Source organism: Rhodamnia argentea, chromosome 8 (genome assembly GCF_020921035.1).
Source record: "Rhodamnia argentea isolate NSW1041297 chromosome 8, ASM2092103v1, whole genome shotgun sequence".
NCBI lineage: Eukaryota > Viridiplantae > Streptophyta > Magnoliopsida > Myrtales > Myrtaceae > Rhodamnia > Rhodamnia argentea.
Window position 1 is genome coordinate 28,406,032 of NC_063157.1, and position 63,625 is coordinate 28,469,656.

Below are 63,625 nucleotides of genomic sequence, written 5' to 3' on the forward strand. Positions count from 1 at the left end.
ATGCAAAAAAAAGATATGTACCATTTCTAACATGGAGCACATGAGTTTGGTTACTTTCAAAAAAAATAAAACATAGTGTAACTAAAAAGGCTTCTATATAGGACAATAAAAAATAGAGAGTGCCAATAGCTTTTCAATTTGCTAAAATTTCTTAGACACCCTTAACAAGTAAAGAGAGGATAACTATTTTTTTTTTTTAAATTCGATAGGTCCGGTTTGGGCGGTCCGGTCCTAGGACCCTACTTTTAAAAAATAAAACAGAGTGTAACTAAAAAGGCTTCTATATAGGACAATAAAAAATTGAGAGTGCCCAATAGCTTTTCAATTTGGTAAAATTTCTTAGACACTCTTAACAAGTAAAGAGATGATAACTTTTTTTTTTTTTAAATTCGATAGGTCCGGTCTCGGCGGTCCGATCCTAGGACCCTAGAATCGGGAACCGGACCGCTCCCTCTCAAAGCGGGAACTAGACCACCGGTTCCGGTCCAGTCCGGGCGATCCAAGTCCGAGTGGTCCGATTTGCTCACCCCTAATTCAAGACATCTCCCCTTCAAGGAGGCAATGGGGATTTGACTTCCCCGAGAGTAAGGTACCACGAAAGGAAGTTAATCATGGATAATCAATAAGCTTAGAATTGATTCTTTATAGGTCGATGCCGGAGCGATTAATAGGGACGGACAGTAAACTCCTTAATTGGGTCAAAAGCCCAATTTTTAACTCATATTTAGAGTGCTGGTTGTATATGGAATAGCTAAGACTCGAAGAATGGATTATTATGATATTGCAGTAGTAAAGTCCAACTAGACTCATATTTAAAATGTCTCCGAAGGATCGACGCTTATGTGGAGAATGAGGGATTACTGGCGCTAGTATTCCTTAAAGGCCTTGCGGAATTCGATGGCATGGATAATTTTTTGCATATTTTTAAATAATTTATATAATTTTTTTAATGATCGATCAAAGAAAAAGAAGAAAAAGCCAAAATTTTTATTAAAAAAATACCAAAAAAATATACACGTCAGCGCTATCCATGCCATATATGACAATCGACGTTCACGTCAGCGAATTTTCGGCCAAAATTGGCCGGATTGTCTCGATTAACAGAAATGCAAAAGGTTTAGTACTCAATTCACACCAATAAAAGGTTTAGACCTGAATTTGTTATAATACAAAATATTTATGATTGAATTGTCACTAATGCAATAGCTTTAGGATTTTTTTTTTTAATACTTTTCCCAATCTAAGACTATTAACATATAATTCAATAATTTAAATCAATAAATAATGAGTCAAGTAGGATGTATTATTTGCTTCTCATTACATCACATCTGAGACTTCTTTAATGTCAACATCATCACACGTGAGCCTCAAAAATATGATATCGAACGATAATTACCCTAACGAGGTGGTATTACCAAAAAGGTGTGCGGAATTTATATATACGAATTGGAATACGAGAACACAGAATAGACTATCTTGGGGAAAATAGACTAGTATTATTCAAAAGATCAAGACAGACTAGTCGAACACTTAACAAGAGAGAATGCAAATGTTGAACAACATTCTCCTTTGAAGGTCAGAGTCTCCTCACAAGAAGATCCACTCCAAATTCAGGCTCTATGACCAACCTCAGAGTTGGGGAGTGTCTATACTTGGGCGAGATCGAGAACGAGAAGTTGGAAATTATGAGGGCAAGGAGGACTTTCAGCTCGGCCATCGCGAAGTTCTGCCCTAGACACGTGCGAGGGCCGGCCCCAAAGGGCATGTACGTGTACGGGAGCTTGCATGCTCCGGTGACCCCGTTTGCGAACCGCTCCGGGTTGAACCGATCCGCGTCCGGACCCCAGATCTCGGGGTCCTGGTGGAGGGTCACCATGAGGGTCCAAACGTTGACACCTTTTGGGACTTGGATGTTCCCAAACTTCATGTCCTCGAGTGCCTCTCTTGAGACAATAGCCACCGGTGGATACAGACGTAGTGACTCGTTGATTACCATCGTCAACTGTAATCAATACCGTGATTCGAGCTAATGAGTCTATGGTAGTTTACAAAGGTAAAAAAGTTCATTTCACTGCTAAAGACCAAATTTGTTCACTAACCGTCTTCATCTTCCGAATCATGTCGGCGTCGGGCAAGTGGCCGCCGCGCAACAGTTGCGTGACCTCCTCGCGTACTTTGGCTTGCCACACCTGATTTGAGGCCAGCAACATCAACGTCCATGAGGCGGCGACAGCAGTCGTCTCGTACCCGGCCAAGTAGATGTTCTTGCAGTTGTCCACGACGAAACGGTCGGTCTCCTCTCCCCGTCCCAGCTCGCTGCTGTTCTTAGCGCCTTCGAGTATCATCTCAAGCAGGTCCTTCTCTGGGGTTGCTTCCTTCCGTTCCCTTCACCACGTTCAAGATTAAGGACTGGATCTCCCTCTCCAGCTTCCATACCTCCCTGTTGCTCTTGGTTGGCAAGTATCTAGAAGGAATCACCATGTTTTCGCTAGTCAATAAGCGAGGTCTAATAAGGGTTTCTCAATAGAAATAGCATTTCTCTACCAGAAATTCATCTGAATAGAATACCTAAGCCCAGGGATCATAGAGATGAAGGCTATCTTGGAGATTGCTTCTTGGAGAGATCTAAGCTTCAGGAAAATCTCCTGTCCCTTGGCGTAGTTGCTCCCAAAGCATGCCTTTGAGATCACGTCCCCAGAGAAGTTCCTCATGTGGCTGTCAATGTTGATGTCTGCAACTCCTCCTTCCTTCTCAATCTCTTCACCCCATGAACTCACCAGGGCTATTGAAGACTCCACCATCAAGTTTATCATTCCCTGCAAGGACATTAATTACCTTAAGTAATCATTCAAAGGGTGTCTAGATGATTTGAAGTGTGATGATTGCTTGTGTTTACATCACGTCAGCCATACTTTCGACGGTTTGGTGGTCCAAATCTGGCTCGGCACCTTCGAGGACGCATCCCGGTATCCATGTTATATCCCGACATTTACCAGACATATGATCGGATTTTTTAACAATATCCGAAAGATTTCTAATCCCATCTTATCCTATCGTATCCCAATGCGTGTGTGCGGACAACCAAGCCAAACGCAGAGGAATAATCTTGGGTTTGTGTGTAAACAGTGAGAGAGAGAGAGAGAGAGAGTTCGTGTGTTTAAGACCACCTTGACTTTGTCGGGGTACAACTCAGGAGCAAGGATCTTCCTCTGGTGAGCCCATTTGGCGCCATTGGAGGTCAGAATGCCTTGGCCTAGCAAAGGACCCGTCGCCTTCTGCTGGTAAGAAGGCTTTCCAAAGTCGAGCGAAGTGCACGTGCTGATCTCCCTCACCGCCTCCGCATCGTACACGTACAGCATCTGCAGGTTCGCCATCGCGAACGTGAACACGCTCCCTGAACCATCATTAACTTCGTCATTAGCGAATAACGAATCTCCCATGACAACCTGAGTGGGACATGAATAGTCAGTCAATTACCGTACTGTTGTCTCCAGCGATCTAGGAATGGGAAGAGCTTGGAGGAGCAGTCGTGCGTTATGGCTTGCTGATCTTCTCCCGACGGCGGTTTCGAGGGCGTGGCGGAAGGCGATTGACGGCTCTTTATCTCGCGGAGGTTCCCGAGGAGAAAAGAGCCCGGAGGGCCTCGGATGCCTTGTCCCCGGAGCTTCGACCGGAGCCTCTGCGGCCTCCGTATCAGGACGTCGAGAGTTCGAATCACGGCGCTGAGGAACGCCACCGTGAGGGCTGTGAAGATGAGTTTCCACACTTGCAGCTCCATCTCGCTCTCTCTAGGGGGTGAGTGGGGGTGAGTGGGGGTGAGTGGGCGTTGAGTTGCACGGCCTTTGATGGCGTTCTTCTATAGGGTGGCGCCAGCTTAACGGCACCGTTATTGACGGTGCGGTTGACTTGACTGCCACAAATTTATTTTTAAACTAGTCTGCGCACGGCGTTAATGACCGGCATACGTAATCAACCCCAGTTGTACATGTCAAATTTGATTTGATTTAGCAAACTGATCATGGTCGATCACGTGTTTCGCATAATATTTAAGGGTGTCTTGTAAGCTATGAATCACCTGCACACTCCGGAAGCCAACGTGCCCTGTCCGATACTCTCTAGCATGTTACTGACACGTGGTCGGCGCGTCGCACGTACTAGCGACACGCGAGTCTAGCATTTCGACAAGCCATTTCGACATGCATGAGGTCAATTTTAAGAATTTTCAATAAAATATGAATCAAAATGATATACTTAAGTTATATGTCCAATCATTTCAAAATTAATATATCCAATCAGTTAAAATAAAAAATTAATAGTAAATCCCTAACATAAAAAAAAGAAATTTACCGTTAATATTTTTATATATACATGATAATTTATCATGTACATATGTGTCGAAAGTCTCTATTTTTTAAAAAATGACATATCGGCATATCATGTTGTGTCGATGCTAAATAAAGTGTAAGAGAATCCGCTCTTTCTTGAAACTAGCAAAAAGAGCACAGCTAGTCTTACAGTTTACTCTAACCTGTTCATTTTTTTTCTCCTTCCGAAACAGCCTGTTCATTTGAACTCAACCTTTTTGTCGCAAAGGCAGATGTAATTTCCTCTCGAAATTAATTGCAAAAAGAATTAAGAGTTGTCCAATGGGAAAAAAAAAAAAAAAAACTTCAACGACATCAATAAATATGATCTTGTCCACGAGTATCCTTAGGACACTTTTAGAACTTGCTAAATATGTTTCATGAGGTGACTTTTGATTTATAAAATGTTAAATGCGAATATCATGAGCACCGTCAGTGCACTGAAAATTGCAAAATCTTCATATCAATACAAGTGATCCTAAGAGATGCTCCCTTCCACCATTCATTTCGGTGCAAGTTCAACTTTAAGATTCTCTTTGAAGACTGAAATCAACACAAACTACAAATTCAATCGCCATCGTAATCAAGGACACAGAGGTACAAGCCTATAGAACAGATCCTATTACACGCCAAACTAGCTACAATGTTCATTAGGATTTATTAGGAAAAAGTGTCAAAAAAGATCCTAAACTTACTATATTAGTACCAATTTAGTCCTAATCCTATTTTTGGTGCTAATTCAATCCTAAACATTTTGCATTTGTGTCAATTCAATTCAAAACCTTTTGCATTTGTGCCAATTCAATCCTAAATATTTTATTTATGCCAATTGAGTTAATCCAAATAATTTTGGCTAAAAATCGCTGACATTGACGTCGATTGTCCTACGTGGCACGACCGGCGCTGACTTGTACATTTTTAAATATTATTTTAATATTTAAAAAAAAATTAAAGTACTTTTTTGGTTTTTTTAAAATATTCTTAAAAATTATTTAAAATATAAAAAAAATAAAAAATATCCACGTTAGCGTCGGTTGTGTCACGTAGGACAATTGACATCTACTTCCAACGATTTCTGGCCAAAATTAGCCGAATTGACTCAATTGACATAAATACAAAAAATTTAGGACTAAATTAACATTAATACAAAAAGTTTAGGATTGAATTGGCACCAATGTAAAAGGTTTAGGACTGAATTGGCATCAAAAATAGGTTTGAGACTAAATTGATACTAAGTGTCAAAAAAGTCCTAAACCTATTACATTGGTGTCAATTTAGTCCTAAACCAATTTTTAGTGTCAATTCAATCCTAAACTTTTTGTATTGGTACTAATTCATTCCTAAACATTTTATTAGTGTCAATTCAATCTTAAACCTTTTGCATTTGTGCCAACTAAATCCTAAATATTTGTATTTATGCCAATTGAGTTAATCGGGCTAATTTTGGCCACAAATTGCTGGCGTAGACGTTGATTGTCCTACATGGCACGGCTGGCACTAACTTGGACATTTTTGCACATTATTTTAATATTTTTAATAAATTTTAAAGTATTTTTTGTTTTTTAAAAAATATTCTTAAAAATTATTTAAAATATTAAAAAAAATATCCACGTTAGCGTCAATCGTGCCACGTAGGACAATTGACATTTACTTCTAGTGATTTCTGGCCAAAATTGGCCGAATTGACTCAATTGGCATAAATGCAAAAAGTTTAGGATTGAATTGGCACCAAAAATAGGTTTAAGACTAAATTAGTACTAATGTAATAGGTTTATGACTTTTTTGACAATTTTTCCGGATTTACTGGGATGGTCATGGATAAGCTTAGTCGTTGTGCTCATTACAGCCAATTGGGGAGCTATTGGGAGGGTATTAGTGGAGCAAAAACCTTCCGGATTAGGTTTAACTGAACAAGAGATGACAGAATACCTTCCTGGTCGAGCCTCAGTCTCGAAGGTTAATCGAATAGTCGAGTCTATTTATTTTACTCATTCGAGATTTGGAATCGAATCGTTATGCTTGTGCTATTTTCTTGATGTAAGAGACCACATATATGTTCTTCCAGCCTCCTCTCCAATGTCCCCAAACCCTAGCTGCCAGTAACATTTCCTGAGGGAGGGAGAGCTCTCTTCTTCTCCCTCACCCTTTTCTTAAGTTATTTTGATTTTTTTTATTTTTTACTTTTTCTTATTTTTCCTCCCGTTTGGAAGTTTTTCTCTTTCGATTTTTCCTAGATCTAAAAGTTTTTCTTTCTCATTTTTGGGAGATTTCTATCCCAATATAGTTTAGATTTGGAATTTCTATGGATATGTTTTTGGGATTTCGCTCTTCTCAAGTTTCGTTAGTGAACAAGTCCAATTTCGAAGAAGATCATATGAGTTTTATGAAGGTTTCGCTCGTGTTAAATTCATCCTCGTTCAACCTTTTTACTATACTCGGTGATGGTGTTGGGGATGCTAAACCTAAGCACGCAACTATCGAAAGGCAAAATCATAGCAACAGATGGAGTTCTCGATGTGTGCTCATTACTAAATACGGATTCGGCGATCGACTGCCGATTATAATATGAAGAAGTCATAAATGTGTCTATTAAGCGTGTAATCCATTCGTTTGTTATGATGATTTCTCTTCTTATCTGGAGCTTGTTTTGTTTTAAAGTTATTTGACATGTATTTTGATTTGTAGTTGAACTGCGATATTTCTCTCTTGTATGTCAAGAAAGTGAATGAAATGAAATATTATTTTTGACACAAAAAAAAAAACCCGAAGAACGTGCAAGTGTTAACAAAAGGAAAAAGAGAGAATTCCAGGGGGCGATTTTTGGAGAGAAGATAGAAAAATTAAAAAAAGATATTACAACATTTATGGAAGTCAAAGTGAATCGGGAATGAAATTGGGTCGGTCAAAATGATGGCTTTGGTACTAAGAGAACGATCTGAAACCACCCTCTGGAAAGTCAGTAGCCATGCATGTCAATTTCTGCCGAGCTATTACGGTCCTTACTTTTGACAAAAAAAAAAAAAATTACAGTCCTAACTTTTGACCCAAAAAAAAAAAAAATTGTAGTCCGAACTCAACAGCATGTAACCTACTTGAGCAGCTTCTAGGAGATCTAACTTTTGTGCGTGATCGTGGCCATGCCTGTTTTAAAATTTATATTTCACCTGAAGTGCTACATTGGACGATAGTAACTAAGTAAATTTTAGTTCAGTTCATATCCAATAAAAGTTAAGGGATGTTGGAATTGTTTCGCCAGAATTTGACTTCACGACGAAATATCTTTCATCGGAAGTTGTTTTTATATTTAATTAATGACATCGATATAAAAACTACAGCTAAGAAACATACCGATATTTAATCGACGACACAAATCTGGAAACTATAACTACAATCAGGAATTGAAAGATAACATGTTTGTGTGTTTATGCGTCGAGCGGCTTCAAATAGTACGATATGGCTCTTTAAAACCTACAATGGACAGTTACCAATGGAGGTTAGAAAAGGAGGTTACAAACGGTTACCAAGCAGCTGCATTGATGGTTATATTTACTCCACTACCTTAACAATATCTTTGACTCCATTATCTTGACGATTGCTTTATTCCACTACGTTGACAGTTACTTCTTTGATGGTTGCATCTGAAATGTCAAAATCCACTTTTTGTCTATTCCTTCAAGATGTCGACTAATTAAATCTCGATTCTTGAAGTTCTCGATAATTCTGTTCACAAATGATCAAACGGTGCCCCCTTATCATTTACAAATTTAACTTTCTTATGCCAAATTTTATCTTGATCAAATTCATCATATGATTCATACTTCTCGACATAAGGACACCTTAGGGTGCGCATGGTAACACTTCTCTCCGAGAAATCAACTTCTAATAAGAAGTTGATTTCTCTACTTCTTCTCAAAAGTAGAAGTTGATTTTTCTACTTACGCTTCAAATTGACTTCTGATCAAAAAAATTCATTTGGTAACAGTTGAAAATTTCTACTTTTGAAACATTATTAACAAACTTTTCGGCGGCGATGGTCGATGGTGGCGGCGGCGGTTGGCGGTGGCGGTGGTCGGCTGCGAACGGAGGTGGCGGCGGGTGGTGGTCGGTGGCCGGCGGTGGCGGTGGGCGGCGACGGCGGGCGGCCGTGATCGGCGGCAGCGGCGGTGGGTGGGCGGTGGCCGACGACCGTAGCGGCTATGGTCGACGGTGGCAGCAACAATGGTCGGCGGTGGCAGCAACAATGGTCGCGGAGGTGAGTGTGGTTCAAGAAGTGATTCTGGAGCCGAGAAATTAAAATTTTTTACTTCTCAAAATTGGCCAAAAATCTTATCAGAAGTGAAAAATCGTACCAAAAGTGAAAATTTTTACCATAAGTCAATTTTTTTATCAAACGGATTTCTACTTCTATCAGGTTTTTATTAAATATATTTCTCTGCTAGATGGGCTTCTCGCGGATAAATGGAATTTCTGAAGTGATTTTATGGGGGCCCTTAAATGCCAATAATTGTGTATGGCTCTCACTTTAGTGTTAATATTTTTTTTTTTTGGAATCACTTAACTATCAAATCAAAGAAAAAACGATCACTTTAGTGCCAACGGCAAAATATTCAGGAGTTGGCACTTAAATCGTTTTAAAAAAAATTGGCACTTAAGTGATCGGAAAAAAACGACTACTTTAATGCCAAATCAGAGAAAAAATGATTACTTTAGTGCCAACGGCAAGAAATTCCGGATACCTCACCGGAGTTAGCACTTAAATAATCGTTTTTAAAAAAAATTGGCATAAGTGATCCAAAATAATAAAAAAAAAATACCAAAGTGAACGTCGTACATAAATATCGGCACTTGAAGTGCTTTTACACATATTTTTCTATGAAAGGCACGTTTCGTATAAAGTCTTCATGTGGCCCTCTATTTTTGCCCTAAAGTAGTTGCTCATACTTAAATACTCTCATTGTCAATTGGAATAAATCGTCTTCATATTTTTCTTAAGACTGAATTTCAATTCATTGAAAGCCAAATTTGCGAATTCTTTCTTTGAGAGTGAAGTAAAGCATCTATTTGTAGTCCTCTTGAATCGAGCAACAAACTACCAACTAACTCATTATTGTTTAGATAGTTTTAGGCCATCAGCAATCGATACCTCAGGCTTCGTTCTATAAAATTGAATATGGAGTTTTCTTTCAATCTCAGCCCAAGTATGGATTGAATTACGAGATCATATACAAAGTAAAGGTTTTTGACAAAGATAAAGGGAATAACCCAAATCTTAGGAATTCATTTGTTGCTACCTCTCCACATTGAAAATAAATTGACCAATGTGTTCAAGAAAATTAAATTCACTTGGGTAAGGCAAAGTGTCAACCTAATCGGGACATGACTTCATAAATGATGGCCTAACCACTCCTCTGTCGCTACCTAATTATTATAATATAAATTCAGCCACTTGATCAGGATTCTCAAGTTTGTAAACTTGTCATTCCTGCCCCCCTAGGTTCAGGGGTAAATAGGTTGATAGACCGACCTTCCTACCCCCTACGTTCAAGGAAGATGAGATTTTCTGGCCTTTGTAAAATCCTCATTAGTGGTAAGATCACGTGGCCTAAATTATTTCTACCGTTCAATTGACAGAGAGTTGGAGGAACAATCCGGAAACCTCCTGTTCAGTTGGATCGGTATAGACTTATTCGATATTCCAGGCCTAAATATGACATTGTTGATCACATTGACGACCATCGGCCTAATCACATTACAGATGTTTCTCGCTATATCATTTGCCATGTTTTTTTTGTTGTTCCTCGAATAGCCTCTTCATTGTAGCCACCAAATGGGTTTTGGTGCTAACTCCCTCGCTTGCACCTCCGTAAAGTGTCATGGGATTTCAACGTTGCCCCTTGGCTTGGCTCTGCTGCCGGTGCGGTCAAGGTCTTAGGCTAGGTAACCGTATCATCAAGGTTGTTACCCATAATGTAATCAGGCTATAGATAATTCCTTGTTCTCGGCATTATATTTCTTCAAATTGATCACATTGATTCTATTGGGAGTGCCAAAAAGATAATTTGCCAGAATTCGACTTCACGATGAAATACCTTTCATTGAAAGCTATTCTTCGGTATTTATTGGCAGAGACAGGTTACGTGGCTATTCCGAATAGAAACATGACAAGTAGACAAGGGAATCGAATATTCACTTCAAATGAAACCGGTTGTACACAAACTGTACTAGAATCCAATTAAACACAAAACTTGAGAATGTTAAGTTTCAACTTCAGAATTTAATCAAAGGCAAGACAACAAGGAACTACGGCAAATATACACGCTAGAATTTAATCGACGGCACCAATCTAAAATCTATAATTATATCACAGAATCGATAGATAAAGATAACATGGTTGTTTGTTTGTGTGCAGAGGAGAGCTCCAAAGATTACGACGTGGCTATTTAAAGCCAACAATCAACATTTATCAATAGTGGTTGCAAAGAGAGGTTATCAATGATTATCGAACGGTTACATTGACCCCACCCCCTCGACGGTTTTTTCGGCTCCACTATTTTGACAATTGTTTTAGTCCACTACGTTGACGGTTGCTTTTTTTACGATTAGATCCGAGATTGTTGACTTCACTTTTTGTCGATTTCTTCAAGCTTTGGATTCATCAAATTGTCGATCTTTCAAGTTGTTGATCATTTTGTTCATAAATGACCAGATTCTGCTTTTACCGACTAAATTTTAACACATACCTATAATAATTAAAAGTTGATATTTTTTAGTGTAAACAGGAGTGGACTTTGGTGCTCAATTACCGCCTTCAACTTTGAAGGCATCTAGAATCTTTCAAGGTGCAAGCTGTTGGCCAAAGCAGAAAAGTCAACATTGGTGTACTCTTATGTCTTATCCATATTCAACTCCCTGATCACGGATCAGTCGGGAAAGGAGGGCGAGCCTAAGGCGGCTTCTATATATATACACACTTATAAATTCTTTCTATCATAAGGACGTTCACTTGAAGGGAGAAAAATATTTAAAAAAAAAAGACAGAGGACACGTACGATGCAAGAGCTTAGAGGATATCTAATGCAATTTTAGCGTCAGCGTTTGAAGACATCCTTTGAGTCGAAGTCATCGAAGCAGCCGCATAGCTAACAAGCAATCTCTACTCCCTCACCAAAACTTGCAAAATTGACTTCTCCTTAACCCAAACCCATCACCTCCCACCTCACCGTTTGGTAGATACACACTCCCCACACTCTCGAGCAAAACTCTTTCTGCTCCTCGCTCTTTTCGTTTACGATAGGCCCTCGTGAACTCCCTCTCGTACGTTCTTGTGTCGTACCGGCTTCTTCGCGATCGTTTCTGCTTGGCCATGGACTCCGAGGCTTCGCAGTGGGCTCTCACTTCCGGAACGATCTCTACCTCGTGCATGGTGGTGCGAACGGATCTAAGTTGGCTAATGCATCTATATATAGCTTTAAGTGTATTGAGTGCAGTTAGAGAAAATATATTGCAATTAATGAAAGTGAGTATTTTTATGCGCTATATTTGCACCACAATTTGGTAAACGAAAGTGTCTTGAGTTGCCTATTACAAAATTCTCTCATGTTACCACCACAATGCTTCTGCATACCCAACAAGAGGTATCAAAGTTATGTCTCTCAATACCCTATAGGGGAGACATCTGTCACGGCAAAATACACTTTATTCGATCCATTGGTATGCCATTTGCATTTTTGTTCATTACCAATGGTAAGGGAGATGTGGATAAAACCTATCAATATGAAGAAGAGTTCTCTAGCAGGAACTCGGCGACGGCTGGCAGCCTAGCGATCGGCCATGACATGGGTCGGCAAGCTCGAGGCTCGGCCGGTTGCTCCGCCATCACTGTGGCCAGCAACCCACCAAAAACAGAAGGAAAATAAAGAAAACAAAAATAAAGAAAAGAGAAAAAAGATAATGATAAATAATTGGCAGGAGTACATCACAAGTGCCAAAGTTTACATATGGTGTTGACTTTGGTGCCAAAATTAACTTTAGATTACTTAAGTGCCAATTTTTAACGATTATTTGAGTACTAACTCCGGTGAGCTTTTCCGGAAATCATACATGGCCTCTTTTTTTTTTTTTTTTTATTAACAACCTAATCCTATGTGGCTCGCCGAAGGATCCTAGATAGTAATAAAAACATATAAAAAATTTTAAAAAAATTAAAAACTAATTTTTTTTTAAAAACCAAAAAAAAAAAAAAAAAGGGAAGGGTTTAGAGGCGAGGGCCGTGCAAGCCCTCGCCGCCACCGCACCACCATCGTCACCAATGGCCGGCGGAGGTCACCGATCCCCAGCGAGTGGTTGGCTACCCCCGCCGATCGCAGGCGAGGCCTTGCCGGGGTTGTTAGGGCATGGCTGTCATTGGGCAAGGTTAGCCTCACCTAGCCATGACGAGGCTCGAGATCGCCCGATCGGCGAGGTCAAGCCCTTACATTGGGGGTCGCCGGCCATTGGCTAGGGCTCGGCAACTTCGGTGGGCCATCCCCCACCCTTGCCGTTGTGCCAAGCCCAAATTTTTTTTTTATTTTTTTAGCTATTAGTTTATTTTTGAATTGCTTTAAATGTTAAAAAAATTCCACATGGACTGATTTTTTTTATAAAAAAAATTACCACGTGACTGCTTTTTTTAAATCATTTTGCCACGTAACACTAAAAAAATTAATACAAATGTCATGTAATCAATTTGACCATAATCTCTCGTCGTTAGCACTTATGGATCGTTTTTTCTTCAATTTGACACTTAAATGAGTCGGTGAAAAAATTTGGCATCAAAGTGAACATTGTACATAATTTTTTGGTACTTGTGGTGTCCTTCTGTCTAAATAATTAAGAAATTCAAATTCTTTTAAAAAAATAAAAATAAAAATGTTGAAAAGAGTGCATAGAGGAAAACCAATCTGGTTTTCCATACCAATAACAAAAAAATATTTTTCAAGTATTTTTCATATTTCAGCCAAACACCGAAAACTATTGTTATTTTCCTGAAAAATAACTTTTCAAAAAACATTTTTCGAAAACAATACATTTTCCACAAAGCAAACAGAGCCTAGTTTAAATATTTTCTTGCTTAAATAATAATTAAAAAAAAAGAATCCAAATTATAAGAAAGCCTATAAAAGTCACAATTGCACAATTGAAACTTTCCCAATTTTTATTTGTTCGAGTATACTACGAGGTACATGTAGACTTGAAGTTCAAAAGAAAACAAAACACATAAACATCAAACTAGAGAATTCAATACTCCATAAACATATACACGGTAAGATTTGTCAAGAATCACGTAATGTCGGAAATAAGGGAGACATAGTGTACATCGCAGAATTGAGGAGTTAAATTAGTAAGGAAATTTCAATAGTTGCAAACAAAGCATGTAAAGAGCCATATTTTCCTCCGACCACTTTTCTAATTGGTGATTAAAACCGTGGACATTATGTACATTTATCTTTTATTTATTTAGGTTTATAACACAAAAGCTCCGACTAGTACATCCGTGCTATATTTACCTCAAACTAATTTTTGTGTCCTAAAAACTGGTACACATGTACCACATTTACCCGAAACTAATTTTATGTCACAAAAAATCCCAAATTAGTATACCCATGTAATATTTACTCCCAAACTAGGGCAAAATTGCCCAAAAAGAAAGTCTTAAAGTTATTGCACTTATACCAATTCAATCTTAAACCTTTTAATTTGACAAATTTTGTCCTAAACCTTTTGATAATTTATGAATTGAATCCTTATTTTGGCTGCCACTAGCACTAACGTGGACAATAATTGTAAAGTTTTGAATTTTTTTCATCTTTTTATTTTCTTTTTCTTCATTACTTTTTGTTTTCTGTGTCGGCGAGGGTCACCGGCGACCTCGCTAGCTGCGAAGGCTTCACCTAGACGGGGCGAGAACCTCCTCGCCTTTAGCCGGTGAGGCTACGAAGGAATCGCCCGGGGCCATTGTTGACTCCTAAATTTTGATTTTTTTAAATCATTTATCTTGCATAAAAAATGAGAATTAACTTTAGTTCTCATCAAAAATAATTTTCATGCATAAGATATTTAATGTTTCTCAATTTTATGGTCACGTATTTGCATTAGCATTTATCTGCATCGGCGGTGCGAGGACTTAATTGGACGAGCGATGAACCCGAGCTCACACAAAATTTGGCTGAACCCATTGTTATAGCCAAATTTTTTATAATGCCAATTAGTAAAATAAAACTTGGAGGATAATTCAGCATTTTATTGTCAAATCTTGAGATTTCTTTGAAAATATCCTTTATCTCAAGATAGGAAATGAAATATTCGCTAGAAGCTCTAAACCTAGTGTCGCGACCTCGCCTTCGGCATCCCGTGAGGGTCCGGCGAGGTTTAGAGGTATTGCCATAGGTCAATGGCATAGACTCTCCCAAGTCCTACCTCGCGTGACATTGGATTTCTTTTTACTGATCAGCAAATTAAAATGCTATTAAGAGTCGCCACTAGCTTGTTGGGGTCGGCTAGAAACCAATCGAGATACGGGAGGGTTATCTCGATTCTTACGCAACCAGAGCTTCTAGGTTCGGGGACTTGTTTACGCTAACTAGATAATTAACGCCCTTTCGGTACCTAACCAGGTGGTATTCCCTAAGGTGACCATACATTCTGCATATCATTTTAAGCTTATCGGGTATCTAACCAGTACTAAATGATCATGCATAATGTTTTTCTGTCATTTCGTGCAATTACCTATTTATCCTTAACCTAACAGATAGGAAAAGCGATTAACGGGCAATTTTTCAAAAGACAGTGTTATAAACACTCAATCGGATAAATATGCCAAATAAAGATCGGGATAAGCACATGCAGACCAAATCTATGATGGCGATATTTAAACAAACAATTTCGACGCGAAGGTCGAATTACAACGATTATCAAACCGGATTGGACATCGGTCTTCAATCAACGCCAATTTAAGGCCTAAAAAATCACATTAGGGGTAAAAGGGTCATGTAAATCATTTTTCTAATTTTCTGAAATTTTTCTGATTTTTTTTTTAATTTTTATTATTTTTTGAAGTTTTTTTATTATTTTTATTATTTTTTAATAAGGGATCGGGTCCGGGTCGGGTTCTCGGACGGGCCTGGATCAGGCCGTCAGATCCGATCAGGCCCGAGTGAGAACCAATCCCGGGCCGGATGGACACAAAAGGGCTCAAGCCCATTTTTCTTTTTCTTTTCTTTTTCCCACGCCGGCCCTTTCGAATCAGCCCACACGAGCCCATTCTCCTCTCTTTGGAGTAGCCCACCAGCATCGCCTTCCCTCTTATTTTCACGCCAGCCCACTCCACAGCCCACGCCACTCATTTCCGAAACCAACTAACACAGGCCCATTTTTCTCTTCTTTTCCCCACGCCAGCCCAACCTCCATTTCTTTATTCTCCAGCCCACACGAGCAAATTTCAGCCCAACTCTACTTTTTCTTCTTCTTCTATTTTTTCCATGCCAACCCAACTTCTCCTCTTCAGCCCAAATCTTCTTCTTGAGCCTTCAATTGGCCAGTCCATCCAAGAAGCCCAAATCAGCCAACAAAAGAGAAAAAAAACGTGGAGAGGCCGTGCCACTATTCACCGTCTTCTTCCTCCGGTCCCTTTTTCTGCAACATCCCGACGACGACCACAATAGCTTTTTGCTCACCTTGCCACCGCAACACCGGAAACCGCTGATCGCGCCGTCACCGGGACACACCGCTGGACCTCCAGGATGGCAACCGGTTCAGCCCATCTCGTGTCCGACCGCGTTCGTCGCCACGTCGGGTTGCCACACCGCAGGGACCGGTTCACCGCATCACTGCCGGGCACGCTATCATCTCCTCGGACCGCTGCTGGTCTCGGTCACGCGCCTCTTTTTGTTCACGCCGGCGTCGTCGTGGGCTCGAGTTCGAGTACCGTGCCGTTCATACACGCGTTGCCATGGATCCGAGTTCGCGTTACTTCAGCCCGAGTTCACTTGCCGGCTCGGTCGGTTCCACTTCGGCTCAACCTCGCGTCGCCTCAACCCATCTCGTCCCGGGCTCGCGTCGCCTCACACTCCCGTGGAGCTCCTCGCCTCTAAACCGGTCCCGCCCATCCAGCACCGAGACCAATATGCCGAGGGCCGACCGCCACGCCACCGCCTCTGTTCGAGCTCGCGTTACCTTAGTCCGGCCCACGTCGCCTTCCTTCGGCCGCGCGACTACTCTAAAGCCGAAGCCTCGAACACGCAAGAGCAACCTAACGTGAACCGCTGTACTTCTGGCTTCGGTTCGGTGGACCAACAGAACAAACCCGTCCCCCCTCCAAATACCACTCGGACCATAACCTTGATAAAAGGATGCGAACGTGCGAGGTATACCAACCGGGATGGGAGACACTGAAGTTTTGAGGTCACACTCAAGCTTAAAGCATTAAGGGTCCAGCATAAAAGTGTTTATAACAGACTGATTAACGCTAGCAAAACCGATTCTTAGTTCGATTGTACAAGGCGGTGATAAGACTTGAAGCTTACCCGGTTCGGGAGCGTCGCCGGCTACGAAGTTGTTGGAGTGTATGGTGGCTTGCGGGCGGTGATGAACGATAGCAGTTTTTTCCAGCTAAGGCACGATCGGTTCCTACACTTCAACTCTCTCTGGCCTCTCTTTGTTTTTCTTCCATTTTTTTGGTCACCGAACCCAAAAAAAACGAACCCACTGCCTGCCCTACTTTCTTTCTTTTTGTTTTCTTTCTTTCAATCCCCCTTCTTCTTGGAGCCGAACCGCTAGCCTGCCCACTACTCCTTGCTTTATACTCTTCTTGCCTCCTTCCGCAAGTAAACACCCGTGGACAAGAGTAAATCCCGCTTGATGGGGGCGTGGGTTAATGGGAGACCATGTAAACACACGGTATATTTAAGAGTGACGTGATGGTGTGCGGGGAGGAGTGATGTGGGGGGGGTGAATCTGGGGTTCGGATGAAAAAACGAGAGGTGTGGGCTGAAGAGAAAAAGAAGAGAAGATGGGCTGTGGGGGGAAACAAAACAAAGATGGGCTGAAGAGAAATAAGAAAGGGAGATGGGCTGAGAAATAAAAGGAAAAGGTGGGCTGAGGAGAAAATGGGCTGAGGAAGAGAATTGCCCAACCGGGCCGCACGTGGGTGGGCTACGCGTGAGAACAAAATAAAAAGCTATGGGCTCGGGTTTGAGCCCGAATCGAGCTGGCCCGAATTGATTTTTTCTTTTTTTCTTTTTCTTCCTTTTTTTTTATTTTCTCATTTATTTTTTATTTTTCTTCTTTTTTTTTAAAAAAAATTCGTTTTATATATATATTTACTTTTTCTATTTTGCAATAAGACGAAAATAAATTAGACGTATTCTTATTTAACGAATAATAATAATAATAATAATAATAATAATAATAATAATAATAATAATAATAACAACAACAACAATATGGGATCTCCAAAATTAGGTGTCAACAGCTGCCCCTCTTGGAATGGGAGCTCGAAGAGGTTCCATCCCAAGACAAAAGGACACCTAATTTTGTCGATAAACTAACTTGACAATGTTTGGGAAGAACTGCCAAAGCAACTATCAAGACTAAAAATGGGGAGACTCGCTCAGAGAAATATGCTCCGGGGCTCCAATCCTCTTAGTACCTGCGCATGCAAGGTTAACTGAAACAAACAAAACTCTAGGACTACCATATAAACGATACGGGCTTGGTCCTCGGATGGAAATGGCACGACCGTATAGACGATACGGGCTTAGCCTTCTCTTGGCAATGCGTTTGCTCTGGGCTTTAAGGCTCACCGGACTTGAGGGGACTTGCTCGGGGAACCGGCTCCGGGGCTCTTGTCTCTCCGCACCTGTTCGGGCAAGGTTAGCTCAAACAAACACACCTCCGGGACGACCGTAAAAACGATACGGGCTTGGTCCCAAAGGGAACGACACAGTTCACGGTATTCTAACCCGTGAAAAGGCGATTAAAAAGTCACGGTTCAGGGTCTTTGACCCGTGAAAAGGCTATTTCGAAAAAGTCTCGGTTCGGGGTCTTTGACCCGTGAAAAGGCTGTTGAAAAGTCTCGGTTCAGGGTCTTTGACCCGTGAAAAGGCTGTTGAAAAGTCTCGGTTCGGGGTCTTTGACTCGTGAAAAGGCTATTTTGAAAAGTCTCGGTTCAGAGTCTTTAACTCGTGAAAAGACTATTTTGAAAAAGTCACATAGTGGGCTTAGCATTGTATCATGCTCACCCGAATGAGGAAACCCGCTTATAGAATAGGCATTGGGAAGCTAAAGTTCACCTTACCTATCCAAAAAAAAGGTTAGCTCTAACAAATAATATGCCAATGGGGAGAGAGTGCTACTTGGCGCCGAACTTACACTTCGGCCTCTGGAGTACATTCTCTGGATTGCACGGGACAAGCCCTCGACCTCGGCGCTTGCATGTCGATCGGAACTCCACCAATGAACATACGTGATATGTTCGCTTCATAGCTTGGAACTTGTCGCCAATAACCGAACTACTCAAGCCGGGTCCCTATGCAACTTGGGACTTTCGAAACAATTTTAGAATGATGCACAGATGACATTAAATGCATGGGCAGATAGAGCTACATCTACTTGCTGGGGAAGCTACTTGGCACAACGTGATACCGAAAGCTTCTCACTCGGTTAGATGACATTGCTGATTGTTAGACTCCATGGGGAAAATTGATTGAAGGGAGAACTGTCGTTCCCGAAAATGATATTTATTTATTTATTTTATTTTATTTTTTTATTTTTTATTTTTTTTCTTTTTATGAAAACCTTGGTTAATGGAAACAACAATTTCGCTTCATGAAAAGGCTTTATTGAGCATGCCAAGCTAAGATCCTTAATCAGAAGGGCTTCTCACACACTCTCGCTGGGGAATATTTCTTGATCCCGATCGCTCACTTGGAGGTTTTTGGGACAAATACTCTCGAGACCTTGCACTCTTTTCGTGTCTAAGGTTTTGAACATATTCGCAATGCATACATTATTGATCAATGCGAAAGGTCTTTCGGGGACCGTAATGTTGGCTTGGTCATGGGCTTACACAAGGGGTTTCTCCTGCTTTGAGGCCACCCTGGGGAAATATTTGAAATCACTACCTTCACCGGGTTTACAAGTCAAGAACCTGGAGGATAAGACGAGAAATGATTGACTCCACTCCTTCAAGCGGTAGCTTCTTTGTAAAGTCTTCATGTTAACTCGAAACATCCCAATCGGAAGAGTCTTCGGATGGGTTGTAATGTCGGTTTTGGAAGGCTTATAGGCTCTGATGACTTTTTTTTTTTTTTTATGGGATTTATGAGTTGGTGACCATCTTGGTGTTTTTACCAATCTCGCTCCATCTCGGGAAGCCATCTGACTGCGGGGATTACAACCTGCCTCGAGAGTCCAATGAGTTGTCTGTTTTTGCTTCGCAAGAAAAGAGTTTTTCTCTATTTCCTACATTTGTTTCTATTCGAGGTAAGCTCAATGCTTTTCTGCATTGGCCTTTTCCTCTCTGGGCTTTGGCCTTGTTTTTACTAGGCACTTTGCTTTTTTAGCCCTTTGATTTTCATTTTCCTTTTCTTCTCTTCTTTGCTATTTTCATGAGCTCCCTGGACTTTCGAGACATTTCACATTGATGCCAATTTTCTGGTAAATCACATATTTTGCCCCAATTTGGGGAGATGATCACCACTCTGGTTTAGAAATGAATGATTTCGGGCTCAACTTGGCTAACAAAGGATATTGGTGTTTGGGTAGAGAAAGAAATGCTCTTCTTCATTTTGGGACACTTCGAGCCTCCATAAAGATTCACCTGAAGTTACACACAAAGGTTAATGCAAGTGAAGGCAATTAAATCTTTCTTACCTTTCTTCAACTGATTTTCAACTAGAATCTCTGCATTTGCCCCGATGTAGGGTGGTTCTTAACAGCGGTATTTTGAATTTCTCCTTTCTCAAGCTCAAAATGGCTAGCAAGGGATATATTGTGTATGGGGAAAAGAAAGAATTGCCTTTCATCACTTCGACCCATGTATACATTGCGAATGGATCCTCTATCCCAAGCCACGAATTTTGTTCTCACTTCACTCAATCTCAGAGTGTATTAGGAATGTGTTTATGTGGGGCTTGTTTTTCATCCTAAGCACTCTCACTTGACATACTCAATATCTCCGCTTCATTTGGTAAAATCATTTCATCGGATGAACTTGCAGGAAATTTCAATGCAAGATGCATGCATGCATGAATGGACGCACCGGTTCGGTGAACGTGGATGCCTTTTTTTTTTTTTTTTTACTGCTTTACCGATTGAACATTTAATATAATCCACATGGGGATGAAACATTTGAACAGTCATGCTTCTTGCAAAATTTTTAGGAGAGGGATACTTACCTAGGCTGCAAAGACCAGTTGACCCTTTGTGTTTACTCTTCCGAGGATCTGTGCTAATGTGGCATCTTGGGATTTTATGAACTGTCCCATTCCCGAAAGTTATCAAAAGAGTTTGGTGTATCAGTGTAGTAACCGATGTGGCAGGGGTACTTCTTAATATGGATAGCGACGCAGTTCTTTGCTGCTCCAATCGTCCCGATTTCGTTCCGGGAAAATGCTCCCATTCTCTTGCAAAAAATAAAAGAGGTGCAAAAAGTTTTTATTATTGCAAAAAATGAAGTGGGTGCAAAAAGTTTTTTTTTTTTTTTACAAGGGAGCCCCCCCCATTTTTACAATGGGGCTCATTGGGATGCCATCTCCGGGGTTCGAACCCCGGTCGCGTCCGGACCGCCTTCATTCCCCAACCACCGGGTTACGGCGCTGTTGGCGTCGAATGGGGGTTTCGTTTTTATTTAAGCGATCCCACCGAGGAAGGGCAGGGCTTTCCATGCGGCCTCGGGCGTCGGTTACTTGCTGGTTTCCTTTACCTAAGGCGCTCCAGATTAAGTTAATCCACCGATTTGGCTCGGATTCGTTGAGTATCACACCTAAATCCGCAACACAAATATGATATGCATGTATGCATGATGTTTGCAATTACAGTAACTCGGATCTACACAGGAAAAGGCCATCAGAGCCTTTGATTTTATTCATGGGAAATACTTCTTCACCATATCGGCATTTACGGGGCTCGACCGGACACGGCCGTCCATCTCGGCTAAAATCAACGCGCCACCAGGGAGGACTTTCTTGATCGGATATGGCCCTTCATAGTTTGGCGTGAACTTGTCTCCGGGGTGCGGTATAAATGCCAATCTCTTCTTCAGCACCAAGTCACCAATCTTGAAAAGCCGGGGACGAACTTTACGGTTGAACGACTTTGCCACACGCTTCTGGTAACACCGACCGTGACGGATAGCCTGCAGTCTTTTCTCGTCAATCATATTCAACTGTTCATATCTCTGTTGAATCCACTCTGCTTCTGATAGTTTCAATCGTGACGGAATCCTGAGTGATGGAATCTCTGTTTCCACTGGTAGCACTGCTTCCATACCATATACCAACAAGAAAGGAGTTGCCCCGGTTGAAGTGCGGATCGACGTCCGGTATGCCATCGGTGCATAGGGGAGCCTCTCATGCCAATCCCGATAGTTCTCTGCTGTCTTGGACAGAATCTTCTTGATGTTCTTGTTCGCCGCTTCTACTGCACCATTCATTTGCGGGCGATAAGGCGAAGAATTCAAATGACGAACGCGGAACTCATTAAGAACCTCATCAACCACCTTGTTGTTGAGGTTTGAGCCGTTGTCAGTGATTATAGCCTCCGGCGCTCCGTATCGAGCAAATATATCTCAACGCAAAAACACGGCTACGTTCTTGGCCGTGACATTGGCATACGAACTCGCTTCAATCCACTTCGAGAAATAGTCAATTGCCACAAGTATAAAACGATGTCCGTTTGAAGCTTTGGGATTAATTGGCCCTATGACGTCGATCCCCCACATTGAGAAAGGCCACGCTTCGGACATATGGTGCAACTCATTGGGAGGAGCAGCGATTCTATCTCCATAGACCTTACACCGATGCCAGGAACGAACATGCTGAATACAATCGGCTTCCAAAGTGAGCCAGTAATATCCCAATCTCATGATCTTCTTACTCAACAGGTGGCCATTCATATGGGAACCACATTCACCCTCATGGATTTCAATCATCAAGCGATTGGCTTCCTTGGCATCAACGCACCTCGGGAGAACGGAGTCATATAACCTCTTGTACAACGTATCGCCGCCGAGGAAAAACTTTGAAGATAGTTTCATCGGATATTTCCTGTCAGCCGCTTCACTGTCCTCGGGAAATTTTCTAGTCTGCAAGTAGACCTTAATGTCTTGATACCATGGCTCTCCATCCGCCTCTTCTTCTATTAGCATGGAGTAAGCAGAATGCTTCAAGATTTCGATTCTCAATGGCTTGATGTCCGAACCTGCAGTCACTTGGAACATTGAGGATAGGGTGGCCAATGCGTCTGCGAACCGGTTCTGGGCTCCGGGAAGATACTCGAATGCTATCTCATCGAACTCTTCGATTATATCTTCCAGAAACTCATGATATGGGATCAACTTCGGGTCACGAGTCTTCCATTTGCCTTCTGTTTGAAGGATAATGAGGGCAGAGTCGCCATAAACTTGCGGTCTCCGAATTTCCATTTCCACGGCAGCCTGCAGCCCGAGAATGCAAGCCTCGTATTCAGCGATGTTGTTGGTGCACGGAAATAATAACTTGGCGGCTACTGGATAGTGCTGGCCATCCGGGGAGATAAGGACTGCCCCTGTGCCGGATCCGGATAAGTTAACGGCTCCGTCGAAGTACATGATCCACTTTTCTGTAGTTATCGGTAAAACACGATCATCGAGAGGATCTATCCCATCTTCGATCTGTGATCCCGCAACGCTCTCTGCTAACATATCTGCTATAGCTCGACCTTTCACCGACTTACGTATTATAGTCTGCACATCGAACTCAGAAATGAGAATCTGCCACTTGGCCAATTTGCCAACCAACGCCGGCTTTTCTAGCGGATATTTGATGGGATCACATTCGGTGGTTAACATAATCTGATGGTGAAGGGTATCTTGCTGCAGTCAGTGTAATACCCAAACTAAAGCTACGCAAGTCTTCTCGACCTCCGAGTAATTAGCTTGAGAATCGGAGAATTTCTTGCTGAGATAGTATATCGCGCATTCCTTTCCATCTGATGGTCTTTTACGTACCAGTACGGCTCCCAAGGACTCCTTGTAGATGGTCGGATAAAGGATTAGAGGCACGCTAGGAACAAGTGGAACAAGAACAGGGGAATGGGTCGGATAATGCTGAATCTTCAAGAAAGCGGTCCGACATTCGATATCCCACACAATCTTCGCATTTTTCTTGAGAAGTTTAAAAAATGGCTTGGCAGTCTCTGACAACCGAGATATGAATCTTGCCACATAGTTCAATCTCCCTAGCAAACCGCGAACTTCCTTCACGGAAGACGGGGGTCGCAGCTCGCATATGGCTTTTACCTTGGACGGATCAATCTCAATGCCCCTACTACTAACCATGAAGCCCAGTAATTTTCTAGATTTTGCCCCAAATACGCACTTTGCGGGATTGAGACGTAATCGGTATTTACGTAGGCGCTCAAATAGCTTGCGGAGAATCGCAACATGGTCTTCGCCTGATCCGGACTTCGCGATCATGTCATCAACGTATACTTCAATTTCATTGTGCATCATATCATGGAACAAAGCCACCATGGCCCTTTGATACGTGGCACCCGCATTTTTCGGGCCGAAAGGCATGACTCTATAGCAAAAAGTTCCCCATGGGGTTATAAAGGAAGTTTTGCTTCTGTCTTTTTCTTTCATCCGAATCTGGTTATAACCAGAAAAACCATCCATGAAGGAGAAAAGCTCGAATCCAGCCATCTTGTCAACTAGCACGTCGATATGCGGGAGTGGGAAGTCATCTTTAGGGCTGGCCTTATTCGGATCACGGTAGTCAACGCACACCCCGACTCTCCCGTCTTTCTTCATCACCGGGACGATATTCGCTATCCAATCCGGGTAATGAGCGACTTCAATGAAATCGACTTTCGGGAGCTTCATTACTTCCTCCTCAATCTTTTTAGACAACTCAGGCTTTGTCCTTCTCAACCGTTGTTTCTTCGGCAGTATATCCGGGTTAGTCGGTAGTGCATGTTGCACGATATCCGGATCCAATCCTGGCATGTCGGTGTACGACCAGGTGAATACATCCTGAAACTCTTGAAGAAGGCCGACCAATCTGGCGGTTTCTGTTTTCCGTAACCCCGCCCCGATTTTGGTCTCTCGGATATTGTCTTCGGCACCCAAATTCACTGTCACTGTCGGTTCGGCTGTCAACGGCTTTGACTCCTCGTGGCGACTCCATTCGATCTCAATCCCTTTCGGATCTTCACTATCGCTGCCCGAATCGGAAGAATCGTCGCCCGGCGAGTCCGAGTCACATGTGCTCTTATCATGAATATGAAGAATGCTATGCCCGAGACATGATGCAGAAAGGTTAATTCATTTTAATGACATATAAACAAAAAACAGAAAAGTGTGTTTTTGAAAGTAGATTTACAAAAACATTTTTCAAATGGGTAAGCCCCGGGAAATACCCTCATATCATTGGGCCATCCGGATTTTTTGAAAAAGCCAAAACTAGGAAGCGTGTGAAAGTCCAGTCCTCAGGCTTATACTTAGGCTCATAATTGCATCGTCATGGGACCGGCGGTATACTTTCACACGTCCTTAATAAACATGTGCTCGTTTTATTTAACTGGGAGCCGCATTACAACATGTACTTCCCTCAAGCCAACGGCTCGAGACTTGGGGGTATCCAAAAAACGGTTAGCACATCAGAAACATAGTCCTTGGCGGGAGCGGGAAAAACACATGTACATGATAAAAAACAGACAAACCCATGATCCTACTCTGGAGAGTTGGGGGAACCGCCTGACGACTCCACCTCCTCCGATGCCGGAGGCTCATATGGAATAATCTTCTGAGAATCGGTAGGCTCATCCTTGAGAGTCTGTTCTTCAAAGAAGGCATCAACATCAGCGGGTGTGATGACGGTGTCAGCACCGGGTTCTTCGAACAACTGTGCTATCCCTTCCAAGTTAGAGAGGCTTGTGTCATCTAACATTTTTAGCGGACGGGGAAAAAACAACCCGAGGCGATTTCCAATGGGCTAGCTACCAGAACTCTCACCCACCACCAGGCGAGCAGCATTATCCGTACGACCTTCCTGGTTGCCCTGTCTTCCTCGACCATAGCGACTACACCAGGTGGGAGATGGGTAAGGATTAGCTGCATTACGACGCCTACGTCGAAACAGACGAGCCGTGGGGCCGTCGGATCGGTTACGGCTTCCAGAATAACCAAGTCCGAAAGGACCATTATCCGGTTCTACGCGAATGGGTTCGGTGATGCCCCGACCATACAATCCCAAACCTTCTCCAGGGATATGTCCGTATTGAAGCAACACTCTGCTAGACATAAGGGCGGGGCCGGACAGCGACGGGGGTTGAGTGACAGCATCTTCGGGACATGTATTGTTGATACCGGTTCGAATGTATGATAAGCGGCTTCTTCTTCAACCCTAGGTGGAATGTATGAGACGACAACTCCCTCGGGAAGTCGCATGTCCATTTCTCCATTAACCGTTATCATTTGACCGTTATCAATAAATCAAACCTTTTGATGGAGGCTTGAAGGGACGGCCCCGGCCATATGAATCCACGGTCTACCCAAAAGCATGTTGAAGGAAGATGGAATGTCCAGAATTTGAAACGTCATTGAGAACTTGGAAGGCCCAATTAACACTTCCGGTTTAGCCTCACCAAGGACATTCTTGCTCATACCATCGAAAGCCCTTACATTTGATCTAGATGGATGCATCTGCGACTCTTCAAATCCCAATAGACGGTATGTACTCAGGGGGCAAATGTTTACAGCAGACCCATTATCAATAAGGACTCGTGAAATCATTCTGCTTCGGCATTTAATGGAGATGTGGAGAGCATTGCAATGCGAAGGACCACCAGACGGAAGATCTTCATTAGAAAATGATATTTGATCATTCAGTAGAATAGAGCCAACGAATTCCTCCAATTGAAGTGCGCCAGTAGTATCGGGAACATGCACCTCATTGAGCACCTTTAGAAGGGCTTCTTTATGCTTTTCCGACGATTGGAATAACTCGAGGATGGAAATGCGGGCCGGCATTTTTCTAAGTTGATCCACCACGGAGAATTCACTAGTTTTTACAACGGATAAAAGATGTTCAGCCTCCGCTTCCGTCACGGGTTTCTTTTGAGACGGCCCCGGAGGTGCATAAGAACGACCGGTCCGAGTGACCGAATCAATCGCCTCGGTCCCATAGTCCCAGGCCACTTCCTTATTGTCGATGGCAACAGTGGCGCCTTCACTTGCAACCGCCGATGTGTGTGTCAACCGTGATTGGGCATAGGCTACTTCCCACGATACCCAAGCTAGCATCCAACCGAGCCCCCATACGGATGAATTCTTCGGAAGTGAGATCAATAACCATATGGCCTTCATCTTCAAGTTCGTAATCGCCTAGAGCCTCTACGACAGTGAGGTCTATTACTACAGGCTCTACCATAGCGATGAGTGTCTCGTTCAAATCCGGTACTATTTCAGGGGCGACCGTATCATCAAGAGTGGCCTCTTTCGTGCCGACACTTTGTTCTGCTTCAATTAGCGAGATCGCTTTGTCGGTGGGCTCCAGTGCATCGAACTCATCTCCCCACTCATTCCAATACGTTCGTGTTTCGGGGATGGGCTCCTCAAAGAACCAAGACGGTGGTGAATATTTTACTAGAAAATCATATCCACCACTAGGCTGTCCTAAAGTATCAACGATCTCCCCTGCAGCGTATGCACTTCGTAGGAATTCTTGATCCCAGTAGTGCGAGTTGTACGAGGCATCAGCTATTAGATCGTGATTCTCGTCCGGGTGGGCCAACGTCACCTCGGGCACATTCACGTTTTCCGGCTTGACAAAGGCGTTTTCTGGCTCGACCGCGGCCGTCTCCGATTTTGGCTCGACAAGGGCGGTTTCGGGAATACCAACCATATGAGGGGTTGAAGAGCCGATGACTTCATTTGGGGTAGCCCGAATTACTCCGATTCGGACCATCTCGGCGATGCGCACACACTTCTCTTGGATGGGGATTAAATCCGTACCCTTGTAATGTCCAGCCGAAACGAGTGCTTGATACATTTCCACGACATCTATTCGGAATCTCTTCTTGGTGACGCTTCTCACCTCTTCAATGATTGCCACATTTGGGGCGTGGCCCGGTAGCGGGTTTCTCTGCACATTCGGCTCGAAGTCCTTAAACGACAAACGATTTCCCTCTAGAAGATCCTGGACTTTATGCTTGAGGACGTAGCAACCGTCAACGTCGTGCCCTCTTTCTCCCGTGTGGAAAGCGCAGGATTTGGAAAGGTCGAACCCACGATACTTCGGGGGGTTAGCTCGAGCAGCTTCTTTAGTCACAAGCTGTTTGCCTAACAAAGCGGGTAAAAGTTGTGATAATGGTCTCGGCAGTGGAGTAAACTGTCTTGACTTTCTGAGCTGAGTATTCTGATATCCGCTATTCTGATAACTTCCGGATGCAGACGCCATCCGATTGGGGGTAGGTTGGGAAGTTGGCGTCGATCGGGTAACTGGAGCTTGAACAAAGGATACTTCGACCTCCTTTTCTTTTTCGATTGGTACCCTTTCGCTGGTACCTTTCGCTATTCTTCCTTCGTGCATTCCACCCTCAATTCTCTCTCCGGCTTCGACGAGCAAGGGAAAATTTTGAAATCCTGCTCCAATGAGCTTTTGATAAAACTCATTTGGAAGAGTTTTTACAAACATGCTGATCATCTCGGGTTCCTCGAGAGGTGGGCGAACTTCAGCAGCCAAAGCGCGCCATCTATGTGCAAAAACCCTAAACGACTCGTCTCTCTTCTTGATCGTACGAGACAACACTTCCCTTGTTGGGGCTATCTCAGTGTTGTATTGGTATTGTTCTACGAATGCCTTAGCCAAATCTTCCCATCTTACAACTTTATCTGGCTTCGGATCCAAGAACCAGCGAACCGCTGCGTCCTCCAAACTGCTCTGGAAAGTCTGTATCAGCAAAGGAACATTCTTGACGTACCGACCCATCTGATTGGTGTAATAAACTAAGTGTGCTCTCGGATTGCCCTTGCCAGAATACTTCGTGAAGTATGGAACTTTAAACTTATCGGGAAAGTCGATCTTGTCATATCGGGACAAATCCCCGACATTTTCGAGCCCATGTTTATCCTTGAGCTGCTGCTCCGGATCAGCAAATCGCTTTTTAGTTTCCTCCTCTAATCGGGCCGAAATGGCTGCCGAAATGGGATCAAGAGGAGCGGGCGTAAGGACTTGAGTTACCGCCTCTTCAACGATCGGATTTGCTGGGAGATCATCAACAAGACCAGGCATCTCAAGCGGCGGCAGAAGCTACACTTGATTCTGATTGCGCTGTCTTGAAAGCGCTCTGACCTCGGTAGATAACTGGATCAACATAGCCCTTAAATCTTGGATCTCCGCGAAGGCGGCGGCTCCTAGATTTTGATTCTGCGCTTCATCATCCGCACGGGCTTCCATACGTGCCGTTACGGACCTAGTGCGAATGGGTGAACGCGTAAAGCCCACAATATCTACCTGCAGAAAGTGAAATTCATGAGTGACTTTGAATAAAAATGTACGAGACTTCCTTTGAAAATATAAACTTTTGCAGCGAACTCGGGACATGTAAATTCTCCAGCAAATCTAAATTGAGAGAATAGACTCTATCACGAGTCGTTTAGAAAAGAATATATTTTCAAACGGAAAAACACGTAATAATTAAATTAATGAGAATGTCAGTAAGGAAATAAATGCTTCATATACTAAGTTTAAAAAGGGTTTTCACAACATATTACAAAAACACCAGCTCAAAAAACACCAAAATATGACACAAACTCGATGGGTAACAATTCCATCGATATCAAAATGCCCGCTCCCTTGACCACAAAATGGGAGTTTCGGGCGACCTATCCCTGTTTTTTAGCTTATTGACCATCTTCTCGCTGCAGCCCGGGATGAATGACTTCCGGGGGGATGACGGGTAAAACGATTCGGCAATTAGGATCTTCGGGGCGGTGAATGTATGCCCAAGATGCTTGATGGAGTCCCATCTTGCCCTCTAGTTCGGGAACTTGAACAATGGTCCGCTTAAAGCAACTCTCCCGGGCATTCTTGATATTGTCAATGTCCACTTGTTGAAGGGCAATTTCCTGCTCATCCATCCGCTTGTGCGGGAGGTTAAACCTGAATAATTGCCCTCTCGGTGGCGGCGGGATATCTTGAAGAGCTCCACATTGTCTGAACGTCCTCAATGGGTAACAGGTAGTGGCCCCGGTGAATCCCAATAGGGGTATGGGATCGGTGTGGGCGGCGGGAAGATGGATGCTTTGAAATTGGGAACCCCCGAATTTCCATCGGATTTGGTGCGGGGCTAAGCTCCTCAAAAAATGAAACCAAGCGCGGTATAACCGTGTATAAGGTTGCATCTGCAATTGTATAAGTTTTTCAAGTGGGTGAGTGCGATGCTTGAGATCGGAATATACCATGTGAAAGGATGTTTCATGAATGTGAGAGATAAACCAGGTATACAAAAGTCCAACGGGCGCATGAAACACTTTTTTCCCATCGGTATCGGCTTTGAAATTGTTGAGGGACAAGAAGGATTCGGCAAGAATCATAGGGATGAAGTCCCATTTGATGCAGACTTGTCTCACAACATGGGCAAGAAGAGGGTTCATAGCGACCGTAGACACGGGGAAAATTATGAAACCAAAAAATGGTAAAAGAAAAGCTCGGGCCGATTTGGTGCCATCCTTTTTTGGCAGCTTCGAGAATTTCCCAAATAAAAAGGTCGGAGGACAATGGCCAGCATTGCTTTTGAGCACTTTGGTGATCTCGACTTTGGGTGTATCGAGGAATTCAGCGAGGGTGCTTGCGGGATCACGACCTAAAGGGGGTTCAATCAATCTTTCTTCTCGGCGGACACCACTTATGAGGTAGTATTCTTCGATGGTGGGAGTTAATCCATGACCATTGAAGATGAAGGTGGATGTGATCGGATTCCAAAAATGTGCCATGGCTTGGATGGCATGGGCCCGACAACGAACCCAGAGTAGATGTATCGGGTAGCCAACCCGTTCTTTGACATATCGCTGATTGTGACGATCCATACCCTCCCACCATGTCATCAAAAGTCTTTCGGGAATAGGGATAATGGTAATATCATGTTTTCCCATCGAGTCTATATCATATATAAGTATTTCGATCGGTCAATGGACGTAACAAAAACATAACCGAAAGAGACGTAGGAAAAATTGGGATAAAGTAGAGATTATACTTACAGTGGTTGGTGAATGACATCCGTCAATGACATAAACACACGCATGCTAACAGTGAGGCTTGACACATAGAGGGTAGGGTAGACTAATGGCTAAAGGCTCCCACCATAACGAAATAATGTACCGCCCCCAAAAATGCCGACAGCATTATCGGGTCGGGGCACACATTTCGAGATGATGAGTGGGATCGGAAATGATCGTGCCATTTGCGGACTTGCGTATGGCACAATCTATTTCTGACACCTCCTAAGGATTTCCTAGGGTCGCAATCGGGGTTTGACCACCGAATGTGTGTGCAAAAAGTGTAGTGTATGAAAAACATGCATAGCGGGGTATATCAAACACCGCTTCTATATACATCCGGAAAACATACATTCCTACGACTCCCTGCAAAACGGATATGTCAACAATCACCCTTCCCCTTATAACTCCAAACCTGCAAGAACAACTAATTACAAAATTAGCAGATTAACTCGATTTTTCTACCAACACAACAAAATGGTAATCAAGTTAGGAAATAATCAACTGGTTATTACGGCCTAAGTCTACATAGATTTTTAACCTAATTAAGCTTCCCCAACGGAGTCGCCAAGTAGTCGCGACCTCCCCTTCGGCCTCCCGTGAGGGTCCGGCGAGGTTTAGAGGTATTGCCATAGGTCAATGGCATAGACTCTCCCAAGTCCTACCTCGCGTGACATTGGATTTCTTTTTACTAATCAGCAAATTAAAATGCTATTAAGAGTCGCCACTAGCTTGTTGGGGTCGGCTAGAAACCAATCGAGATACGGGAGAGTTATCTCGATTCCTACGCAACCAGAGCTTCTAGGTTCGGGGACTTGTTTACGCTAACTAGATAATTAACGCTCTTTCGGTACCTAACCAGGTGGTATTCCCTAAGGTGACCATACATTCTGCATATCATTTTAAGCTTATCGGGTATCTAACCAGTACTAAATGATCATGCATAATGTTTTTCTGTCATTTCATGCAATTACCTATTTATCCTTAACCTAACAGATAGGAAAAACGATTAACGGGCAATTTTTCAAAAGACAGTGTTATAAACACTCAATCGGATAAATATGCCAAATAAAGATCGGGATAAGCACATGCGGACCAAATCTATGATGGCGATATTTAAACAAACAATTTCGACGCGAAGGTCGAATTACAACGATTATCAAACCGGATTGGACATCGGTCTTCAATCAACGCCAATTTAAGGCCTAAAAAATCACATTAGGGGTAAAAGGGTCATGTAAATCGGTTTTCTAATTTTCTGAAATTTTTCTGATTTTTTTTTAATTTTTATTATTTTTTGAATTTTTTATTATTTTTATTATTTTTTAAATAAGGGATCGGGTCCGGGTCGGGTTCTCGGACGGGCCTAGATCAGGCCGTCAGATCTGATCAGGCCCGAGTGAGAACCAATCCCGGGCCGGATGGACACAAAAGGGCTCAAGCCCATTTTTCTTTTTCTTTTCTTTTTCCCACGCCTGCTCGCTCGAATCGGCCCACACGAGCCCATTCTCCTCTCTTTGGAGCAGCCCACCAGCATCGCCTTCCCTCTTATTTTCACGCCAGCCCACTCCACAACCCACGCCACCCATTTTCGAAACCAACTAACACAGGCCCATTTTTCTCTTCTTTTCCCCACGCCAACCCAACCTCCATTTCTTTATTCTCCAGCCCACACGAGCAAATTTCAGCCTGACTCTACTTTTTCTTCTTCTTCTATTTTTTCCACGCCAACCCAACTTCTCCTCTTCAGCCCAAATCTTCTTCTTGAGCCTTCAACTGGCCGGTCCATCCAAGAAGCCCAAATCAGCCAAAAAAAGAGAAAAAAAACGTGGAGAGGCCGTGCCACTATTCACCGTCTTCTTCCTCCGGTCCATTTTTCTGCAACATCCCGACGACGACCACAATAGCTTTTTGCTCACCTTGCCACCGCAACACCGGAAACCGCTGATCGCGCCGCCACCGGGACACACCATCGGACCTCCGGGATGGCAACCGGTTCAGCCCATCTCGTGTCCGACCTCGTTCGTCGCCATGTCGGGTTCCCACACCGCAGGGACCGGTTCACCGCATCACTACCGGGCACGCTATCATCTCCTCGGACCGCTGCTGGTCTCGGTCACGCGCCTCTTTTTGTTCACGCGGGCGTCGTCGTGGGCTCGAGTTCGAGTACCGTGCCGTTCATACACGCATTTCCATGGATTTGAGTTCGCGTTACTTCAACCCGAGTTCACTTGCCGGCTCGGTCGGTTCCACTTCGGCTCAACCTCGCGTCGCCTCAACCCATCTCGGTCCGGGCTCGCGTCGCCTCACACTCCCGTGGAGCTCCTCGCCTCTAAACCGGTCCCGCCCATCCAGCACCAAGACCAATATGCCGAGGACCGACCGCCACGCCACCGCCTCTGTTCGAGCTCGCGTTACCTTAGTCCGGCCCACGTTGCCTTCCTTCGCCCGCGCGACTACTCTGAAGCCGAAGCCTCGAACGCGCAAGAGTAACCTAACGTGAACCGTTGTACTTCTGGCTTCGGTTCGGTGGACCAACAGAACAAACCCGTCCCCCCTCCAAATACCACTCGGACCATAACCTTGATAAAAGGATGCGAACGTGCGAGGTATACCAACCGGGATGGGAGACACTGAAGTTTTGAGGTCACACTCAAGCTTAAAGCATTAAGGGTCCAGCATAAAAGTGTTTATAACAGCCTGATTAACGCTAGCAAAACCGATTCTTAGTTCGATTGTACAAGGCGGTGATAAGACTTGAAGCTTACCTGGTTCGGGAGCGTCGCCGGCTACGAAGTTGTTGGAGTGTATGGTGGCTTGCGGGCGGTGATGAACGATAGCAGTTTTTTCAAGCTAAGGCACGATCGGTTCCTACACTTCAACTCTCTCTGGCCTCTCTTTGTTTTTCTTCCATTTTTTTGGTCACCGAACCAAAAAAAAACGAACCCTGAGCTTGCCCTACTTTCTTTCTTTTTGTTTTCTTTCTTTCAATCCCCCTTCTTCTTGGAGCCGAACCGCTAGCCTGCCCACTACTCCTTGTTTTATACTCTTCTTGCCTCCTTCCGCAAGTAAACACCCGTGGACAAGAGTAAATCCCGCTTGATGGGGACGTGGGTTAATGGGAGACCATGTAAACACACGGTATATTTAAAAGTGACGTGATGGTGTGCGGGGAGGAGTGATGTGGGGGGGGGTGAATCTGGGGTTTGGATGAAAAAACGAGAGGTGTGGGCTGAAGAGAGAAAGAAGAGAAGATGGGCTGTGGGGGGAAACAAAACAAAGATGGGCTGAAGAGAAATAAGAAAGGGAGATGGGATGAGAAATAAAAGGAAAAGGTGGGTTGAGGAGAAAATGGGCTGAGGAAGAGAATTGCCCAACCGGGCTGCACGTGGGTGGGCTACGCGTGAGAACAAAATAAAAAGCTATGGGCTCGGGTTTGGGCCTGAATCGAGCTGGCCCGAATTGATTTTTTCTTTTTTTCTTTTTCTTCCTTTTTTTTATTTTCTCATTTATTTTTTATTTTTCTTTTTTTTTTTAAAAAAATTCGTTTTATATATATATACTTTTTCTATTTTGCAATAAGACGAAAATAAATTAGACGTATTCTTATTTAATGAATAATAATAATAATAATAATAATAATAATAATAATAATAACAATATGGGATCTCCAAAATTAGGTGTCAACACCTAGCAATATATAAGACTCATGTTCACGTTGAAAAAAGAGGGGTTACACCATTCAGAAAATTCAGAATAGTAGAGAGAGTTCATGTGAGAAGGAAAAGGAAGAAGGAGAGTGCAAAAGGTGAGAAGCGGATTCCTCTGGCAACGAAGGAACATTGGTTCCCTTTTCCTTGCGGATCCAAGAGCTTTAGCTGCAGTTTTCAGCACTCTGTGGCTGCGGTTTTACACCTATTACTGCGGTTTTCTCTTTATTATTGCGGTTCTCCTTTGTCCCTGTGTTTTTTGCAATCTGTCTTTGTAGTTTCTTCACCACGTGTTGCTCTTGCAAAGGGGATGAGAAGCTGAGGAAAACCCCTGTTGATTGGTCCACACTTGGCTGCTGTTCAAGTACCATTTTTTGCTCCAAATTGGCCTAATTTTTCCACAGTTCAAGTCCAAAGCACAAGGTTTTGCTCGGCAATATAAAGGGGCTGTTTTGCTGCTCTGTACGTCAAAAAACAACAATGTTTGGAGTTGAACTGCCCTTGCGTTGCTGCTGTCCTCTGTCAATCACGGGCCATCTAACGTCAATGTTGGTTTCTCTTGCCCGAACGTGTCCTCACTAAACCGATCCAAGGAGTGGAAGCTTGGAGTGCAAAATTTGGTCTAGTCCAAATTAGGAAAGCATAAATTTGCAAGATAAGGTAAATATTTCCTATATTCAAATCGAATATTCACTCGCCTAATTCGAGCATATCTGTCATACATTTGTATATCGCGAGTATATTGCATCAAAGTGGATATTTTTTCAAAATATAGGTTGATTAGGAAAATTTCTTTTCCTAATCCGCAACTTGCCATACGATCGAGAACGTCCATCTTTATGATTATTGATGGAATACTCAATTAGGCAAGGATTTGAGTTCAATCGTTATTCGTAGGATTACGAATTAAAGATTGAACTCAAATATTTGCGAAATATTTCAAAACTTGATTGATATATCCACTTTCTTGATTGGCATTGATTGGCATATTCACTTTCCTATTTTGACTTGAATTGTTTGATTGTCATATTTTTTTAGAATAACTCCGTCGCATGATGTAATCTTGAAAATTCTAAAAAAATTGCATTCATTCACTTTGCATATCTGAAAATTGCATCTTTAAAAAATAACATCATGTAGATAGTGCATATCTAATTTTTTTATTTAGGTAAGATTGCATACTAGAATAGAAATTGCATGTTAAAATAGAATCTTATGTTTAAAATAATATATCTTCAATATATTAGGGTTTAGGTCAATATAAACTCTAAAATATGCAAGATAAAAATTATTTTGGCATAGTTCTATTTTAGGAAATAAATCCATCCGAAAATAAAAAATTCATCTTTGCCACGTCATCTTGCCATGTCATCCATGCCACGTCATACACGCCACGTCATTCATCTTTGCTATGTCATCTCATACCATGTCATATAGGTTGCATGTTAGTTTGCATTGCATGTAGAATTGTATGCTTAGGTTAATTTAATTGATTCCAACATCTCGTAATCAATTTAATTAAACTATGAGCATATATTTATACTTTAGTTTAAAGTTGCATGTTTAGAACTTTAATTAATTCATACATCACGAAGTTAATTTTCATGTGCATGTCATCTTTTGTATCTCATATAGTTTAGTCTTGCATTTAATTCATAACATTGCATTGCATATAGTATAGTTTTTCATGCATTCATAAAAAAAAAATAAAAAGTGAAAACAATAATTTTGTGGCGCATGCTCTCTTGATTATATTGACTTTTGGATGTTTATTAATTGATTGTGTACCCGCATGATAACCTTTGTTAGTGACTTAGGTTAAAATCAATTAATGTTGCCTTCTCAAATGATTTTTCATGAAATAAAATGGTACCGAAAGGGCGTTAGAGCAATCTAGTGTAATCAAGTCCCCGAACTCTTAATCTACGGTTCGTAGGAATAAAATAGTTCTCCCGCTATTTTATTTAGGTTTCTAATCGACCTACCATAAATAATTAGTGGCGGCTCCAAAATTAAAATATATTGCATGTTAATCAATTGAACCTTAAGTTGCGATTTGGTATGGACTTGAGAGAGTCCGAGTTAGGTTAGTTAAATAATTAACCCGATAATCCATTAGCCTGGAATTTTCGAATTTTAGGTCGCAACAGCCATCATGACAAGTGGGGTTGTGAAGGCCCTAGCAAGATGTGGCCATGGGTCACCTTGCCTGAGGCCAACAAGGCCTTTGTGCTCTCGATCACTGCCGATGGGGTTGCGAAAGTTTCGACCTAAAATTTGTCAAACTGGTACAATCAAGTCCTTTCGTTAATTTTTTCTAATTTGGCTAACAAAAAATGCTAATGTTGACATGACTAAAATGATGTTTTTTGGTCCATTTTTTTTATTTTTAATGTAAATTTAATTTAAATTATTTTAAAAAGCTAACTTAAAAAAAAAACATAGAAAAAAGAAAAAAACCATGCTCGGCCCTCACCACTGCCCCACCATCGTTGGCCATTTCTGACGATGGTGGGGTAGATGCGGTGAGGGCCCCAGCCATTTTGCGTTCTTTCTTTTTTGGAAAAAAAGTTGGTGTATTGTTTGACCAAATTTAAATTGTAGATTGGAAATCGTATTTGGTTTAAAACAATGCCATTTTATTATTATTCTTCATATTTTAGCGAAGTTAGCGCCACGTAAAAGAGAGATAATAATAAATAACAAAAGCCATGTCATCATTTTTTCATTGGAAGTGTTGGTTAGAGGTAATTTGACAATTTTTAGGGTTTTGATTGCACTTTTTGAAACTTTAATACTCAATTGCACTTTTATGATAATTTTCAGGATTTCAAGTGCACTTACCTCGTAAAAGAGTTTATGTCCATTCAAATAAGCACAAGGGCAGTACCAAAAAAGTCCTAAATTAATTGATTGGTATCAAATTAGTCATAACCTTTTTTTTATATTGGTATCAATTGAATCCATTGGCTAATTTAGGCCAAAAATTATGCCAACCGTCCTATGTAACATAGCTGGTGCTGACGTAGATATTTTTATTTATTTTTAACATTTCTTGAAATTGTTGTTGATTTTTTGTTAATTTTTCCTCTTTTTTTTCCCTTTCTCTTTTTTCTTTTGTCCTTATTTTCATTTGCCAGTCGCTAGCCTCTATGATGGCCGGCATAAGTCACCAGCCATGGGCAAGGGCGAGGTTCGGGATGCCCTTGCGAACCTTTGGTGAGGTTCGGCGAGGGCTAGGACGACCTCGCTTAGGCTAAGCCCCTCGCCCAACCTTCGCCAGAGGCTACCAAGAGGCAGCATCATCTAGGCCTTGCCAGCCATCGTCAAAGGCCTCTGCTACCATCACCGAGGTTGGCGATTGGGGGAGGGAAATAAGGAAAAAATAAGAAAAAAGAGAAAGGAAAGGGAAAAAAAGAAAAAGAAAAGAGAAGGAAAAAAAATTAAAGAATATTAAAAAATTAAAAGAAAAGAAAATCCACGTTAGCCCCGGTTGTGCCACGTAGGATTGCCAACTCCCATATTAGCAATTTTCAACCTAAACTGCCCGGATGGACTCAATTGGCATAAATATGAGAAAGTTCAGGACTAAATTGATATAATTGAAAGGTTTATGACTGAATTAATATACCAATACAATTAGTTTATGTCTTTTTTAGTTATTTTCCCCGCAAACACGAGCACATCACATAAATGAGTACTGAGGCTGGAAATTCCATGGATGTTGCAGTGAGTGGTAAAGAAGATAACGGCCTCAATGACTCAAAAGACTTGATGCGGGCGCTCTCTTCCTCCTAAAATCCAGAGGATAGTCATTCTCCATCCTCACAGGAACTTTTTAAATCACGAAGCTGAGTTTGGCCTCAAGTCCATCTTTTGGGGTACCGTCAACACATCAGTTTCAGCCTCTAGTTCCAGTCCCTCATCGTGTCACTAGGACTAATTGAACGAGGGGATCTTCAAATCACAGGATCATGGTTACAGTGTGGGTACCATTTGACCAGGTCGATTGTGGCTCCGGCGCTACTCAAGTCTTCCTTTTGCTCTGAGCCTGTTGGGGTGTTTGGCCGGGATCATGTGCCGCGCACTTGCAGCTCTCTCTCTCTTGTCACTTTCTATTCTTACAAGCTTCTCTCTCTGGTTCTGGAGCAGCAAGCCCACCGCGGCTGCTGTCAACTTCGCTTCCGTGACATGGCTCGAGATATGCTTGGTAGGTGTTGAAGTTACCAAATAATGGAACTCTTCAGTAGAGCGGATTTTCACGTGTGACGTGTCCATGAAGCATAACATATGGAAAATTCTTCAGTTCGCGACATGCTCTGGCTCGGTGGTTGCCTCGGCTGTTCTGGGAGGGCAGACTATCAAGGTCAGTGAGCTTATTTTGCAGTAACGCCTTTCAAATCATTGCTTCATCGTTTGTATTTTGATGTCTGGAAGAGATGGGCAGGCTGATGAGCGAGACTATGTGCTAGTCCAATTCATCACACCAATCAATGTTCAGCATTTCGCGTGTCGGGTATGCAATGATAATTTCTAATGGAAGGCAAAAGAATTTTGCAGGAGGGCTTATGTGTCTTCTATCCTAAATGATAGCGAGGATATTTTTCAGTACAAGATGTACCTGCTCAATTGCGAGAGACTGAATCACATAGATGCGTGAGTTTTTTCTACTGTTTAACTTTGATTCCTCGTGATGCATAGGCTTAGAAAGTGTTCCCAGTACCATTATCTCCATGGTTGGTCAGATAGGAATACCAGTACAGTAAGTTGAATATCATCCCACGAAATGAATATCATGAAAAAAAGTAAAGAACTGTTTTATCTAGTTACTCGCGATGTCCAACTTTACCAGTTCATAATTGTATTTGGAGCTCTAACACTCTTCTTGGCTCGAGTTAGGTGGTTCCACTCACTTAGAGCATCAGTCTTGCCTCTTTAATTTGTCTTGCTTGCAGTGCTTGTGCAGCAGCAGGTTCGATATACATAGGTAGAAGATTGAACAGCAATTTGATGTCATTGGCTGTTCCTTTGTCTTTGACACCAGATGTGATGCATGTGTCATTGTCCGGAGGTGAAGAAATCCCCTAAGGCAGCACGGGTAAGGGAACGCTAGATCAATCAACCCTTGACACATGCATGCTCGATCTCATTACAGGAAATTCCAAGAATGCGCCCACTAAGGACTGCTCCATAAACCGATCAGCAGAAAGATGGCGTGCTTTAAATGGTGTTTCCATCATTGCTACAGCTTATGCAAGTGGGATAAATCCTGAAAGACAGGTTGTTTTCTGACTTCAGTGATTTCATTGGAGTAATTTACAGTTTCTTTTTTTCTTCCCGGTGATGAACACAAAATGCACAGTTCTGATGTGTTCCCTAATGAAACTGAACTTGATGGCATCTTACATTCATGTGCTCTCAATATATAAATCGTCCAAGAATAAGAATGTACTGCAAAAAAATAAAATAAAATAAAGTTATCACTTAAGCGTACTGGAGATGCTTGATAGGAAGGGGGTTGAAACTGGAAAACAGCTTATTTCACCAAAGCAGTTCCCCTTTCCAGGCAACCTTAGGCCCTCCAATCAAGGGTAAGGTGTTCAAAGGTCTCTTTAGTTCTCAGCACATCTGGATACTGGCCATTTGGTAACAGATCCCTGGGAAAAAATTTCACAGATGGAAAAGGTTCATCAACTCCAAGTTGGTTTACTTGCAACCCGCGAATGAATTATCCAAGAAGGAATTCGCCAATGTAAAGATGCATCGGTACTCTGTGCGCAACCTCATGCCGAGGTTGATACTCCATCGACCGTCTGTTCTCACGTCCACGGCATTTGCCGCAATGTGACTGTTCTTCAATCCATATTGACTAGCCGGCATCCTCTCAAGATTCGATTTTTCTTTTTCTCTTTTGGATCTCTCTTCACCAAGAACCCTAACCTCCAACCTTGCTATGAAACCAGATATTAGGATTAGATGCACAAACACAACGAAACAAAGAGTAAATGTGATAAACAAAAATCGAGACACTAGGTTTACCTTTGGACTAGGGCTATATCCAACAGATGATTCCATTATAATTAACATTTCTCAGCTTTCTATTACAACTCTCAATCATAAGGAAAATAAATTATATAAAGGAATAACTATATATGGGTTCAAAACCAAACTTCTAATAAAATACGGGCTCAAACTATAAAAGACGTATGGCTTCCTAGGGTGCTGCCCCCTGCAACTCTTTCTAGAGCGGAATCTCAATACTTTCTATCAATAGGGAGTATAAATCAAATCAAATTCTTTATAGTAGTGGTAGTTAACTAATCACACTTGTCAAATTCCAAAGAAGTTGGTAATTTAGTAATATAATGGGATTGTGGTACATTGTTAAAAGGATTTTCTATCTTATTAACATTTGAAAGAAGTCAGTAGGCAATTGGGAGGTCGGTAATTTACTTCGACGCCAGTAAATTTTCAGAGGAGCTCATTTTACGACTAATTTGAAGGTTCATAAATTTCTAGCTTGCTCTTCTTTTGTCCGCCCCGATGAAAGAATTAGACCAAGAGTTTTTTCTAGCTCTTATACTCTCTGTCCTCCAGAAGTGAAATCAAAGGTACGTAGCCGACAAGTCGGTTTAAAAATATTGTGTGAAGCACAGGTCGACGATGTAGGAACCGAAGCTCTGATGATTCATCCCGGGCATGAGACACCATTACACAACCCTACCCGACGATAGCCATCGAAAGATGACATGGAGTCTATTTTCTCCACCATCACCATTCTAAATTGAGAAAAAATATTTTTTTTTCCCTTCGTCCCAGGAAATACCTTAGAATTTTACGTTCCAAAGTTTAGACGAAGCGGTTTAAGAACTTTACTCAAATTCAAAAGGTTGATTGATTTGTTTACGATAGTTTGTCTGTGAAATGCAGAGTAAAGTCGATTGAGTTACAAAATTGGACTTGAGGCCAAAAGAAGAGGGTATGAAATCAGAATCCACCTTTACCAATCGCAAGAGAGATCAAGTTTGATACGAAATTATAGAGCTCTTAGCAAGGGGGATTTGGATCGCCTAATATTGAAATTTCCGTGACATGCTTACCATTACTCAAATCAGGCCATCCAAATGAAAATGGACAGCTAAGAATGGGCCACGTCATTTGTTGAGGGGGAGGGAAAAAATTTAGGCGGGAATTTTTTTGGGGTTTGAAAATTTTTGAATCACAACCCTCTATCAAATCAGGCCGTCTATTTTCATTTAGACGGCTTGATTTGAGTAATGATAAGGATGTCACGGAAGCCCTTATGTTAGGCGATTCGGATCCTTAGTCCCAATCACATAAGAGACGTTGACGTGGGCAAGGCTCGTCTTGCCAAAGCCTATGGCAGCACTTACCAAGGTCTCACCTGCAGCCACGATGGCCTCGCCTATATCTTGGCAAGGTGGGGCAAGCTTTGTGGCCCTTAACCGGTGGCTGATGAGTTCTGGTGACCCTCGCCGGCCATAGTGAAAAAAAAAAGGAAAGAAGAAAAAGAGAAGAAAAATATAAAAAATTCATAAAAATTCTTAAAAATTATTTAAAAATTAAAAAAGAGGCCTTGCTACGTGGGATGCCCGACGTCCACATAAGTGATTCTGGCCAAAATTGATCGGATAGACTTCATGGCAAATTAGCAAAATGTTTAGGACTAAATTGGTCGAATTGAAAGGCTTACGACTGAATTGGTACACAAGCAATAAGTTTATGATTTTTTGGTAATTTTGTCGATATGGAAAATATTTTCCTAAAAATAATCGTCCATATCGCTTAAAATAATTAGCTAATGAAAAATATTGTCATTACCGACAACCGATTATATCTAACTATTTTCTCAAACAATGAAGATATTTTTTGTCTATTCATTTTCGTAAGAAGTACAAGCAATCATTTTGAGGAAAATATTTTTCAAATTATTTATTTTTTGCTAAATAAACAAAACCTAGTATCATGTTTTTTTGAATTCTGGCAGTCGCACATAGTGCATGGCAACAACAAGAGTAGGAAATTGAGATTAGCATATATCACCTCTACAAACACATCTCAGTCCCTCTTTAGATTTATATGTATCCTTTGGTTGAGCGGAAGGGGAAGGAAAGACAACGAATTGCCGAAGAAATTGATACAAACAGAATCCAACACGAGTCTAGCTCTCAGACATGACCAATCCAAGATCCATCATAGATTCACAGTGTCACATTTATGGACCAACTATTGTCTCTGCAAATAGAATTGGATGCCATGAATGTAATTCTTGGATTCGTATTACGGTAGGCGGTTTTAGGTTCCATGCATATTTCACCTGAAACTTATCCGTCGGAATAAGTTTGTTGTACTTTGAAATTTATGACCTACCCTGCGTACCATAGAACCTGAAACTTTCACATGTTCCGAGGTCGGTTATAGGGTCAACACAAATTCCGCCTATATTGTTAATTGAGCGATTGTAGTGAATCATCACATTTAATGATCATCATTTATTGCTACTGTCCATTGATCACAACTCATATTTAGACGCACGAAGAATATGAAACACTAACAAAGTAAAAGTCTCAATCATAAATATAGTCGAAAATGGAAGCTCGGATTAGTGGTTTCAAATTACATGCTTATCATCATATACTAGGAAATACTGCATGATCGCATGAAGATATATAATAAGAAAAACACAAAAACTTGCTACGGGTTTCACCTACCCGGAACCTACTCGTTGAAATAGATTTCTCAACTTTTAGAACCTAGAAACTACTTTACTTACTAGATTGGTTCCCACTCATTCAGTTCTTTGGTTCTCGGTTCTATCTTGGAACCATATATACTTGCCCCTAATTCATACGGGAAAAATTAGGAAAAATGACACAAGTGGTCTCTGACTTTTGGTCGGATGTTCAATGTCGTACTTGAATTTTTAATTTTTTTACGTAATACATGAATTTTAGTCCACTGTGTAATGTCATCTCCGAATGTTTAATTTATTTAACACGGTCCCCGAACTTTGATCTAAATATTTAATATAGACTAATAATTCATGAATTATATTAAACAAAGTATAAATCTAAAGATAATATTACATATTGAATTAAAGTTCATCGACGATATTGTATCAAAGCTCAGAACCAATGCTATTATCCCAAGAAAATTATGCATCCAAGCCTTATGAATGATTGTGCAAGACTGATGCCCGCGTTCCAACAGGTGGAGATGGTCCAACTCCACGTGTTTGGACCGGAGAAAAAGCCTCCGCAAAGATCTTGTCGTTCTTGTTGATATTCCATCCCTTTCTTTTTGAATCCGTTGGCTACTGCTGAGCCACAACAATCGCCGATAAAAGCAAATGACTTGACTTCGTTGCAGTCTTGGCGTGGAGATCGAGTTGACTGAACTGTTTGCCTTTGGAATAGTGTTTGACCAATCGATGGCCAGCTACAGCAAATGGCTGTTGGGTTGGCCATCTGATGTATTCAAATCAAGAGATAAAGGGAACGGGTTCGATTGAGATCTGACCTTTTTGCGGGAGAATCATATTGGGTGATTGAAGTTGAACGCCCCGGGTGAGATTAACCGGGATCGAGTTGAATTAATCTTTTTTTTTTTTGGAATAGTGTTAACCGATCTGCTGGATATATTTCAATGAAGGCTCACTAAATTTATATGGTGTTTGTAATCAAGTTACCGATCAATCGATTTTCGGGCATCGTGATATGTGGTGATGACGTGGTGTCACACTTGATGCCACGTTTGTCCTAGTAAGAAAATTAAGGGAAAAAAAGAAGGAGAGAGACCCTCTAACATCCATCTCCAGGGGGCAGCACTACCTTCTGCGATGGTGGTAGAGGGCTGGTGACCCTTTGATGCTATGAATGATCGCCAACACCCTTCGTTAAATACGGTAGAGATCCACGAATACGGTAGAGATCGACAACTCTTTACATTTTACCTTCATCTTTTGACGTTGCTATTTTTGGATTTTTAGTTGTTTTGTTAGTGCTAATGCTACCATGTTAGTGTTTTGCCGGGAAAGAGGTCCAACAGCAATCGAAGTGGATTGCTAAAGGAAAAAAATCATAATGTCAATACACTCGAGAGTCTGAATCAAAGTTTAGTGATCCGATTCCGAATATCACCTGAATGCTACCACTACTGATATTTTATGTCCAAATGGCTACATCGAATATAAACATTATTAGTGAGTCAAATCTAGTTACTCCAATTATTTAAAGTAAAAGAGAAAAAAAAATTTTAAAAAAAGAACAAGTAATTCATTGTTTTCAACGATTGGAACTGTCCCGAATGTTTCTTCAGTCAAAGACATTTCAAGAAAAGTCCACCGTCTAAGGGCAACTTTGAAAAAGTAATTTCAGATCGATTTTTCTGAAGGAAAACTGTTCCGAAAAAATCAACTTTTTGTATTTGGATGACGAAAAACTAATCGATCTACAAAAAACATTATTCTTATGTTGAAAACAACAAACTTAGATTAGGGAAAAACAGATTTCCCTTTTGACAAAAAAAAAAATCACTCTTTCTCATCAAATAAATCAAAAATAACAATTTTGAAATTGTTTCAATTAAAAAATATTTTTTTTTCTTTATCGCGACGTTTTCAGTGGAATAAATACCCCTTTCGTCTCAATCACATTAGTGTCGTGTTGACACTAGATTTTCCGCTTTTTGCCTAATCAAAGGGTGAAATGACAAACGGGCCCACGCCCCCTCAAGCTAATTACTTTTTTGGCTAGCGTGAAGGGCCCCAACGTTGCCGGTTTTGCCCAACAGTAGTGTGAATGATTGCCGAACGCAAGTCAAAAGAGCCTTATCTCCTTTGGAATCATTCGCGGCTCCTCTTTGTCGAATTGGAAACTCTCCAAATCGATGAGTACAACATTAAGAATATAGAAGAAAAAAAAAAGCATCTTTTTCCCCCGTCATTTCCATCAATATTAAAGAGCCACTAAGGTGGTGAAAACTAATCCACTCGCTTGAAAAAAAAAATGTATCATGATTTGGTTCCATCGAGAAGATGAATTGATGGGTCACTGAATTTGTATTGTGTATAAAATGGGTCGAAACGGATCGAATTGATCAATTTAGATTGGACCATCTTCAACTCGATCCGTCCATTTTGACGGGCCTAGCGGTCGGTACGTTTTATGTCGGTGGTACACGATGAACTCCACCGGATCATGTCGAACGGTCGAGCTTATTTGGTTCTCCCGAACTGGGCATCCGATAGACCGAGGATGAAGTTCTGGTCAAAGGAGTAATCGATAAAAGCCGATTTAATCAGCTGTGTCGAAAAAAATTCGAATGGATCGATCATGATAACCATCTCTCTAACGACACCTCACCAATTAGGAATACGATAGATTTACTTTTTCGAGAGGTAGGTTGGCTTCTCTAAGGATGGCCATCCAAAGGAATTGATACCAACAACAACAAAAAAAGTGATCACAGAAGATTCCCATAGCGTACACCATATAATTAAAAAAAAAATTATTGGGTTATGTGGTCTCTTCCCAAAGTCAAAATTATATATTAAATCCTCCTTCTTTTGCAGAGTATAGTAGAGACAAATTGCTTGCCTAGCATATAAGAGAATGTCAGGCATGCAAAGGCAAAATGCTGTTCAAATTCACATGCATAAAAAATAACCTAAGTACTCGGAGCTTAAAATCCGGACATCAACTTTGGAATTTAGCAAATTTATTATTAATTTTTTAATGTTGTTTTGTCTTAACATAAGGCTTGGACTGCAAATACAGGCATAATTGCAATTTTCTTAGACTAAAGTATTAATTAATTAATTAATTAATAGTCTTATCAATTGCTTCTTGGGCAACCAGCATATGCCGTGCCATGCAACATTCGCAATATCCCATGAAAATTAGGTCAGATATTATTCTCGTTAACCAGTCAAAAGTAATTCCAAAGGTACATGAAACATTCTTGGATTGCAATAGAGTTTCTTTCCCTACCCATGTCTGAAAATTTCTTTACCAAACTACATGAAACAAATTCCGGAAGCCCACAGAAAAATTATTGCTAATTGCCCAAAGTGAGGAGCAAAAATATTCCGATAAAGACACTCCTTAGTAATATCATCATAACTCTCAAAGTCATGTGCTATCGCAATATCAAACTGAATACGATGAGCGGTGGGATCCTGGGTTTAGCATTGGCTAAACCCCGAAAATCTTAATGCCATAATGCCTTTTAAATCCTCCTACGGGAACAACCATGATTAGGGATGCAAACGAGTTAAGCTGCTCGAGAGCTACTTTAGTTCGAATAGGGATTAGTTGAACTCGGCTCAATTCTTTTCGAGTTTGAGTAGCTCGAATACTTGATCGAATTGAGTTCGAGATTGATAACATTAGACTCGAGGAACTTGCTAGTCTAATCGAGCAATTATACTTTCTACATGCTTTAGTTATGAAAGTTTATAAGTGTGAATTAATTGACAAAAAAGTTATTAATGTTTTAAGCGTAATCCGTTTCTTGAATTCGAGCTCAGAGTTTGAGCTCAAAATTGAGTTTCAAACAAATTGTTTACTTGCTAAATTGAGTAGAGTGACCTCGAGCTTACTCGGAACCTATTCGAGCCGAGTTTGAGCTTGATATGTCAAGCTCCGCAGAGATCAAGTCAAGTATGGAGGCCTGGATATTCGAGCTGAATCGGGCTCGATATTAAATTGTGTTGACTTTGATTACATTCTCATATGTGATTCCTACGAGAACTCATCCTATACAAAAGATACACTAAGGAACTTTGTTGGTGTCTGGAACCTCTCTCATTCCAAAAGCTAGCTCAAAGAAGAAGACTTTCCTTTACACTTATGTGAGACAATCCCAACAATTCTCCCTCACATATCGAGCCCCGGGTCGGAGCCACAACAACCCGTATCTCTTATGTGTGATTGTTGGGTCTAGATTTGTTGGTAACCCGAGCTTTAATACCGGTATTGGGTGATTTTGAGCATCTCTCATCTCAAAAACTAGCTCAACGGATAATGATTTCCCTTGCATCTATAAATCGATCACTCCCTTCAATAATCGATGTGGGACAATCCCAATACTCGATAAGCAGACCGAGTCGAGATCGCTCAAATCGAACATTTCGTGCCGAGGTAGAATCCTCACGGTAAATGCCCAAAAGGGGTAGCTGCGCTTGTCGCCTCGCCCCCACAGATAAAAGAACAAAGAAGAGAAAAAAGATTCAATAAAGCATCATGTCGGCTTCTCTTCCGGTCTTCCCTCCCCCGGCCCCGGCGACACGCACGGCACTACGAGACGCCGGGGGGGTCAAATCGGTAAAAACGGCTCGGTTTCCGCGTGGTAGCCATTAATGATGGCGACTGCTCTCCTCTAAATCTTTTCCCCTGCGGCCCCTCAACTTTCACTTAATTCCTTAACCGGGGGGAAGGACTTCTTTTCTGGTGTATCCACGTTTCGGTCCCCAAAAACATTCGCGATTTGTTCACATAAGTCCCTACGCTACGCGCGCCCCCTCAATCCCCGTGATGGGTGATCATGATTTTAACGACCGAGGGGTACTCGAGTCTCCCCCCAACCTTTTTCTTGAATGGTCCAAATGGCGGGCCCCACGCTCCCGATGGCTAAAGCGGCTTTTTCCTAAACTTTCACACTCACGGTCATTATATTTATGTCTAAATTAAAATGGTTAGATTTGAGCATGTTGACTAGACAACCGCATGACTATAATTTATTCATGTACATCGTATAGAAAAGAAAGAAAGAAAGAAAAAAAGATAAACTTAAGGTGGGGTTTTTTTTTGCTAGCTTTACGTTCCTGTAAATTAATATCGGCCGCCGTTATAATCGAAAGAAAAATAAAATAACTTAAACTCTCCGTTAATAATTCATTTAGGATATCACCGTTTATTCACGGTTGGTGACGAAAGTTCGCGTGTCCAAATTAATTAACTTCGCCGACAACTAATTTTTTTAGGATCGTACATTATTTTATGGGTACTTTTTAATTGGGGTTTTTCTTTTTCATATTTCTTCGCGCACATATAAGTAAATGCTCAAATGAGCGATTCTTTTGGCTTTTTTTTTTCTTTTTGGTCTACCTTTCTTTTCATACATCGGAGTAGTAGAAACCTCTCATTTTCAATTCGGTCGGGTAATCCTCTCTTGTAAGATTCTTCTTCTCCCGCAATTACATGTCTGCCAATTAAAGTGTCCATTAAGTTGCTTTATCATCCTCCATCATATGATTGAGACCGTACATGATGGACTAGTGATGAGTTTTGACTCTTTAGTCGATCCACAATTCGTCTTTGGGCTTGTCGGGAAACTAAAATTATTTATTTTCGATTTCAACAATCTATCCATAATATACTTAAAAAAAATTAAGAGAGTAGATACATATCGATACACGTCAATGTTTGTGTATTTCTACTTTTATTGATAATTGAATATAAATAAAAATTAAATTATACGAGAGGTGTGATTTGTAAAATGCGGAATGATAAAAAAAAAAAAAAGCCCTGTTGGAGAATCATAATTAATCATTAGTTTGACCAAATAATTGGGTCAATTTTATCAGGTTGAAAAAAAAAATGATGTTTTGCTCTCCTTCTGTGCTGTCCACCATCTCCCCTCGTGCTTGCCCACAATGAAGCGAGGGAGTAAAAGAAACTTCCGAATTCCTTTTGGTGGGTCAATCTAGAAGATGATCACTTGTGGACGGGGACCCATTAGGCAAATAAGAGAAAGTAGAGGGACTGGCAATCAAAAAGAAGGCGCTGAAAATTCTTTAATTCACTCGTTTAGTTAGCTCTTTCTAAAATTTCGGCTTCCTCCCATGTGGCCCTCTCTCTCTCTCTCTGTCACTCTGCACCTTCCCTCCTCCTTCTCTCTCTCTCTCTCTCTCTCTGTGGACGGTGAGAAGATGATTCTGCAACGCTTGTGCTGCTGGTAAAAGTCGCTCTCTTGATTGCTCTGTTTCTGAGCTCTGTGTTTGTATGAATGTAGTCCTGGTGCTCGGTTCAGCTGCTTGAACTTTCTTGCCTTTCAATTCGAGTCTCGGGTGGAATTTGTTAGTGGGTAGAGCCTAGATTTATGGGTGTTGCTCTGCTAAGTCATCTTCTTGCTTTGATGGGTTGATCTTGTCACGCTGAAATAAGTGAAAGCAGTTCACGACCCTATGAAAAGTAGCAGTTGAGGTTTCATTTATTGTTTTTTTTTTTACCTTTTGTTTCTCTTTTGGGTATGCTTTTGGATTGCCGTGAAAGCTTGAGGAAATCCTTTACAAGATAGAAATTATAGTGTTTTTTGGGATTTTTCGATTTCGTGTTGCGGCTTCGTTCCTGTTTTTTACATGAATTTTATGAAAGAGGGAGCAAGAGAACTCGGGCTTGAGGTTCTTTATTGTCTAAATCTGTTGTTATTCTATGTTTATTGGTTTGACTTTTTGCTGCTTGTTTTTTCGAAAATGATCTTTTGTTTTTTTTTTATTTTAGGTATGCTGTATTTGTATTTTTGGTAAGAGGAATTTCTTTTAGCTAGTTCTTTGGAGTGTTCTTCTCTTGATCTTCTTGGGCTCCTGATCTCTGAAATTCTCTGAGTTCAGCTGCAGATGGTGTGGTGGTTGTTATTACCTCTGAAACGCTGCTATTTGTCAGCTGAAATAGTTCGTTTTATACTTGTTACTTCACATGCAGTGCACTTTATGGTCCCTTGGCTATTCATTCCTTTCTATTAGAATTTGGAGGCTTTTCAAATTTTATTTGTGGGTATGATTGATTCTTTTGCTTAATATGGTCTCTCGCTTCATATAACTTTTAGTATATTCACCGTCTTACGCTGCAGAATGTAGGGATTTGATGGTCAGTTTGCCGTAAAGACTTTTTTTGTTAGGCGTAATTTTCCAGGAAGATGGTTGCAGAATCTTGGTTTCGTAGTCTTTGGGGAACACCACGGAAGAATGCAACCGGTTCTCAGAAGGTGGTGATTGGTGTATTAGCGTTTGAGTCTGCAAGCTTGATGTCGAAGGTGGTACATCTCTGGCAGTCTCTGAGTGACAAGAACATTAATCGGCTGAGAGAGGAGATCGCAGATTCAGTTGGTATACAGAAGCTCATTTCGGACGATGATGAGTTCATTGTGCGGTTGATATGTTCCGAGATGATTGAGAATATGAGAAACATTGCAAAACCTGTGGCCAGGCTGGGGAAGAAATGCACGGACCCTGGTTTGAAGAGTTTTGAGGCCTTCTTTGAGAATTTGATGGGGATAGGTGTTGACCCATGTGCTTGGAAACTCACGCGGAAGAAGATGGAGAGGAAAATCAAGAAGATGGAAAGATTTGTTACGGTTAATGCGAACTTGTATCAAGAGATGGAAGTTCTTGCTGACCTTGAGCAGACTCTGAAAAGAATGAAGAGTAATGATGGCGATCCAGCTAGTTTACTGGAATACCAGAAAAAGGTCGTGTGGAAGCGGCATGAGGTTAAGACATTGCAGGAGATATCTCTTTGGAACAAAAATTATGACTATGTAGTTCGGCTATTGGCAAGGTCATTATTTACAGTGTTCGGGCGGATAAAACACGTCTTCGGGATTCAACAGCTTGCTGATGTCGGTGATATCAAGGACCCAAAGGCGTTGAGTTCAAATCATGTCTCTCACAGCCAGCCACTGTCTGCGCTACTGCAATCTTCTGTTCATCCCTCTGAGAACAACCACGTAAGGTTCTTTTCAGGTGCCCTTGGGAGGTCAACTGACAAATCAGTTCCTGCTCGGAAGGCAAGTAAAGCCAAGAATTTTCATTCAGGTCCTCTTGGCAGTTCCAACATGAAAGCAAGCACTGCTTCTGAAATAGATAATCCAAAGACCGTGAGTTTCTATTCTGGTCCTCTTGCAGGCTCCAGCGCGAAAGCTAGCCCTGCTTCTGGAATGGATAATGCTAACAGTGTCAGCTTCCTTTCTGGTCCTCTTGGTAAGTCGACAAAATCTGGCCCATTAGTTAGTGCAAATAAGTTCCGGCAAGTGCTGTGGCGCGGTCTTGGTTATTCTTCTGTATTCCTAGGAAGGAAGTCAAATTCCAAGCAGATCCATTTGGCTTCAATTGGACCTCTGAAAGGTTGCATGATAAACGGGAACAATTCACCTGTAGCTGATTGTCATGTTGATAAAGATGGTGTTCCACCCAGAACCCATGACGGCAGCAAAGGCGGTAAACTTGAAGATGTCAATAGATACAAGGCTGACGGTAATTTGTCAAGCTTCAGTTCTAAGTGCAGATTGCTGAATGCCCCGCCAGAGAGTCTCGGTGCTGCCGGTTTAGCGCTGCACTATGCAAATGTCATTATTGTAATCCAGAAGCTAGCTGAAGCTCCTCATTTGATTGGTCTTGATGCCAGGGATGATCTGTACAATATGTTACCTACAAGCGTGAGGACCACTTTAAAATCGAGGCTAAAGCCATGTGCCAAAAGCTTGGCTTCATCGGTTTACGACACAGTTCTTGCAGGCGAGTGGAGCGAGGCGATATCACGGATACTGGATTGGTTGGCCCCTCTCGCGCATAACATGATAAGGTGGCAGTCCGAGCGGAGCTTTGAGCAACAGAACCTGGTCTCGAGGACGAACATGCTCCTCGTACAGACCCTTTATTTCGCAAATCAGGAGAAGACGGAGGCCATCATCACAGAGCTACTTGTGGGTCTGAACTACATATGGAGATTCGGTAGAGAACTCAATGCAAAAGCCTTGGTGGAGTGCGCAAGCAGTCGAATATTCGACGAGTACTTGGATTTGAAAGAGTAAGCATTACTGTACTTTCTACCAAACTGGCAATGCACTCGAAATCACCCTTTTTCCACGGGGGAACAAAGGTTCTATCCCCTGCTGATCGATCAAGTTCCTGTTGTGCCGTGTAGGATTCCAATTTAAACTTCTTGGTAATGTAGAGGTAAAAGTCTTACCTTTATCTGCAATACAATACAGATAGTATAATACCCAGATACCCAGATGCTTATAGTCTGGAGTTTCACCACCCTGCTTTTTTGGCTCAATGGCGGATGTGATATCTCACCAGCCAGAAAATTTTGGCCCCGCCGTCCGCCTTCCTCGTAAGAAGTAATCTTTACAATTGGGTTGTAGTAGAAGGCTGTGATTTCCCAGGTGTATATTTGTTGGCAAAGGTATGGTGGTGACAATTTGTATATGTACCATTTGCATCCCCTGCTCCCAGGTTTTGGCCAAGTCAGGCTTTGTCGCTAGCTATCAAACTCTATGATTATCTACCTGTCCTTTGGTGCGGGCATTTTGATCTTTATCTAAAACACGTTTTCCAACTTTTTCTTTTTGCCAAAGCACCTATACAAAATGAGACCCTCTTTTCTACCGGCATGTTGACATGTTCTTACCTTCATTTCTGAACCCGATACCAATTCGATCATTATCTATCCTTATATTTGTTTCTTTGTGTTCTGTATTTGGATGTCTGCTACTACCAAAAAAAAAAAAAAAAAATTCTATCTGTCCAAGGGGAAGAAACGATACCGAATGTGTAAGGCGAAACCGAAATTAAAGTCAGCTGAGACTCTCGCTTCTGACTCTCGTTATGATAATAGTACATAGATATGTGATCACCCTTTCGCTGTGACTCAAAAGTCATGGATCTAGAGCTAGATGAGGACCGGTGTATAAATGCTCCGAGGTCTATGGGGTGTCAAAAATAGCTGAACTGATTCGGATAGAAGATTTCGAGTCTTTTCGGGTCGGGTTTTATTCGGTTCGTGTAATGAATAGAAGAATTTGGGAATTTTATCGATTCAGGTCACATAATCGAACTGACCCAAAATAGCCATTTTTGAACCCCTCTTCACCTGTAGTCCTCTTCTTCTTTGTGCGTTACATGTCATGTCGACGAGAGCTCGACAGAAATGGAATTAGAGCACTTACGGTCCTCCGACAGTCAAAGTGAGTATGGCAATTAGAGCCTGATCTCCATCGAACCCCATTTGAGGGTGGTTTCTCTCAGCTGTGTTCGCCCGACTCCATCCGACCTACCATGGTAGGCCGTGTCTCCTCCAAATCCACGAAATCCCCGCTAACAGCTCAACTTCGACTTTACCGGAGCCGTCGTCCACAGTGGTTTAGCTCTAATGGTGGTCTAGATATCTATGCATCCATGGACGTCCATATCTCCAGAGCTGCCTCCATGGCTGTCCAGATCTCGACGAGATCGCTCATGGGCCCTCAGCCTTTCTTGTTTACACCAAAAACTGATCAAATTTTGGTTATTATCGACATGTGATGGACTTAGTAGAAGAGAGTAGAGTTTGTTTATTTATGAATTGAACAATCGACGACTAGAAAGAATCGACAAATGATGGAGTCGTGATGCACTTGTCAAAATAGTATCCGTCAACATGGCGGAATGAAGTAACCATCAAGATCGTGGAGTCGATAAAACCGTCGACATACCTGTCTAGTAACGGTCGAATACCGGGGAGTCGTGGTAATCATTTGTAAACTCTGTTCGTGACCTCCATTTCTAATCTTTATTTGTAACCTTTGATTGTAAACTTTAAATAGCCACGTCATACTCTTTGTAGGCCGCCCACACACAAAACAAACAAAATGTTTTATCTTTCAATTCATAGTTGTAGTTTATAGATATTTCATCATGGATTATATTTCGGCGTATATCTTAGCTGTCGTTTTCACATCTTCAAAGGGGCATTGATTTACACAAAAAATGACCAACTTTTGGTTAGACTTAGTCGATGAAAGCAGAGTTTGATCATTTATGACTAGAACAATCGACAACTTGAAGGAACGGCCAAATAGTGGAGTCAACAATCTCGGATACATCCGTTTAAGAAGTAACATCAAACATAGTGGAATCAAGTAACCGTCAAGGTGGTGGGTCGATGAAACCACTAAGGTTAATGTCAATATAGCGGTCTAGTAACATAGTGTAGTCTTACTAACTGTCGAATAGTGGAATCGATGTTACTATTTGTAACCTCTGTGTATAACCATCCATTATAGGTTTTAAATTGCCCAATTGTAATCTTCGTAGCCCTCTCACCCCAGCTCACAAAACAAACAAAAGCTGTTATCTTTCAATTTCCGTATCATAACTGTAGTTTTTAGATAATCCACCATGGCGTGTATTTTAGATCTTCATCATCGATTAATTCCAAAATTGTATCTTTATCTCACTATACTTGTTCGTCGAGCGGTAAGGTTGTGTTTACTTCGACATCAATTAAATTCCATTGAAGTATATATATTGGTTTCCTTGTACTTTTTTTTATATTTCTTATCCAAAATCGCCACAGAATATGTCTCCTCTCAGAGGAAAACGAACAATAAATGGAAAGGTATTTCGTCGTGGAATTCTATTCAAGCAAAACATCTCTAGATCTGGAGGAGACATGTAGCCCGTGAAGATTATCTCATTCATGGCATTACTGAGCTCGCGTCGCGAAATCAAGATCTGTCCATGGCGTTGTGTTGGACTCTGGAGCTTATTGCTGACTTGCTGTAACAGAGAGAATCTTGGAGTTTGCTGACTTGCTATAACAGAGGTATGCGAAAAGGGAAGAAGAAGAGGAAGAAGAAGAAGAAGAAGAAGAAGACCCAAAAAAATAATTTGGAAAAAGAATAAAATCAAAATCCCAAACCGAACCGAACCATTTTTTCGGTTAGGTCATTATGCGGTTCAATTCTCGGCTCGAGTCGCAAGGGACGTTTATTCTCTTTGTTCGATTCAGCTTGAGTATTATTGAGACCCGATCAAAACCAAACCGTTGATACATTTAGCTACATTAGCATGAAGTAGAGCACGCAGGAGATGTTATGAAGGAGAAAGGGGTATGCATATTGCAGAGGATGGAAAATTTTCTTGAAGAACTGTCATAAAAATTTTGGCAACAACGCCCATAAAAATAGACATGGACGCAAACTGTTTCCTCTTTGTAAAAAATACTATTCAGTGTTTTCATTGCACCGCGTCAGCGGCTGATGTGACGGGCATTTTGCACTCTTCAACTACAAATGTACACATTCCATTTATATTGAATTAAATAAAAGATTGAAAATCTGCCCCGATTTTTTTCTTTATTCCTCGGGTTTTTTTCTAATTTAATTTAAAAAAAATATTTACAATTTTGGGTTTCGCTCGGCAGCCTAGTTGCCGAGCAAGGGCGCTGGGTGGCCCCGGCCCCGCTCTGCAGCTGGGCTACCGAGCAAGGGCCGGGGACCCCCCACCCCAATAGCCCAATTTTTTTTAATTTCGCATTTTTTATAATTATTAACACTTATAATATTTATTTAATTTATAAATTTTTTCTTGTGAAACTTATCTTTATAATAACCTAATTAGCAATAATTAATGTAAACATTTATTAAGATCGATAATTAATAAATAATGTTATAATTATATAATTAATTAAAAATATTCATAAAATAAAATTGGTAAGATATATGAAAAAATGAGATTTTCATAATATATAACAATCGTCAATCGTAATTACATATACTAATGATACTGTCCTCCTCTATGACCTCCTGTTCCGCAATCAAGTCGTCTCCGTTGTTCGGCAAGTCTAGTATTGTACCGACATGGAGGACGAGAATCCAGATGGGTAGGACGTGTGGATGACGAAGGCATATCTTCCGCAAATATGCCGCGTCCGGATGCTACATATCCTCTTGTATGAGGACTTTGGAAAAAAGGAGAGAAATCGGATCCGGAAGGCTCGGCAGAAGTAGCCGGAGTCTGCAGCGGTGGATTGTCGGGAAATTGAAAAGCGGATCCCTGTGAGATGGGCTTACAAACCGTGCGAACCCTACATTGAAATCGGACCGGTCAAATCTTAAATTGAACCGTGGAGTGAAATTTGACTGGCCAAACTCTAGAGTGAACCCCGGAGTGAAATTTGTCATATGATACTTCAAGGGGTAGGGGACAACATCACCATCTGGATGAGCTTGAATTGTCCTCCGGATTGGCTGAATAGTTTCGGGTAGGTCATCATCCTGCGGCCCAATGGGTATTGCTGTAGTTGCTGGTTGGGGTGGTGGCATCATTGTTAACCGTCTTTCCTTATTTCGAGCGTATAGCATTGCCCTAGTTGTATTCCCCACGGCTACCCAGGATCGACGAGATGAATTGACGTTATCTATGATATATAATATTTGTTCGACGCCATCATCCTAGTAATGATATCAAAATTAACAAAAGTTATGAAATAATAATAAATCACGTTACTAAAAAATAATTAATGAATTAAATTGAAAGTATTTGCACGAACCGTTACACCCATTGCGGCCCCCGGAATAGAAATCCACCTCCGGGTATGTCTACGGTACCACTCTATATATCCTGAATAATAGTGAAGTGTCTCCATTGCGGGATCACCATTGACTATGTAATCGATACGACGGTCCCACATATCAATCCATTGTATGTGTTTACCTACCCAATCCTTCCCAATTGGCCTTAATTCAATATCATGCAACGCCGTATGATCACGCTGATGAGTAGGTATTGGTTGCTGCATACCGAACCGACGAAGTACTCGGTCCGAATAATGCCACTCAATTATCCAATAACGTATAAGTGGGACACGAGCCCTCCAACTATCTTGTCCCCGCCGGCAGTAATATGGTAGAGCCTCCGGAATGTCATTAGGGTAAGGCTCCCAAATAATCTGGTATCATAATAAAACATATTAAATTAAATCAACAATTAATTATAAGCTAAAATTATATTAAACTCGTTGGTTTCTATCATTACTTACGTCTTCTAATCACATTCTATCAAGTTGATAGCGTAAATGTGGCAACGTATGTGTGGGGACCTCTGTTGTCGGTATGCCTTGACTCCAGTTGCATAAACAAAAAAAAATGAGATTTTCATATATTATACGCTATGGAAAGAATTAATGACTCACGAACTAAAAAATTAATAAATCACTTACCGACTACCGAGAGGTGCATCTTCTAAAAGATCACAATCTGTCGGGGATGGGAAGACACATCTGAAGCGCTCGCACGCCCAAATCTGTAATACATTTAGGGCACCCCTAATTTGATGTTTTGATGGATCGGTTGCACTACATAGTTCCCGATATAACCATGCTAGCGCTGTTGAACCCCAATTGTACCGCATATGGTTGTTGAGGTCCGCCAAAGGTGGAAGAAACAGCAAACTAACCCGTGCCCCCGATTTATCAGAAAAAATATATCCTGCAATTAGACGAAGAATGAATGCCCTAGTATGTTGTACTATAGTGACGTCATCGGCATCCGGAGTCGGATCATCAAAGTGTTCACTTAGCCAGCCTAAGTTTATCTGCGTCCCGCCCAAATTAGGTAGACGAGCACCAAGTAGATCATCATAGAGAGTGCCCCAATTGAAATCGGTACGTCCGATGATCGCACGTCCATTTATGGACAGCCCCGTGAGCACCGCTATATCCTCAAACGTGATTGTACATTCACCTTCCGGCATATGGAAGGTGTGGGTCTCGGGTCTCCACCGCTCGACTAATGCAGTAATCAAATGACAATCTAACTGAAAATATCCCATGATATAAACTCCATAAAATCCCGAAGCTTGAAGATACGAGAGTATGCGTGGATTAAGTTCATCCACGTGCAACATGGATCGCTAACATCTAAGGAGTGCATTTTGATTTGTCTGTGAAATATGATATAAACTGTTAGTAGCAATTTTGATATTGGTGTTACAATGGCAGATGAACTATTAAATTTCTCAATTACCCGAGCATTCCATACGATCTCCGATCTATGTCAGGCCTGTCGTGTAAGTAGTGAATCATTCTGAGGTCCTAGCTGAATATGAGTCCTTTGTGTCATATCTACAATTGTGATATTATCTCCATCATTAAATTGACATATCTAATATACATATGGAACGGAAGAAATGAATAAATATGATGCAACTATGATATTATAACATCACAATAAATTAATACATAAAAGGGTACACATTATTCAGTATAGGTAATTTACATAATTCACAGAAGTTTACCAATGTATGATCTATTACGTAATCGCGAAATGAAATGCACATGTGGACACGTAAACAAAACTCGAATACAACGAAGCAAGATGACCCATGATATCATAAAAATAAACATCACATAAATGAAAACCAAATTACACAACGAGTTTAAAGAAAAAGGATACAGCAGTACGTGGTTTAAAGCTTACAACAAAAGACTACCAAAAGGAATCCTACAGATGGGTCTAAAATACCCTTAATCCTACGTGAGCATCAAAAGGTAGATGATATAACTACACCTAGAGGTCGGGCCCACTATTCTTAGATAAGTCCTCATCGGTTATCGGGTTGTAGTCCGTAGAAGTGTTTCGCTCTTCGGGCCTCCTCGGGGTCAGACTCGGCGTTCGGTAGGGCTTCCAACTCGTCCTCCATCTCAGGCTCGGACTTAGAAGGTTCTCCGGGCGCGACATCCGTAACAAAGGGCTTGACGATCTCATCATCACCGGGGGGTTTGGGGGACTCCGATTGCTCGCCTTCAGGCTTGGGCTCGTGGTCGAACAGTTTACCGTCCGGGGGAGTCGTACTAAACCAGCCGGGAATAATACCAGTAGGTATCTCAAAAGTCTTAAGTGGTCCATGTTCTGCTTCTCCCTCTCTATAGAACCAAGCTTCAAAGGTATGGGGGTTCCAGTAATCACCCCCTTCATCGACCCGGACTATGCTTCCCTTCCTAATGTAGGCCTTATCCTCGCCTACCGGGTACTTAGTGACAATCGTATCAATATCCATCGGTACCCCAAAACGCCTTGGCGACATAACTAGAGGTTAGGGTCCGAAAAAGGTCGTACCACAATGGAATGAGATTTCATCTCAATAAGTCTATCCTAAACCGTTACTAGGCCAATAATACTTCTGAACAATTCTAAAATACGTCATATACATGCATTAGTAACCAAACAACGATGCATCAACAACAATTCAAGAATTAATATACAAGTGGAATTAGGTTTCGTACTATAGCATTTCAATCAACATAGATTCACAAGTCTATAGAATGTTTGGATAGTCACGGAGATTCTCATGAACACATTAACCATATTCATTCGAAATATGGCCAATCTCATGAATTACACAAATTACGAACCATAAGTGTAAGATTCGGTCTTAAGCCCCAATTTCTCCATCAAACGACTTGTATACCACACCTCAACCAATCATCGAATATTAAGGCTCCAAGATCGAGTATTAAATGCATCAATAAGTCAAGTCGTCCTATCCACGACTACATTCTATAACCGAACATAACTCATCGTAATTTATTCAACCTTTTATCAAGAGTTATGGTCGAAATTCGGAATGTCACACGACCTGTGTGCACAAGTACTCCTGTTATGCCCTGTTTTCCCACATATCGAGCAATGGATACAAGAATTGCTACTACTTGGTGTCCTCCAGTCCATCTCATTACGTATACGTGATGCACGGGCCTTCCTTTCTTCCTAATGAGTATTGGGTCCGGCACTAATGGCGGTGCGTCAGGTTTAGACCAGTATTCAACATGCCCCGTCGGATAAAACGTATACCGATAGCACCGAAGAGTTTTATCCAGCGTGTACCACTCATCTACGTACGACCCATAATTAATTCCATATGCTTGACATGCTGCAATTACGTGGGAATATGGAATTTCAATCTCTTGAAATTTTTCATATGTGCACGTTCGCAAGTCTAGGAACATTATCTGTTTATGGCCCCCCAATCCTCTTAATGCATTACGCCCAGTTTTAACTTCGAAAATCCCTCCATCGTAGTCGAAACGTGTAACGTCGTGCCTATTTGCACGTTGATTACCCGAGCGTCTGACCAACAAAATGTGTAAATACATGTTCTTGATCCTTCTGTATCCTATACGTTGTTCTTCTTATATCAAAATAGTGGACCAACCGATAGAATATCTTCTCCACCATAGCTTTTATTGGCGGACCACGACAACCCTTCAACATGTCATTGGCTGATTCAACAAAATTTGTTGTCATCGCTTCATATCTTCTCCCTCCATCATAAGCCTTCGTCCATTTGTCCCTTGGAATCTAGTCATACTATGCAGCGGTGCGTGCATCCATACCCCTAATTTCGTTCATGATACGATCGAACTTTCTTTGTTAATTTGCGTAAGCTGTATATTACAATAATGATTAGTACTTCCTTCTCAAATATTGTGAATACGTATTTTTCTCAAATTTTAAAATTTTAAAATTCACTTACCGCTTCAATAAGGGCTTTGCCTACGGCATTTTTGAATTGTTTGTTATAGTTGCTTACAAGATGACGAACGCAATATCTATGGTGGCTATTTGGAGGACGCCACCCTCTCGCCTCCATTGCTCTTTTAATCCTCATATGTCCTGTCGATATTACACAAATATTGTCCTACTAGTTATATATTTCCGCAAATGAGTCATAAACCAAGTCCAATTATCAATATCTTCCCGATTAACTACAGCAAATGCCAACGGGAATATATGGTTGTTGCCATCAAGTGAGGCCGCTGCAAGGAGTGTTCCTTGGTATTTCACGTACAAATGAGTACCATCAACAAATATCACAGGTCGATAACTTGCGAAGCCTTTAATCATCCGGTTGAAAGTCCAAAACATCCGGTTGAAAACGGTGCAGCTTTGATCTACGTTCATGTGATCATTGATCATAAAATGAGAATCTGGATTCCTTAGCATAATTTCGTTCATGAACTTTCTCAACATACTGTATGACTCATCCCATCATCCAAAAGCTTCGGCAATTGCCATCTATTTAGCTGCCGGGGTTTTACGGTAAGTAGGTTCGAAGTGCGGCTTGTCTTGAATCTCCGCCATCAGCGCCTTGATTCTAATATCTAGTTGTGTAGTGACCATTGCTTTTATTTGGCTGCATATGTATCTCCGATCAAGTTGTCGATAATCCCGTGACATTTGAGGATGATTACATGTGTGTGGCCCATTGTACTTAACTATTTTTCAAAATATGGTACCTGCTTTATTATACGCACGGAGCCTCCAATCACATGGTCCATTCCGATTATCACACCTTATCATATATTGGGACTTATTTGTGACATCGCTATGAAAGTGATGATTTCTTATCGTAGAGTACTTTTTTACAGCCAACCGTAACGCGTTCCGTGATGGAAATAACATGCCGACGTCAAATTCTTTTGATGGATTAAATAACATACACCCTAACTTGGCTCTTGTATCGACTTGCATCATATCAAAGTCGATCTCTAAATATGGTGCGAGATGTACCAACGGCAATATGAGATTACTACAATGAGTGTTATAGTAAGACTCCATGTTGTCACCCCCGATATCTTCCTCATCACTGTCATCGGTGTCTATCCATTCATCATCTTCTTCATCGCTATCATCTCCATCATCATCATCATTATGATATGGGTCCACGTACCGATTATGCACACCAATTTCATCTTCACCAATATTACAACCTTCCTCATTTGAATCATTTATTACTTGGTATTCAGCTATGGTTGCATAAAACTGTAAAAATCTCGTAGCACCAGTCTAAAGTGCAAACCGCTTAATCATTCTAACGGTACCATCATCACACATCTCTGTGATATCGTATATGACACAATTCGATGTTAAAATCGGGAATCTACATATCGGCTTATGAATATCTTGGTTGGGTGTAATATTCAACGCACTCTCTATCGTAGTACGTAACTCATCAAATGTTGATATATTTGCAAACTCGAACATGATAGATTATCCGCCTTCGTAATCATATCCATATTCTTTTTGCACTATTCTACCTCCCCAAAATACAATCGCAACTAATGCAGATGACATTATGCTAAATAAAGAAATTACAAATTATTTCGCACATACAATTCAGTAAATATTGTCCCCAACACATTAACAAATTAATATTATAACAATTAATATATCAAATGAAATGAAATAAATGCATGGTATAGCCCTAAGGGCTTTGACAATGTGTGATCAAAGAATATAGGCAAATAAAAAAAATTTGGCAGCCAATTTGTCAAAAAAGGAAAAATCATCATTTTCAAAAGCACGAAAAGTCAAATTACCGAAATAAGGATTTGGCCAGTTGATTGTGGTTATTTACTATTTTTCGGGATTTTTCAAAATTTTACCTATTTTTTTGGGAGAGATTTTCCCGTAAAGGAAAAATTGTTATTTTTTTAAATCAGGGGCCAAATATCCATAATAGTCCATGGCCAGTTGATTGTGGCCATTTACTATTTTTCGGGATTTCTTGAAATTTTATCCATTTTTTGGGAGAGATTTTCCCAAAAGGGCAAAATTGTTATTTTTTTTTTAAATCGAGGGCCAAATATCCATAATAGTCAATGGCCAGTTAATTGTGGCCATTTACTATTTTTCGGGATTTCTCGAAATTTTACCCATTTTTTTAGGAGAGATTTTCCCGGAAGGGCAAAATTGTTATTTTTTTTTTTAAAATTGGGGGCCAAATATCCATAATAGTCCATGACCAATTGATTATGGCCATTTACTATTTTTTGGGATTTCTCGAAATTTTACTCTTTTTTTTTTAGAGAGATTTTCTTAGAATGGAAAAATTGTTTTTTTTTTTTAAAATAGGGGGATAAATATCCATAATAATCCATGGCCAATTGATTATGGCTATTGCGGCAATGAATTTTTCAAAATTCTAATGAATTTTTTCGATTTTTTTCTTTTCTATGATTTTAATCATTTTTTAATTTTTTTAATTTATTTATTTTTCGAATTTTGAAATTATTTTAAAAAACTATTTTTTGGACTAGGTCAAATACGGCTTGCGATTCTCGGGTCATCTGATAACCTAGAAATGAATATGGACATAATTGCGAAAATGAGTCCAAAAAAGATTTAACAAGATTAGGCCAAATTTTTTTTATTTTCCCTGTCTCCAAGTACGCTATCCTGTTCTCCTT

At 41.3% G+C, this 63,625-nt stretch overlaps 2 protein-coding genes and 2 pseudogenes across 3 annotated transcripts; 2 read left to right on the forward strand and 2 right to left on the reverse strand.

The window, feature by feature from the left end:
- Positions 1–1,422: 1,422 nt before the first annotated feature.
- Positions 1,423–3,804, reverse strand: LOC115738272 (annotated as a pseudogene).
- Positions 3,805–21,486: 17,682 nt separating this feature from the next.
- Positions 21,487–24,075, reverse strand: LOC125316331. Its single transcript, XM_048284363.1, has 3 exons — positions 23,608–24,075; positions 22,446–23,472; positions 21,487–21,878 (listed from the first exon to the last, which is right to left on the reverse strand). Exons 1-3 carry the CDS (start codon positions 24,073–24,075, stop codon positions 21,487–21,489), a joined length of 1,887 nt encoding a protein of 628 aa, XP_048140320.1.
- A 5,756-nt stretch (positions 24,076–29,831) lies between these two features.
- LOC125316332 lies at positions 29,832–40,437 on the forward strand (annotated as a pseudogene).
- Positions 40,438–49,418: 8,981 nt separating this feature from the next.
- LOC115738221 (protein PSK SIMULATOR 1) lies at positions 49,419–52,900 on the forward strand. 2 transcript variants are annotated; one of them, XM_030670779.2, is made up of 2 exons: positions 49,419–49,568; positions 50,463–52,900. In XM_030670779.2, exon 2 carries the CDS (start codon positions 50,529–50,531, stop codon positions 52,419–52,421), a length of 1,893 nt encoding a protein of 630 aa, XP_030526639.1. In that variant the 5' UTR covers positions 49,419–49,568; positions 50,463–50,528; the 3' UTR covers positions 52,422–52,900. The 2 variants fall into 2 exon arrangements, with proteins under 2 accessions (XP_030526639.1, XP_030526640.1); XM_030670780.2 differs by having other exon boundaries at positions 49,458–49,568; positions 50,470–52,900.
- Positions 52,901–63,625: the final 10,725 nt, after the last annotated feature.

Excerpts from the sequence above, each read along its gene's own strand:
- LOC125316331 (XM_048284363.1), bottom strand. The coding sequence starts at position 24,075 with ATGATCGCGAAGTCCGGATCAGGCGAAGACCATGTTGCGATTCTCCGC. Across the intron at positions 23,473-23,607 it reads AGTCCTTGGGAGCCGTACTG|CAAGATACCCTTCACCATCA; the intron begins GTACGTAAAAGA and ends CACTGACTGCAG. Across the intron at positions 21,879-22,445 it reads GCTCACTTTGGAAGCCGATT|TGCTACCAGTGGAAACAGAG; the intron begins GTATTCAGCATG and ends GTATGGAAGCAG.
- LOC115738221 (XM_030670779.2), top strand. The coding sequence starts at position 50,529 with ATGGTTGCAGAATCTTGGTTTCGTAGTCTTTGGGGAACACCACGGAAG.